Source organism: Papio anubis, chromosome 1 (genome assembly GCF_008728515.1).
Source record: "Papio anubis isolate 15944 chromosome 1, Panubis1.0, whole genome shotgun sequence".
NCBI classification, from domain to species: Eukaryota; Metazoa; Chordata; class Mammalia; order Primates; family Cercopithecidae; genus Papio; species Papio anubis.
The window spans coordinates 38,287,872-38,358,984 of record NC_044976.1 but is presented as its reverse complement, the minus strand read 5'-3'; the positions used below and the strand labels follow the sequence as shown (position 1 = coordinate 38,358,984).

The 71,113-nt window shown below is 43.2% G+C and overlaps 2 protein-coding genes across 12 annotated transcripts; one reads left to right on the top strand and one right to left on the bottom strand.

Annotated features, from left to right (window-relative positions):
* Window positions 1-12,296: 12,296 nt before the first annotated feature.
* Window positions 12,297-37,572, top strand: PPT1 (palmitoyl-protein thioesterase 1). 2 transcript variants are annotated; one of them, XM_009205702.2, is made up of 9 exons: window positions 12,297-12,882; window positions 17,810-17,919; window positions 18,145-18,272; window positions 18,919-18,989; window positions 21,067-21,169; window positions 29,675-29,765; window positions 31,811-31,909; window positions 33,540-33,611; window positions 36,113-37,572. In XM_009205702.2, exons 1-9 carry the CDS (start codon window positions 12,759-12,761, stop codon window positions 36,233-36,235), a joined length of 921 nt encoding a protein of 306 aa, XP_009203966.1. In that variant the 5' UTR covers window positions 12,297-12,758; the 3' UTR covers window positions 36,236-37,572. The 2 variants fall into 2 exon arrangements, with proteins under 2 accessions (XP_009203966.1, XP_009203974.1); XM_009205710.2 differs by lacking the exon at window positions 12,297-12,882 and adding an exon at window positions 12,949-13,179.
* Window positions 37,573-37,632: 60 nt separating this feature from the next.
* On the bottom strand, window positions 37,633-70,087 carry CAP1 (cyclase associated actin cytoskeleton regulatory protein 1). 10 transcript variants are annotated; one of them, XM_021939797.2, is made up of 13 exons: window positions 69,691-70,087; window positions 50,332-50,456; window positions 49,615-49,718; window positions 47,965-48,042; window positions 45,586-45,729; window positions 45,395-45,480; window positions 43,647-43,752; window positions 42,235-42,412; window positions 40,384-40,568; window positions 39,983-40,106; window positions 39,753-39,835; window positions 39,286-39,429; window positions 37,633-38,818 (listed from the first exon to the last, which is right to left on the bottom strand). In XM_021939797.2, the coding sequence occupies exons 2-13, from the start codon at window positions 50,441-50,443 to the stop codon at window positions 38,735-38,737; spliced, it is 1,428 nt and encodes a 475-aa protein (XP_021795489.1). In that variant the 5' UTR covers window positions 50,444-50,456; window positions 69,691-70,087; the 3' UTR covers window positions 37,633-38,734. The 10 variants fall into 10 exon arrangements, with proteins under 10 accessions (XP_021795489.1, XP_021795494.1, XP_021795507.1 ...); XM_021939802.2 differs by having other exon boundaries at window positions 50,332-50,453; XM_021939815.2 differs by having other exon boundaries at window positions 49,615-49,715; window positions 69,383-69,917.
* Window positions 70,088-71,113: the final 1,026 nt, after the last annotated feature.

The following is a 71,113-nucleotide window of genomic DNA, read 5'->3' as shown; positions in this document are numbered from 1 at the left end:
AATTGTTGGGATTACAGGCATAAGCCACTGTGTCTGGCTGGTTTTTTTTTTTTCATTATGCCTGTCAGATTTTGGTATCAGGATGATACTGATTTCAAAGAATGAGTTAGGGAGGAATCCCTCCTCCTTGAGTTTTTGGAATTGTTTCAGTAGGATTGGTACCAGCTCTTCTTTGTGCATCTGGTAGAATTTGGCTGTCAATCCATCTGGTCCAGAGCTTTTTTTTTTTTTTTTTTTTTGGAGTTTTGCTCTTGTCTCCCAGGCTAGAGTGCAGTGGCACAATCTCGGCTTACTGCAATCTCCGCCTTGCAGGTTCGGCTCACTGCAACCTCCACCTCCCAGGTTCAAGGGATTCTCCTGCCTCGGCCTCCTGAGTAGCTGGGATTATAGGCACCTGCCACCATGGCTGGCTAATTTTTGTATTTTTAGTAGAGACGGGGTTTCATCATGTTGGCCAGGATCGTCTCAAACTCCTGACGTCAGCTTCAGCCTCCCAAAGTGCTGGGATTACAGGCATGAGCCACCATGCCCGGCCCCAGGGCTTTTTTTGATTGGTAGGTTTTATGTTACTGATTTAATTTCAGAACTCCTTATTGGTCTGTTCAGGTTCTCAGTTTCTTCCTTGTTCAGTCTTGGGAGGTGTATGTTTCTAGGAATTTATCCATTTCCTCTAGAGTTTTTTAGTGGTGTGCATAGAGGTATTCATAATAGTGTCTGAAGATCTTTTGTATTTTTGTGGGATTGGTTGTATTGTCATCTTTGTTATTTTTGATTGTGCTTATTTGGGTCTTCTGTCTTTTTTCTTTGTTAATCTAGCTAGTGGTGCATTACATTGATCTAGTTTCATATGTTGAACCATCCTTGCATTCCAGGAATAAATCCTACTTGGTCATGATGTATAATGCTTTTAATATGCTGCTGAATTTGGTTTGCTAGTATTTTGTTGAGGAGTTTTGCATTAATGTTCTTAAAAAAACATTGTTCCATAGCTTTCTTTTTTTAATCTGGCTTTTAAAATTAGGGTAATTCTGGCCTCATAGAGTGAGTTAGGAAGTGTTTCCTCCTCTTCCAGGTTTTGGAAAAGTTTGAGAAGGATTGGTGTTTGTTCTTCTTTAAATATTAGGTAGAATTCACTGGTAAAGCCATCACATCCAGGGATTTTCTTTGTTAGGAGATTTTTTTTTAAGACTCCTGGAGACAATTTTTTTTTTTTTTTCAGACAGCGTCTCACTCTGTCACCCAAGCTCTGAAGTGCAGTGGCGTGATCTTGGCTCACTGCAACCTCTGCCTCCTGGGTTCAAGCAATTCTCCTACTTCAGCTGCCTAAGTAGCTGAGATGACTGGCATGTATTTTTAGTAGAGATGGGGTTTCACCATGTTGGCCAGGCTGGTCTCGAACTCCTGATCTGGTGATCCACCTACTTTGCACCTACCCAAAGTGCTAGGATTACAGGCTTGAGCCACTATGCCCAGCCGAGATTTTTTATTACTGATTCAACCTCTTTATTAGTTACAGCTCTGTTAAGATTTTTTTTTTTTTTTTTTGAGACAAGGTCCCATTCTGTCCTCCAGGCTGGAGTGCAGTGGCATGATTATAGCTCACTCACTGCAGCCTCAAACTCCTGAGCTCAAATGATCCTCCTGCCTTAGCCTCCTTAGTAGCTGGGACTACAGGCATGCCCAGCTAATTTTTATGTTTTTTGTAGAGACAGGTCCTCACTATGTTGCCCAAGCTGGTGATTTGCATTTTTTAAATGTTAACCTCTCTAGTGCCTATACCCAACTTTCTTCCTGTGCTAGAGGATACAGAGCTTCAGCCTGGGCTTCTTCAGTAGCTGTAGATGGGTAGACTGCAGGCTCCCTAGATCCTCCTTCCATGCTTTCCTCAGACTAGATTCTGGAACTGTTGTCCTTTGAGGATTTGTGTATTTGCAATGTCTGCCTTTGATGCTCATTCAATTATTATATAGGAACTTGTCGAGCACTAACCTTATGCGAGATCTTCTGAACACTAAGTGAATTAGACCTAGCCTCTGCTTTTGAGAACTTGCTAGTCTAAAGGTGAGACAATGAGGTAAGTAGATGGGTGCAGATACTCTGAATAAGTTGAGGACAGAGTGGGTAAGAGAGAACACAGGAGTAGAGGTATCTAGGAAAGAAATCACACTTGAGATGAGGATTAGGGGACATGGGCAGTTCTTTTCAGAATCAACAAATTTTAGACAATCGAAAGTGAGATTTAAGTTAATTATTGGGTAATTTATTCAAGTGTTACATTAAAAACAATTTAAGAAACCAATTGGTACAAATGGGTCTTTATTCTTCCACCCTTATAAAGGTACCTGGTACTGGTACCCTTTGCTCTAACACTAAAGTATGAGAATGTCTCTCTAAAGAAGTAATGATTTGCCTGGAGAGGACTCCTTGAGAGAACATTTAGCTTGAGAGAAAGTAGATCAGACTTGCATAAAAAGAAGGATGGGATAAAAAAAAAAAAAAAAAAAAAGTGGCAGCTTCACTCGGGAGTAATTCATGTAATGCACTTCACCCTCATGATGGAGTCAGTTTTGGGGTCATCAGACTGCCTGACTACTCCCTACCCATGCATTCTACAAAGAAGCCTCCCTGATTATGTGGTTCTGCTTGCATAGAGCCCATGATGAAGGAATAGGCCTAGAGGAAAAATACACATGTAGAAGAAATTCATGCCATCTCTCTATATAGGAATCTGAGTGGGCAGCCAAACATTCAAAGAGAAAAAAAAGCAAAAACAAAATAGGTTTCCTAAAAAGCAGTAAGACTTACCACCACTAAAAATAAATGTTTGGCCGGGCATAGCGGCTCACGACTATAATCCCAGCACTTTGGGAGGCCAAGGTGGGCGGATAACCTGAGGTCAGGAGTGTGAGACCAGCCTGACCAATATGATGAAACCCTGTCTCTACTAAAAATACAAAAATTAGCCGGCATGATGGCATGCACCTGTAATCCCAGCTACTCAGGAGGCTAAGGCAGGAAAATCGCTTGAACTCGAGAGGTGGAGGTTGCAGTGAGCCAAGATCACGCCATTGGATTCTAGCCTGGCCAACAAGAGCGAAACTCCATCTAAAAAAAAAATACAATAAATGTCTTCAAAATTGGCTGGGCGAGGTGGCTCACACCTGTAATCCCAGCACTTTGGGAGGCCGAGGTGGGTGTATCACCTGAGGTCAGGAGTTTGAGACTGGCCTGGCCAACATGGTGAAACCCTGTCTCTACTAAAAATACAAAATCCGGGCATGGTGGTGGACTCCTGTAATCCCAACTACTCAGGAGGTTGGGGCTTAAACCCGAGAGGCAGAAGTGGCAATGAGCTGAGATTGCACCACTGCACTCCATCCTGGGCAACAAGAGCAAAATCCTGCCTCGGAAAAAAAAAAAAAAAAAAAAAAAGTCTTGAAAATTGTAAGGGAAAAAGAATAGGACCCTAGAATTGTTACAGAGAAACAGAGCCAGACACTAGTTAAAGGCAGTAAAGACAAATATTCAGTGCTATTGTATAGGGAAGAGAAGTTCAGTAAAAATGAGCTCAATCTTAATACAGCAAATACAGCTAAGGATTCATAGCCAACAGGTAGACCGGATGAGTCAGTGAATAGAAATTTTCTAAGAGGAGACATCAAGGGTAGGGAGATTCTTGGTAAACTGGCCTAACGGGATTCTTGCTAGAGGCAGGCAAAGAACTTAGACATCAATGGTGGGGAATGAGGATCATGATCAAATATCATTGGTGATTAGATTTCAAGGATGAAGGGATTCTCTCTCTAAACTGATTTAGCAAGGTTGCTCTAAAACTGGGTAAAGCAGGCTGAGGACAGACATATTAGGGCCTGTCTTCAGTTGAAAAGAAGGCTCAGAGGAGCCTGTCGAACGTGTGGTCAAAGAGAGAGTCTTTGTTAGAATTTGATATGTATTCACACACACTGCCAAACAATTATAAAGGCAAAGTAAGGAATATGTCAGAACTCAGAATGTTTAGTGCTACACACTCTATGTGGAAAATCACCCAAAGATAGACTTTAGCAAAATGAAAATGGAATCTAACAAAGAGGACCCTATGGGATGTAAGTAATAGAGGTATATGACCTGACAAAGTGAACAAAAGTTGGGGGGAAAATTATAAAAGATCTATTCGTTTTTGTTTTTGTTTTTGTTTTTTTTTTTGAGATGGAGTCTCACTCTGTCGCCCAGGCTGGAGAATGCAGCGGCTCAATCTCAGCTCACTGCAACCTCTGCCTCCTGGGTTTAGGAGATTCTCCTGCCTCAGCCTCCCAAGTAGCTAGGATTACAGGTGCGCACCACCACACCTAGCTAATTTTTGTATCTTTAGTACAGACAAGGTTTCATTATGTTGGCCAGGCTGGTCTCAAACTCCTGACCTCAGGTGATCTGCCCACTTTGGTCTCCCAAAGTGCTGGGATTACAGGCATGAGCCACCATGCCTGGTAATCCATTAGATTTTGATGTGTGGAAGGCTTCCTTTTGAGTTACAAAGTCTTAGTAACACAGTAATATATTTCCATCACTAAGGGTTTAATCACACCACTTGGCTCTAGAGCAAATATATAGAGGATTATAAGATAGTAAATTCTGAGTTTGAGTTTTTAATTTTTGGCCCATGTATATACAAATCACAAAATATTTTTAGTTCCAGAAAATAATATAAACGTTACACTTTTCTCCCCCCACCGAGATGGAGTCTTGCTCTGTGGCCCAGGCTGGAATGCAAAGGCAGGATCTTGGCTCACTGCAACCTCCGCCTCCCAGGTTCAAGCAATTCTCCTGCCTCAGCCTCCTGAGTATCTGGGATTATAGGCATGTGCCACCACGCCCAGCTAATTTTTATGTTATTAGTAGAGACAGGTTTCACCATGTTGGTTAGGCTGGTCTCGGACTCCTGACCTCAAGTGATCCACTCACCTCGGCCTCCCAAAGTGCTGGGATTACAGGCATGAGCCACCGCGCCCGGCCAACATTACACATTTTTGTAATATTAACAAAAATTTAGAGATGGAAAGGAGAGGTGGAAAGAAAGGCAAGTTTTCTCATTTCTGTATCTTTCGCTATGGGGAGATACAGTATAAAGGTGGTAAATTAATACATAATTAAATTAATTGAATCAAATTAAAATAATTATATTAATGATAAACATTAGGAAAACGAAAAAGCAGAAATTGTTAACAGAATTGCCTCTAGGATGTAAGATTTAATAAGAAATGTGTAGAAAAACAAAACAAAACTAAAATAAATGTGGAGGAAAAGAGACTTTATTTTCTCTTTTATGCCCTTCATAAAATGTAAATATTGCATGTCTGTATGTGTATACCTGGTAAAAATTTTCAAAAACTTTAAAAGTTGTCTTAATGCTATGAAAAAAATTAATATTCTTTTCCATTGGGCAACAAAATAGATAAAAGTGGCCAGGCCTGGTGGCTCATGCATGTAATCCCAGCACTTTGGGAGGCCAAGGCAGGTGGGCCGCCTGAGGTCAGGAGTTCGAGACCAGCCTGGCCAACATAGTGAAACCTCATCTCTACTAAAAATACAAAAATTAGCTGGCGTGGTGGTGTGCACCTGTAGTCCCAGCTACTCGGGAGGCTGAGGCAGGAGAATCCCTTGAACTCAGGAGGCAGAGGTTGCAGTGAGCCAAGATTGAGCCACTATATTCCAGCCTGGGCGACAGAGTGAGACTCTGTCTCAAAAATAAAAAAGAAAGGAAGGGAAGGGAAGGGAAGGGAGGAAGGAAGGAAGAAAATATAAAAAGCATTTTCTCAAAAGATTTTACTATAGATGGCATGTCTAATATAATTTACTCACTTTTATGATCAGTTTTGTAGCCCTCAACAGCTAACAAACCAAGAAATCTTAATGTTGCTTTTATCCATTGCTGCCACTAGGTAACGGCATCATAGTCTTTTTTCATGGCCCAGATAATAGAATTAGGTTGTTTTTCAGTCCAAAAGTATTTAGTATTAATATATTTAGTCACTTGGTGAAATTTCTGCTCATTTTGTTGAAAAGCCAGTAAGTCTCTAGATCTTGCTTATTCATAAGTATGCTTTTTAATAGCAAGCAGCTTTATTAAAAATTTTAATCTGTAAAAAATGTTTTCATTTCTCATGTCAAAAAAGAAAACTGAAACCGATGAGCATTCAGATACTTCTCTATGTTCCCATTGTTCCTTGAATTATAGTCTATTCAGGGAAGAATATGCACCTTATTAACTTTCAGTACTAGTTAGGTTGAAATTCAGGCTTTGCAATTTCTCACTTCTTTTTTTTTTTTTTTTTTTTTTTTGAGACGGAGTCTCACTCTGTCGCCCAGGCTGGAGTGCAGTGGCGCGATCTCGGCTCACTGCAAGCTCCGCCTCCTGGGTTCACGCCATTCTCCTGCCTCAGCCTCCTGAGTAGCTGGGACTACAGGCGCCCGCCACCGTGCCCGGCTAATTTTTTGTATTTTTAGTAGAGACAGGGTTTCACTGTGGTCTCGATCTCCTGACCTTGTGATCCGCCCGCCTCGGCCTCCCAAAGTGCTGGGATTACAGGCGTGAGCCACCGCGCCCAGCCAATTTCTCACTTCTTGTTACTATATTAATAAGCTTCAGTGGCTGTTTACTAAAATAACAGTCAAGAATTGACTTACACTGGGAGAACTTATTTGTCTCTCACTGAATGGTTCCTCTTTAAACCAAATCCAGAGGAAGTAGGAACTCTGTAGGTATTTTTCTACTGGATACTTTTAACTGTTTGATTGGAAAATGTTGTGGGGCTCTGAGGAGGTCAATGGAAGAGATGGACCAAGACTTGAGCTTTGTGGGATGGGTTGCATTTGTTTAATACAGATAAAGATGGCAAGCCTGTTCCAGAAGGTAAAATGATTTGGGCATTTCCAGATGGTAAAATGATTTGGGCAAAGGAACAGCAGCAGGAATTTTCAGGGAATACTCTTTATATTAACAGATTAATTGTGTTATTATTAAATGTGGGAAGTAGGTTTGGGAAGATAGTTTGGGTTCTTATTTTGAATACAAAAGCTTGAACTACATCCTGAAGACTAGGGAGAAGTGTTGAAGGTTTGTTTTATGCTTTGTTTTAAGAAAAATCAACTTATTGTTCTTGTGAAAATAATATATTTTCATTGCAACTCATTTAAGCAATGCAAAAGAAAAAGGAAAACCTCCCTGAAATCTCGTTATTTGACAATTATACATCAGTAAAGCTGAGGGAAAATATTTTTTTAAAAAAACAACTCCCAAGTCCCACCATCTAAAAATAGTCATTATTAACATTTGATTAACATCATTCTAAATATCTTTTTATGCCTTTATATGAATAGAATGATAGATAAATAGGTATATAGACAAAGGTACTTAAAAATGGTATCATAAGGTGTGTTATTAAAAAATAAAAAGTATTATATTCAAGTTTACTTGAATTTAACAGAATTGAATTACAGTTAATTGAATTCTGTTAATCCTGAATTCTAATTTAAGTTAATTGAATGAAAGAATTCAAAAATTCAAGTTTACTTGAATTAAAGAAACTAAAAGGAATAAAAAGGAAAAAAGAAATAAGTATAAGAAGAAACTTTAAAAATTTGGACTTCAAATAAGGGTTAGGAAAAGTGATTTTGACATTATGTTGTTTTGTTTATTTGAATTTAATTTAATTTAATTTTAATTTTATTTTATGAGACAGGGTCGTGCTCTGTCACCCAGACAGCAATGCAGTGGCATTGCAGCCTTGAACTCCTCCCACCCCAACCTCCCAAGTAGCTGGGACCACAGGCATGCGCCACTACACCCAGCTAATTTTTTTATTTTTGTTTTTTAGGAATGGGGTCTTGCAATATGCCCATACTGGTCTTGAACTCCTGAGCTCAAGTAAATCCTTCTGCTACAGCTTCCCTAGTTGCTGGGATTACAGGCAACTGCCCAGCTCTAGTTAAGAATACATTTTAAATTAGAATCTACTGTGAGCCCAAAGAGAGCACACTCGTACTATACTATCTTCCATTACCCCCCCGACAGGGCCCAGTGTTTCTTAGTCATACTATTTTACACTGTTAATTCATATAATATGTACATGGTATAAAGCAATGATGCACACAGGTATTCAGTATTAATTCTGTATTTAAACAGATTCAATGATCATCACAAATCCTTGTACCAAGACTTCTTAATTCTTGAAGTCTTAATTTTGCCCTATTTCTTAATTGGCTGAATTTCACTTTCAAGCATTTCCTCAAGAAGAATTTGAGGGAGCTCTTTTTTTTTTTTTTTTTTTTGAGACATATTTTCACTCTTGTTGCCCAAGCTGGAGTGCAATAGCATGATCTTGGCTCACGGCAACCTCCGCCTCCCAGGTTCAAGTGATTTTCCTGCCTCAGCCTCCTGAGTATCTGGGATCATAGGCATGTTCCACCATGCCTAGCTAATTTTGTATTTTTAATAGAGACAGGATTTCTCCATGTTGGTCAGGCTGGTCTCAAATTCCCAACCTCAGGCGAGCTGCCCACCTTGTCCTCCCAAAGTGCTGTGATTACAGGCGTGAGCCACCGTGCCCGGCCAGAGAGAGCTCTTTTCTCTGCTCTTTTGTATTTGTGGGAATCTGCCTAGTATCTTTATTTCCAAATGACATCTTGGCTGGGTATAATATTCTTGGATCATACTTTTGTTCTTTCAGAATTCTGTAGCCTGTGCTCCATTGGCTTCTGTCTCTGGAATGTTGTTGTTGAGAAATGTAAGGATAGCCTGAGTTTTTCTCCTTGCAGGCATTCTACTTTTTCTGCCTGGATATCTGAAGTTCAATAAGTTAATTACAATATTTTTCAAGACAGAATATTATCAAATGCTTTCTGTCTTGACCTTTCAAGCTGTAGATTAGTACTTCATTTTGGCGCAAACTTTTGTTTTTATATTTTTGAATACTTCTGTTCCATTTAATGAGTTCTCAATTTCAGGGACACCAATAACTGCTGTCTTCCATATCTACTGATTTCTACCTGATTGTTTTAATATCTTTGTGTTTTCATCTACCATTATTTTGATTATTTAAAATTTTTGTTAGAATTTTACATATCAATAATTTTTTTTTACATATCAATAATTTTTTTACATATCAATAATTTTTACATATCAATGATTTTTTACATATCAATAATTTTTTACATATCAATAATTTTTACATATCAATAATTTCATTTATGGGGTGTAAATGTCTTTAAAAAAGAAAAGAAAAAACTAATTCCACTTCTAGCCATGTCTATTGGTTCCTTGTTTTGAGGTATTTATTAGTCTTTGGATTCTCAAATGTGCAATTTCCCTATTCATCTTCTTCAGTTGTTTTATTATCTTGGTTTTGAGTTCTTATTCTATTAAGCTCATTTTCTTCTCTTTTTTTTTTTAGAGACAGGGTCTTGCTCTGTTGCCCAGGCTGGAGTACATTCATTTTATGTGTACAAACCAATGATTTTTAGCAAATTTATAGAGTTGTACAGCCATCATATATATATGTACATAAATACATAGTTATTTTCTTAGGCCCTATTTAACTTACTCTCCCAGTTCTAAAATGTATTTACCTACTTACCTATGCCTACTGCATGCCAACATGACTAGAGGCAGCTTTTCAGAACTCTTGGATAGTTCTGTTCCTGTCAATTGAGCTACTTGCCTACTAAATGACTTTGGGCTTACTTATTTATTAATATATCAGTGATATTTGCTATCATAATTTAGTTAAATTTTTGAAAACATGAAATATGAGCATAAAGAGAAAAGAGATGTTGCTGTGAAAACCAAGTTGAACGCATTGGAAAGGCTTATTAAAGGCAAGTTGTTAAAAAAGATTGTTAAAGTAACTCTGGGTCAGAAATCTGAGAGTGGAAATTCTTCCACCTAGAATAATTTCACATCCAAACACTGTAGCTCACACCTGTAATCCCAGCACTTTGAGAGGCTGAGGCGGGAGGATCCCTTGAGCCCAGGAGTTCCAGGCTGCAGTAAGCTATGATTGTGTCACTGTACTCCAACTTGGCGAATAGAGCAAGACCCTGTCGGGAAAAAAAAAAAAAAATGTCATCATAGCACTATTCATAATAGCAAAGACATGGAATTAACCTAAGTGCCCATCAACAGTAGACTGGATAAAGAAAATGTGGTAGGTATACACCATGGAATACTACACAGCCAAAAAAGGAATGAGATAATGCCATCTGCAGCAACATAGATGGAACTGGAGGTCATGATCCTAAGCAAACTAATGCAGGAACAGAAAACCAAATACCACATGTTCTCACTTATAAGTGGGAGCTAAACATTAAGTACACATGGACACAAAGAAGAGAACAACAGATACTGGGGCCTACGTGAGGGTGGAAGGGGGAAGAGAGAGAGGATCGAAAAGTTACTTATTGGGTACTATGTTCATTATGGTGGTGACAAAATAAAACGTACACCCAACCTCCTTGACACACAATTTACCTATATAGCAAACTACATATGTAACCCTGAATCGAAAATAAAAGTAAAAAACAAAAAGAGTTTTGGCCTGGCATGGTGGCTCACACCTGTAATCCTAGAATTTTGGAGGCTGAGTGGGGCAGATTGCCTGAGCTCAGGAGTTCGAGACCAGCCTGGGCAACATGGCAAAACCCCATCCCTACTAAAAATACAAAAAATTAGCCGGGCATGGTGGTGGCATGCCTGTAATCCCAGCTACTCGGGAGGCAGAGGCATGAGAATCACTTGAACCCGGAAGGTGGAGGTTACAGTGAGCCGAGATCACGCCACTGTACTCCAGCCTGGGCGACAAGAGCGAAACTCTGTCTCAAAGAAAAAAAAATGCAGAATCATAAAGCATTATACAATACAGTATACAGTTTTGTCCTAAGAAAAATAAGCTTATTGTATAAGCATTTTCTTTTAACTTAAGACTTACAAATTGAAGTAGCTTCAGGATTTTTCCATGAATATAGCCGTCTGAATGAAGTTTCCTGCCTTTAATGAACTATTTATAATTTCTTTAAAGGTTTCTTTAAACTGGAGCAATAACTGAAAGACATTTGTGAAGCAATCTGAATGCAAAGTTGATTACAAATCCCGTGGGTTTGTAATCAACTTTTCTTTTACAACATACTAAAGACATTTTTCATATCATTTTATGCAAATGCACCTCATTTTTCTTTTTTGAGAGAGACAAAAAAGAAACAACAACCCCCTGTTGCCCAGAGGGTAGTGCAATGGCAAGATCATAGCTCAATGCAGCCTTGAACTCCTGGGCTCAAGTGATCCTCCCACCTCGGCCTCCCTAGTAGCTAGGATTACAGGCACATAGCACTACCCCTGGCTAATTTAAAAAAAAAATTTTTTTTTTTTGGGTGGAGATGGGGTCTTGCTATGTTGCCTGGGCTGTATTCACTTATTTATTTATTTATTTATTTATTTATTCATTTATTTATTTATTTTGAGACAGAGTTTCGCTCTTGTTGCCCAGGCTGGAGTACAATGGCATGATCTCAGCTCACCGCAACGTCTGCCTCCCAGGTTCAAGCAATTCTCCTGCCTCGGCCTCCTGAGTAGCTGGGATTACAGGCATGCACCACCACGCCTGGCTAATTTGGTATTTTTAGTAGAGACGGGATTTCTCCATATTGGTCAGGCTGGTCTTGAACTCCCGACCTCAGGTGATCTGCCCACCTCGGCCTCCCAAAGTGCTGGGATTATAGGTGTGAGCCACCGCTCCTGGCCCTATACTCACTTTTTATAAAACTGGCCTCATATTATTCCATTGTATAGTGGATACACTCTAATTTCTTTACAAATTCTTTACACTATTTTTTTGATGTTTTGTTGAAAAAACTTGAGCAGAGAACTGAGATTATGAAGATGGACTGAGGGATGAATCTGGCAATAGAGCATAAAATGGATTAAAGAGGAGAGAATGGAAAAGGAAATGATTGATGAGAGACCCTTGAAATAATCCAGCTGAGATTAGGCCAGTTAGTGGCCATGGGTTTTCCCCTCACTCTTATGCATCCAACATATGCTTTCGTCCGTCTTGAAGTCCCGACATTTCTAGAAAACACAGTTGTCTTTCTCCTCTCTACCTTAGCTCATCTCAGTCCTTCTGAATTTCATCTTTGCTTGTTGAAATCCTACCTCTCCTTCAATATCCAGAACAAACCCCACACCCTGCCATGATTGGTCCTGGCTGGAAATTGTCCCTCCTCCCTTTCTTCCTTCCTGTGTGCATGTTTCTTCCAAAGGCAGTACAGGGCAGTGGTGAAGAGCAACGACTTTGGACCCACCAATTTGCTATCTCTGTGCCCTTGGGCACCTTACTCAATGCCAGTTCTCAGTGCCTCAGTGTCCTCACCTGTCAGAGGGGGAGGAGTGCATACAGCGTTGTTATGAGGAGCAAATCAGTTAAAGTTTGTAAGTATGGTGCCTGATAGTATCTGATCAGCGCTGAATAAATGTTAGCAATTGTTTTGATTCACCGCAGAGGGTGGTCTACGAGAGCGCGGAGCCCCACTCGGCCAGCGGAGCCTGGCGGGGGACCTGTTGCGCTGAAAGCTCCAGGGTAGGGCCAACGCCCATCAGGCTGCGCATCCGTTCGGGATGCGCAGGTTGCAGTCTGCAGCCGGCGGCGCCACGCCCAGGCGGGCGGAGCGCGGCTCCGGGAGGCGCGAGCCCGCGGTCATGTGACACAGTGAAGATGGCGTCGCCCAGCTGCCTGTGGCTCTTGGCTGTCGCCCTCCTACCATGGACCTTCGCTGCCCGGGCGTTGCATCATCTGGACCCGCCGGCGCCGCTGCCGTTGGTGATCTGGCATGGGATGGGTGAGTGAGTGAGAAGCTGAAAAGGGTTTGGCGATTCTCTCTCCTCCTAGCCTCGGTTCGCATCTGCAAAATGCGGGTGTAAAGGGCGAGGACCTGGTCCCACAGCTCGCGGCTGCCTCGACATTTTAGGATTTGAAGGATTTGAAGGATCTGCATTGGAAAGAGAGAAGGGGAAGGAGCCGTCCTTTGATGAGCTCAAAGAGAGCCGCGCACGGCGTTGAGGTTTTACATGCTGTCCTTGATTAATCCTTACAGTAGTGGCGTCAGGATGCGGCATCTCGCACTTGATCAGGCTAGGTGAGCTGCGGCTGGCTACATGACTGGCGCATCTACCCTTTTATTTATTCCTTCACACATTGAACAGAGCTTTGTTAGGCACCTACAGTTCATTTACAAGTTGAGTAACCCTTATCTGAAATGCTTGGGACTGAGAAGTATTTCGGATTTTTAAAAAATGTTTGCATATATACAACAAGATATCTTGGGGGTTGGACCCAAGGAAATTCATTTATTTTTCGTATACACCTTATACACATACCTGGAAGTTAATGTTTTTTGTTTTTTGTTTTTCCTGAGACAGAGTCTCGCTCTGTCGCCCAGGCTGGAGTGCAGTGGCCGGATCTCAGCTCACTGCAAGCTCCGCCTTCCGGGTTTATGCCATTCTCCTGCCTCAGCCTCCCGAGTAGCTGGGACTACAGGCGCCCGCCACCTCGCCCGGCTAGTTTTTTGTATTTTTTTTTTAGTAGAGACGGGGTTTCACTGTGTTAGGCAGGATGGTCTCGATCTCCTGACCTTGTGATCCGCCCATCTCGGCCTCCCAAAGTGCTGGGATCACAGGCTTGAGCCACCGCGCCCGGCCTGCTGGAAGTGAATTTTATGCAATGTTTTAAATAATTTTGTGCAACCTGTCACATGAGGTCAGGCGTGGAAATTTCCAATTGTGGCATTATGTCTGCTCTGAAAAACTTTCAGATTTTGGATTTTGCATTTTCAGATTAGGATGCTCAACCTATATTAATTTAACACAGTTATTGAGCACCTACTAGGTGCTGAGGATACAGTAGGGAACTAAACAGGCTAAAGTCTTTGTTCTTTTGGAACCTACTCTCCGGTAGGAGGAGCAGATTATAAAGAAATTAATAAGTAAAACATAACATATCAAATGGTGATAAGTGCAATGGAGAAAAGTATAGTAGGGTGTAGGATAAAGATGAGGTGGGGGCTTGCACTTTTAATAAAGCAAAGTTGGGAAAGAATTCATTAAAAAAGTGACATCTGAATGCAAAACAGGTGGATGAGGACAGTTGCCATTTGGCTATCTGGTAGAAGGAACAGTAAATGGGAAAGCCCTGATGCAGAAGTATGTCTGGTATATTCAACAGACAGCATTCAGGTCAGTGTGGCTGGAAATGAGTGAGCAAGGGGAAGAAGTTAGGAGTTTAGTTTGGAAGGGAGGGGCAGTTACAGAAGTTATTGGGCCTAGTAAGACTAATGCAGGGACTTTGGCTAGAGTGTCATGGGGAACTTTGTGACCACATGAGTGACATGATCTGACACATTTTTAAAGAATCACTTTAGTTGCTGTATTGAGAATAGATTGTAGGGGTTCATGGATAGTCACAGGGAGACAGGTTAGGAAACTATTGCAATAATTTAAACAAGAGATGATGATGGCTTGAAACTGTAGAGTAACAATAGAGGTGTTGAGAAGTGGTCAAAGTTTGGATAGATTTTGAAGGCGGATTGCTAACAGATCAGACTTGGAATAAGAGAGAAAGAAAGGAGCCAAGGATGACTCCACAGGTTTTGGCCTGGACAATTGGAAGGGTGAAGTTTTCATTTTACCAAGACGGGGAAGCCTGTAGGACAAGCTGACTTAGGGTGGGGGAAAGATCAAGAGTCTGCTTTTGGGCTTACTAAACTCAAAATCCTCATGAGACATCCAGGAAGTGTTGTAGAGGCATGGAGCGTGGAGTCTAGGACAGAGATACCGGCTGGAGATTTAAGTAGGGAGTCTTCGGCATACAGCTAGTAGTTAAAGGCCTGGTGAGATCACCTAGGAAATGAGTGTACACAGAGGACTGAGCCCTGAGGTACTCCATTCCCTTTGGAGGTGGAGGAAATGAGGAGAAACTAGCAAAGGAGACTATATCCGAACAACCAGTGAAGTGGAGGGGTCAGGAAAGCTCAGTGTCCTTGACGCCAAGTGAAGAAAGTGTTTCAGGAGGAAGGGCATGATCAACTGCATCAAATGTTGATAGGTCCTGAGTAACTGTATCAAATGTTAATGGGTCAAGGAAGATAAAGGCTGACAACTGATTATTGGATTTAGCAATATAAAGATGACTAATCTTGACAAAAGCAGTTTTGGGAGAGTGGTGACAGTGAGAGCTTCATTGGGATGGGTTACAGAAAAATATTCAGAGTAATTAGAGTGAGCAAATACAAACACTTTCAAGGTTCTGCACCAGGCCCTGGGGCTACTACTGTGGGGTCAAAAGAGGACACAAGTTAGGAGCTTTGTGTTTTCCCAGAGCTCACAGTCAGTTGCAGGGGAGGCAGAGGCAGTTAAGTAACCTACAATTACAGCTCAGTGTGGAGAACGTTGTTTTCAGAGAAATAAAAGGAATAGACGATTCTCTAGGCAATAGCCTTTTCTTCTTCTAAAATTGGTGCTTAAGCTTTCTTGCAGGTTGAAAATGGAATGAGTAAGTTCGAAATGGGAAATGATCTCACTCCACTTCTCCTACTCAGTAGCCAGTTTGCTTCCTGTTCCTAGTTCTAGTTCCTTGAAATAGAAGAAACAAGTCTGGGATTAGGACAAGATGAAGAGGCTCCTGAAATGCAAATTTTAAGGAGGCACTCACTCTCAAATTCAGGGTCAGCACTTACATAAACCTGAGAATGAGTGCCTCCTTAAATTTTGTGCCCTAGAGCAGGGGTCCCCAACTCCCTGGGTCGGGTCTGTGACCTGTTAGGAACTAGGCCACACAGCAGGAGGTGAGTGAGCCTGGAGCCTTACGGCCATGAGCTCTACCTCCTCTCAGGTCAGCAGTGGCATTAGATTCTCATAGGCGCTCAAATCCTGTTGTGAACTGCGCATGTGAGGGATCTGGGTTGCGTGCTCCTTATCAGAAAATAACGAATGCCTGATGATCTGAGGTGGAACAGTTTTGAAAAATTGTCTTCCACGAAACTGGTCCCTGGTGCCAAAAGTTGAGGACCGCTGTCCTAGATGCTTCATTTGCCTCACCCTAGTCCTGGCCCTGAAGACAAAACTTTGCATCTCTTCACCCCAAATATCCTGTGTGATAGGGGAAGGGAATGTATACCTGTGCTTATTTTTCATTTGTAAATATGGTGTCTTAATTATCCTATATGGGCTTTTTGGGTTTTTTGAGACAGGGTCTCATTTTGTTGCCCAAACTGGTCTCAAACTCTTGGCCTCAAGCAACCCTCCTGCCTCGTCTTAACAAAGCGCTGGGATGATAGGTATGAGCCACCATGCTTGGCCTATATGGAATTTTTTTTTTTTTTTTTTTTGAGATGGAGCCTTGCTCTGTTGCCCAGGCTGGAGTGCAGTGGCATGATCTTGGCTCACTGAAACCTCCACCCTTCAGGTTCAAGTGATTCTTCTGCCTCAGCCCCCCAAGTTCCTGGGACTACAGACACGCGCCTCCACACCCGGCTAATTTTTGTATTTTTAGTAGAGATGGGGTCTCACCATGTTGCCCAGGCTGGTCTCGAGCTCCTGACCTCGTGATCCACCCACCTCGGCCTCCCAAAGTGCTGGGATTACAGACGTGAGCCACGACACCCAGCTCCTGTATGGACTTTTGAAGCTTGTTATTACTTGATGAACAGGAGCTAAGCAAAAAATGTTCTTTCTTCTATTTTTTAAAATTGAGGTAAAAATTCATATAAATTTAACCATTTTAAATTGTGCAATTCAGTGGCATTTAGTGTATTTGCTATGTTGTGCAACTAACACTTCTCTCTTTTTCAACGCCCCAGGAAAACACACATAGCCATTAAGCAATCACTCCCTGTTCTCCCCTCCTACTACTTCTTGATAATCTCCAACTTAGTTTTCTGTATATCAGTGGATCTGCCTATTCTTTTTGATCATATAAAAGGAATCATGCATTCTGTGACCTTTTGAGTCTGGCTTGTTTCACTTAGTGTAATGTTTTTGAGGTTCATTCAAGTTGTAGCATGTGTCAGCACTTTCTTCCTTTTTATAACTGAGTAATATTCCATTGTGTGAATATACCACATTTTGTTCAGTCATTCATTCATGGCCTTCTGGATGGTTTCTCCCTTTTGACTATTACAAATATTGCTGCTGTTAACATCTATATGCAAGCTTCTGTGTAGACGTGTGTTTTTATTTCTTTTGGGTGTATAACTAGGAGTTGAATTGCTGAGTCATTTAGTAATTGTATGTTTAACTTTTTGAGAAACCACCAAACTGTTTTTCACAGTGGCTGCTTATTACATTCCCACCAGCAATGTCCAAGGGATCCCGTTTTTCTACATCCTTGACAATACTTGTTGGTTTCTATTAAAAAGTATTATTAAAGACATCCTAGTCTGTGCGAAATGGTATCTCATTGTGGTTTTGGTTTGCATTTCACATGCTTTTCACATGCTAATTGTTAGATATTTGTATATCTTCTTTGGAAAAATATCTGTTTAATTCCTTTTCCCGTTTTTAAATTAGGTTATCCTTGAGTTGTAAGTGAGTTATAAATTCCTAGTATATTCTGGATATTAAGCCCTTATTGGATAAATGTTTTGCAAATATTTTCTTCCATTCTGTACATTGTTTTCACATTCTTGATAATGCTCTTTGAGGCCTCAAAGTTTTTAAAGAGTAAATAATATTTTGACTTATGAGTTTCCATCATTGTTTTTTGTTGGCTAGGAGACAGCTGTTGCAATCCCTTAAGCATGGGTGCTATTAAAAAAATGGTTGAGAAGAAAATACCTGGAATTTACGTCTTATCTTTAGAGATTGGGAAGACCTTGATGGAGGTAAGGCGCTTCACAGCTGTTCCTTTGAGGAGTTGCTGACTGCTTTCATAGCATATACTGTTGAAATGCTTTGCCTTGTGTTTTTAGCAGCAAATCATACAATGATACTTTCACCCTTGAGTGGCTCGTGTGAGGATACCAACCTAAACGAGTTTACCTCTTAGAGAAGATGTCAGTGGTTGTTTTCAGTCCCATCCTGTCACTTGTCTCTGGCTTCTTTTTTAGGACGTGGAAAACAGCTTCTTCTTGAATGTCAATTCCCAAGTAACAACAGTGTGTCAGACACTTGCTAAGGATCCTAAATTGCAGCAAGGCTACAATGCTATGGGATTCTCCCAGGGAGGCCAATTTCTGTAAGTTCCTTTTTGTTACATTGTACCACTTATATGGAATGGATTTTTTTTTTTCTTTTATTCAGATAAATCCACTCCTTCACAATTCAAGATTGTCACCTATCTTGGAAGGGAAATTTCCTAAAACGTTCCTGTGTATGAAGCTTTATGGAACTTAATTTCTTTTCTTTTTTTTTTTGAGACGGAGTTTTGCTCTTGTTGCCCAGGCCGGAGTGCAGTGGTGTGATCTTGGTTCACTGCAACCTCCACGTCCTAGGTTCAAGCGATTCTCCTGCCTCAGCCTCCCGAGTAGCTGGGACAACAGGTGCTCACCACCACACCTAGCTAATTTTTTGTATTTTTAGTTGAGATGGGGTTTCACCATGTTGTCTAGGCTGGTCTCAAACTCCTGACCTCATGTGATCCACCCACCTTGACCTCCCAAAGTGCTGGAATTACAGGTGTGAGCCACCGTGCCCGGCCAGAGCTTAATTTATTTTCTATGAAAGTTGAAAGAAAGATTTGCATTCACCTATATCAGAGGAAAATCCTGAAACTCTGTGGGTTTGGGGAACCACAGAGGATGACCAGCTTAATCTGTGATGCCGATTGTGGATGATACATTTCCATCTGACAGTCGGAGCTGAAACTCCCTTTTATTCCATAGGAGGGCAGTGGCTCAGAGATGCCCTTCACCTCCCATGATCAATCTGATCTCAGTTGGGGGACAACATCAAGGTAACTTTGCCTCTTTGCTTTCTTTTTTCTCTGTTCTAACCGACATGACCATGTGATTTTAAAAAAATCTAGGAACTGTATTTGCACAAGACATCAGCCATCCTTGCAAAATCCTGTTTCTCTAGCTTTTAACAAACTAGCCAGCATTGCTGGAGACATAGAAAGAGACGTAGGATTCCAGAGGCCTGCATCACTAGGTTGACATCTACTTCTCTCCAATTTTGTTGACACGATTGCATGGAAGTGAGATGGTTATAGCCACTGGCAGGTGGTGGTTGAGGAGTTAGGAAAATTGAGTGACCTTTCCTGTTCTCTGACTTGGTGATATCCTCTTGAATTTAGGCTTAGGCAAAGAATAGTGTGTAAGCTCTTTTGTCTTTAAATTTTTTTTTTTTTTTTTTGAGACGGAGTCTCGCTCTGTCACCCAGGCTGGAGTGTGGTGGCCGGATCTCAGCTCACTGCAAGCTCCGCCTCCCGGGTTCACGCCATTCTCCTGCCTCAGCCTCCAGAGTAGCTGGGACTACAGGCGCCCGCCACCTCGCCCGGCTAGTTTTTTTTTGTATTTTTTAGTAGAGACGGGGTTTCACCGTGTTAGCCAGGATGGTCTCGATCTCCTGACCTCGTGATCCACCCGTCTCGGCCTCCCAAAGTGCTGGGATTACAGGCTTGAGCCACCGCGCCCGGCCTTGTCTTTAAATTTAAACCCTTTGAGAAATAGCAGGTTTTCTGTTTAGACAGAATTCCATACTTTTGGGGAAGGGTGTGTCTTTAGAATGGAATTTCATCTCTGTTGCGATGGGTATAGCTATTAGCTGGTATAATGTGGGAGCAGAATGATTCTCCATATAATCAGGAAACCTGGACTCACCCAATTAACTATTAGTCATAGGCAAGTAATTTGGTATCTTAGGTTCCACTCACAGAGGAAACCAAAATATGGTCCTGCCTGTCTTATAGGAATTTTTCAGAGGATAAAGTGAAATAATAGGTAGGAAAACACTTTTTAAAAGTATAAGGATTATACAAACACAAGTTGGTAAAACAAGCTTTATTATTCATTCAACAAATATTTATTGAAAACCTACTATATGCCAGGAACAAGACAGACAAGGTCCTTACGTTCATGAAATATATACACACACGCATGTGCACATATATACACATACATACATAGACATATGCACATATATACACACATACATAGACGTATATATGCACATGCATGCACTTATGTACACATATATATGTACACAATAAAATAGAGGATAGCCGGGCACGAGGTGGTGTATACCTGTAGTCCCTGCTACTTGGGAGGTTGAGGCTGGAGGATCATTTGAAGCCAGGAGTTCGAGGCACTGTGGCATGCTATAATTGTGCCTGTAAATAGCCATTGCACTTTAGTCTGGGCAACATAGCAAGACCCAATCTCTTGGAAAAAAACAAGAACAACATGATACTGTGTGAAGGACACACTAATGGTTGTAGCGCTTAAAGGAGTGGGCTCTGGGGCCAAACTGCCTGTGTCTGATCCTTATCCCTTATTGTCTAACCTTGGACAAGGTATTTAACCTCTCAGTTTTACAGTTTTCTATCTGTGATATGGGGAAAATAATGATATCTACTCCACAGGCTGGTTGTGAGGATTACATTAATTATTGCCAATATTTTGCTCAGAACTATTCGTGGTACTCAAAACAGTGTTATTGATGAGGATGCTAAGGATGAAGTATAACTGGGGGAGGGGAAGGAAATGAGGATGGGTACTATTTGAGGTAAGCTGGTCAGATATGACTTGCCTAGGACCAAGACCTGAGAGCTGAAAATGAGTCCAGCCATGTGATGCAGCACATCCTCCAGGGATGAGCAGGTACAAAGATCCTTAGGCGGGAAGGAGTGTAAGCAGCACCAGGAGGAAGCTGGTGATGGTATTCGTTCTCTGCACTTTATTTTCATGAGGAACAAGTGAATGAGATCAGAGTTTGGTCCTGTTCGTTTTGTTTCTCACAGCGCCTTGTGCATAGTGGGTATTGGATACATGATTACTGAAGGAATGAATATTTGTCGTCTACCTCTGTAGGTGTTTTTGGACTCCCTCGATGCCCAGGAGAGAGCTCTCACATCTGTGACTTTATCAGAAAAACACTGAATGCTGGCGCGTACTCCAAAGTTGTTCAGGAACGGTATGTATGGTTAGCTGAAAAGATCACACACCTGTCACCGTGTGAAAATACCATGCTGACTTTCATGCTCACAGTGATTCCAGCAGTAGTTCCTTGTGACATTCAAATGAGATCTTTTTTTTTATTGAAACAGAGTTTCGCTCTTTTTGCCCAGGCTGGAGTGCAGTGGCGTGATCTTGGCTCACTGAAGCCTCCACCTCCCAGATTCAAGCAAGTCTCCTGCCTCAGCCTCCAAGTAGCTGGGGTTACAGGCATGTGCCACCACGCCCGGCTAATTTTGTATTTTCAGAAGAGACAGGGTTTCTCCATGTTGGTCAGGCTGGTCTCCAACTCCTGACCTAAGGTGATCCACCCGCCTTGGCCTCCCAAAGTGCTGGGATTACAGGCGTGAGCCACCGCGCCTGGACTTCAAATGAGATCTTTTTGTACCATCTGCTCAATTTCATTGTAAACCTAAACTCGCTCCAAAAAGTCTATTAATTAAAAAACAAAGAAAGACAAACAAGGGCATTTTTCTATGTAAGAAGAATGTAATTATAACAGAATAAATTTCCATCTTTAAAAAACAAACAGAAAGCCTTTAGAAAGTACTAAGCTCAAGGAATTATTGTTGGTATTTAGAGGACAGATTCTTTATGTTGGTAGCTACTCCCTACATCACTGTCCCTGACTCCTCAAATGTGTTTGGGTATTTAGCATGGCCAGCCTGGCACGATGGCTCACACTTGAAACCCCAACTCTTTGAGAGGCCAAAGCAGGAGGATTGCTTGAAGCCAGAAGTTCAAGACCAGTCTGAGCAACATAGTGAGACCCCTGTCTCTATTAAAATGTATTTAAAAAAAAAAAAAAAGATGCAGAATTACTTTTGTAGTGTGTGCTTGTTCATTTGTTTCCAAACTTAATTGTATATCAGAACCACAGGGAAATTCATTAAAAATGGATTCCCGGGCTCTATCCTTAGAAGTTGTAGGCCGGGCACGGTGGCTCACGCCTGTAATCCCAGCACTTTGGGAGGCAGAGGCGGGTGGATCATGAGGTCAGGAGTTTGAGACCAGCCTGACCAACATGGTGAAACCCTGTCTCTACTAAAAATACAAAAATTAGCTGAGCACGGTGGTGCCTGTAATCTCAGCTACTCAGGAGGCTGAGGCAGGAGAATCGCTTAAAAAACCCAGGAGGCGGAGCTTGCAGTGAGCCGAGATTGCGCATCGCACTCTAGCCTGGGTGACAGAGGGAGACTCTGTCTCAAAAAAAAAAAAAAAACAAAAAAACACAGAAGTTGCGATGGTAGGTCTGATGTTCTCTAGATGATAGCTGGAGTTTGGGATCAACTAATATCCTGTGGGTTTTCCAAGTGTCTCATTCTTGTCAAATAACAACTTTTTATTATAGTATATTCTTGAAGCCATTTTCCAAGATACAGCCTTGTGACTGACTCATGTTGGAACAACCTACAGCTAGCTGTCTTTTCTCTTCCCACTCATTGGCTGCACAAATAGCCACAAAGCTGTTTTGGGTCAACAGTACCACCTGATGGTTTTTATAGAAAACTAAGATACTCTGTACCTCTGTCTCCTTTTTTTACCCTCATGCTACACCAGGCTCTCCCCTTTGCCTGGTTTGATTGGCTGTGGCTAATCACAACTTAATTATTTATATTCTACATATTCTTTGCTCTCATGGATTTGCATGGTATTTAGACTTCATTCTTCCTCCTTTACTCTTGATTCTCACTCTTGCCCAGTTGCCTCCAAAAAGCCTATACTTTTCTTTCTTTGTGTGAACCAAAACAGCTCTTGGCAATCAGAATTCTGTTAGTGATGCTAAGTGAGCAGTCCATCAGGGGGTGACAAGTGACACGTAAATACTGATTAAGGTGGGTGCGGTGGCTCATGCCTGTTATCCCAGCACTTTGGGAGGCCTTGGTAGGCAGATCACTTGAGGCCTGGAGTTTGAGACCAGCCTGGCCAACATGACGAAACTCCATCTCTACTAAAAATACAAAAATTAGCCAGGTGTGGTGGCGCACACCTGTAGTCTCAGCTACTCCGGAGGCTGAGGCTAGAGAATCACTTGCACCCAGGAGGTGGAAGTTGCAGTGAGCTGAGATTGTGCCTCTGCACCCCAGCCTAGGTGACAGAGTGAGACTCTGTCTCAAAAAATAAAAATAAAAGATACTGATTAAAAGCAGTAGATTGATGTGTTTATCTTCCTCCTTAAATTTTAATGAAGTGGTAGCAGAAGAATAAAAAGTGATAAACCCACAAGAGCAGAGAGAACAGGGAGAAAGGAGGTAAGAGACCATAAAAAATGCCAACATGTTTTTGAAAGCAAGCAAGCAGATGAATGAATGTGAGAACTGTTTTAGCAGAGCAGATGGCGAAGGCTTAAAGTAACAAGGAGAAATCATTTTGTCTTTGTGATACTGTCCTAGGTTGCCCCTGGTATTAGGGAAGATTAATTCTGGTTGCAAGAAGGAAACCATATCAAGCCAAAGTAAATTTTAAAAGAAAGTAATACTCTGTTGGTGCCTAAGGCCTCACAGGGCCTGGAATCAAGAATTGGGAGCCACGAGGAGCCAGGGTATTCTCTCTCCATTGCCATTGTTGCTTCTCTCTCTGTGTCGCTGCTGCTTCTCTCCATGCAGACCAGCTTCCCCTGCCACCCACATGATGGAAGGTGGCCTCGCACAGCTTCCAAATGTTTAATCTTCTGTTAGGAGATTGTCTCAGTCTGAGGCTAGAATCTCTCTGTCCTGATTCAGATTCTTCGGGAAGGGACCATGCCCCGGCTCAGGTCAGGTGTGCACCTCTGCTCTCATTAACTGTGGCCAGAGAAGTGGAACCATGCATACTCCCCATACCCACCTCCCTGTAAACCAGTAGGCGGGGCAGGAAGAGTGCAAGAGTGGGACTTAGGCAGAGACCCCAAAAGAGGTCTTCCACATTCTTCAGATAACTTAACCTTAGCAAAGCAAACGTGATATCCCAATCCACACAGTAACTGGTGAGGAAGCCCCCGGCTTGGCATGATGAGGGCAACGAGGAATGGTGTAACAGTTCTCGCTCTCCTTCCTGGATGTAAAATCTACTGTCTAGTTCCCTTTTGCCTTCGCAGGTGCTGTCAGCCCTTCCTAGCCTTCTCCTTCCTCCAGTTTGCTCTCTGCCATGCCCCGCCCCATGCTGTACCCTCCCACCCCTACACTCCCTGCCACAATGAATACTTCAGTGTTGCCCTGGCCTCGGCCTTGGCCTCCATCTTCCCCTGTTCCAGCTCAGGGGAAGCTAGAGCTTTACATATCCTGTTTAATTTTCATAGCAACTTGCCCTCCCCAGGTCTGCTCGGGGCCCTGCTCCCAGTTTGCACCCCACCCGCAGTGGATCTCAGAGTGCTTGTCCCCAGTTGTCCCGTTTTCCCCACGTCTTTGTCCTCAGCTGATGAACTTGCAACTTTGTTTTCTGGAAATATTGAGGCATCTACTCAGGCTGTCTCAGAGACTTTTCAGCCATTCAGAAAAGTGAGAGAGTAATGTACCAAACTACAGGCATACCTCAGAGATACTGAGGATTCGGTTCTAGACCACCACGATAAAGCAAATACTGCAATACAGCAAGTCACACAAATTTATTGGTTTCCCAGTGCATATAAAAGCTATGTTTACACTATACTGAAGGCTGTTAAGTGTGCAGTAGCATTATGCCTAAAAAAAGTACATGCCTTAATTAGAAAATACTTTAATGCTAAAAAATGCTAATGATCATTTGAGTCTTCAGCAAGTGATCTTTTTGCTGGTGGAGGGTCTTGCCTGGATGTTGATGGCTGCTGACTGATCAGGGTGGTGGTTGCTGAAGGTAGGGGTGGCTGTGCTAATTTCTTAAAGTGAGACAATGATGAACTTTGTATCAATTGACTCTTCCTTTCATGAAAGATTTCTTTGTAGCCTACGATGCTATTTGGTAGCATTTTGGCCACAGTAGAACATCTTTCAGAACTGGACTCAGTCCTCAAACCCTGCCACTGCTTTTATGTAAGCTTATGTAATATTTATTCTAAATCCTTTGTTGTCATTTCATCAGTGTTCATAGCATCTTCACCAGGAGTAGATTCCATCTCAAGAAGCCACTTTTTTGCTCATCCGTAAGAAGCAATTCCTTATCTGTTGTATGAGATTGCAGCAATTCAGTCACATCGTCAGGTTCCACTTCTAATTCTAGTTCTCTTGCTATTTCCACATCTGCAGTTACTTCCTTCATTGAAGTCTTGAATCCCTCAGCCACTCATGAGGGTTGGAATCAACTTTTAAACTCCTGTTACTATTGATATTTTGACCTCTTCCTGTGAATCATGAATTTTTGTTTGTTTTTGAGACAAAGTCTCACTCTGTCACCCAAGTTGGAGTGCAGTGGTGCCATTACAGCTCACTGCAACCCAGCCTCAACCTCCCAGGCTCAAGCGATCCTCACACTTCAGCCTCCTGAGCAGCTGGGACTACAGGTGTTAGCCACTACACCCCACTAATTTTTTTTTTTTTTTTTTGAGACGGAGTCTCGCTCTGTCGCCCAGGCTGGAGTGCAGTGGCCAGATCTCAGCTCACTGCAAGCTCCGCCTCCCGGGTTCACGCCATTCTCCTGCCTCAGCCTCCGGAGTAGCTGGGATTACAGGCGCCCGCCACCTCGCCTGGCTAGTTTTTTGTATTTTTTAGTAGAGACAGGGTTTCACCGTGTTAGCTAGGATGGTCTCGATCTCCTGACCTCGTGATCCACCCGTCTCGGCCTCCCAAAGTGCTGGGATTACAGGCTTGAGCCACCACGCCCGGCCACACCCCATTAATTTTTAAATTTTTTTGTAGAGATGGGATCTCGTTTATGTTGCCCAGGCTAGTCTCAAACTCCTGGGCTCCATTGATGTTCCCTCCTCACCCTCCCAAAGTGAATGGTACCCAGCCCATTAATGTTCTTAATGGCATCTAGAATGATACATCATTTCCATGAGGTCTTCCATTTACTTTGCCCAGATGTATCAAAGGAATCACTGTCTATGCATCTACAACCTTGTAAATGTATTTCTTTTTTCTTTTTTCTTTTTTTTTTTTTTTTTCGGAGTCTCACTGTGTCTCCCAGGCTGGAGTGCAGTGGCGCGATCTCAGCTCACTGCAAGCTCCGCCCCCCGGGTTCACGCCATTCTCCCGCCTCAGCCTCCCAAGTAGCTGGGACTACAGGCGCCCGCTACCGCACCCGGCTAGTTTTTTGTATTTTTAGTAGAGACGGGGTTTCACCATGTTAGCCAGGATAGTCTCGATCTCCTGACCTTGTGATCCACCCGCCTCGGCCTCCCAAAGTGCTGGGATTACAGGCTTGAGCCACCGCGCCCGGCATAAATGTATTTCTTAAATAATAAGACTTGAAAGTTGAAATTACTGCTTGATCCATGGGCTGTAGAATGGATGTGCTATGGCAGGCATGAAGACACATTAATCTCTTTGTACATCTCCATCAGAGCTCTTGGGTGACCAGGTGCTTTTTAATGAGCTGTAATATTTGTTTGTTTTTTAAGTTTGTTTTTAAACTTTTTTAAATTAAAAAACATAGTTTTTGAGACAGGGTTGTGCTCTGTTGCCCAGATTAGAGTGCAGTGGTGTGATCACAGCTCACTGCAGCCTTCACCTTCTGGACTCAAGCCATCGTCCCACTTCAGCCTCCTGAATAGCTAGGACTGCAGGCATGCACCACCATGCTCGGCTAATTTTAGAAAGAATTTTCTTTCGTAGAGGTGGGGTCTTGCTATGTTGCCCAAGCTAGTCTTGAACTCCTGGCCTCAAACAGTCCTCCTACCTTGGCCTCCCAAAGTGCTGGCATTACAGGTGTGAGCCACCATGCCCAGCTGCGTGGTAATGTTTTGAAAGGAATCTTTTTTTCTGAGCAATAGGTCTCAACAGTGGGCTTAAAATAGTCAGCAAACCACACTGTAAACAGATCTGCTGTCATCCAGGCTTTGTGTTCCATTTATAGAGCACAGGCATAGTCATTTAGCATAGTTCTTAAGGGCCCTAGGATTTAAAAACCAAGCATTGGCTTCAACTTAAAGTCATCAGCTCCATTCGGCACTCACAAGAGAGTCAGCCGGTCCTTTGACGTTTTGAAGCCAGGCATTGACTTCTCCTCTATAGCTGTGAAAGTCCTAGATGGCATCTTCTTCCAACATAAGACTGTTTCATCTACACTGAAAATTCGTTGTTCATGGTCGCCACCTTCATTAAGTATCTCAGCTAGATCTCCTGGATAACTTACTGCAGCTTCTACATCAGCATTTGCTGCCCCATCTTGCACTCTCACGTTATGGAGATGGTTTCTTTCCTTGAACCTTATAAACCAACCTCTGCTAGCTTCACACTTTTTTTTTCTGCAGCTTCCTCACCTCTCTCAGCCTTCATTAAATTGAAGAGAGTTAGGTCGTTGCTCTGGATTAGGCTTTGGCTTAAGGGAATGTTGTGGCTGGTTTGATCTTCTATCTAGACCACTCACATTTTCTCCGTATCCGCAATAAGACTGTTTTGCTTCCTTATTATTTGTGTGTTCACTGAAGTAACACTTCTAATTTTCCTCAAGAACTTTTTTTTTTTTTGCATTCTATAAATGTTCAGAGTTCTAAACCTTTAAAAGGTTTCAAATACATGTATAAACACATTCTAGAATGTCAGTCTGACTGTTGCTTCCTTTCACTTCAGTCTCATCTGCTCCTCTGACGTAGCTGGCTCCGTTGGGCTGTACGCCGCCCTGCCCCGCTGAGTGGGGTTTTCAGGACCACTGCCTCTGGGCAGCTCTTCCACTCTGGCTGGGGAGCTTATGTTGTAGAAATTTGTGTTTCTCTCCCTGCCAACCCGGGATAGAGTTTGTTTGAATTTCCCCATGTGAGGCCTTGTGGTAACAGTGCCCGTTTTGAGGAGGCTGGAAGGGAAGGGAAAGTGGAGAGAGATTGGAAAGAAAGTATAAAGAGTCCCCTTTGCTCCAGTTCCCAACAAGTTCCTCATCTCCATCTGAAACCACCTCAGCCTGCACCTTATTGTCTATATCACTATCAGGCTTTTGGTCAAAGCCATTCGACAAGTCTCTAGAAAGTTCCAAGCTTTCCCACATTTTCCCGTCTTCTTCTGAGGCCTCCAAACTGTGCCAAGCTCTGCCTGGTACCCAGTTCCAAAGTCGCTTCCACATTTTTGGGTAACTTTTCAGTAGCACCCCACTCTGCTGGTACTTATTTACTGTATTAGTCTGTTTTCACGCTATTGATAAAGACATACCCAAGACTGGGCAAATAGAGGTTTATAGTGGACTTACAGTTCCATGTGGCTGGGGAAGCCTCACAATCATGGCGGAAGGTGAAAGGCACATCTCACATGACAGCAGACAAAAGAAGAGAGCTTGGGCAGGGAAACTCCCCTCTTCATTTTATTTTTTATTTGTTATTTTTTTGAGATGGAATCTCGCTCTGTCTCCCAGGCTGGAGTGCAATGGCGTGATCTTGGCTCACTGCAACCTATTCTTCCCAAGTTCAAGCGATTCTCCCTCCCTCACCCTCCCGAGTAGCTGGGATTACAGGCACATGTCACCATGCCTGGTTAATGTTTTGTATTTTTGGTAGAGACAGGGTTTCCTCATGTTGGCCAGGTTGGTCTCAAACTCCTGACCTCAGGTGATCTGCCCTCCTTGGCCTCTCAGAGTGCTGAGATCATAGGCATGAGCCACGGAACCCAGCCCAGCTCCCCTCTTTGAAACCATCAGATCTCATGAGACTTATTCTCTATCAAGAGAACAGCACAGGAAAGACCCACCCCTATAATTCAGTCACCTCCCATGACATATGGGAATTGTGGGAGTTACAATTCAAGGTGAGATTTGGGTGAGGACACAGCCAAACTATATCAGCATGATAAGTACGACAAACCCCAGTGTCACAGGGGAAGCAAATATTGATGAGTCCTTTGCCTGCATCTTTTATAATTTCTGTACTATGCTGAATAGTCCTTGTCTTATTGACAGACTGTTTTATAGGTACAAGTCTTGTCTTCTCTATTAAAGGGTAAGGCCTGGGACTTGAGGGCTTTGGCCTTTTGTCCTTGTTTTTTGAGACGGAGTCTCACTCCGTCGCCCAGGCTGAAGTGCAGTGACGTGATCTCGGCTCATTGCAACCTCTGCCGCCAGGGTTCAAGCAATTCTCCGGCCTCAGCCTCCTGAGTAGCTGGGATTATAGGCCCCTGCCACCGCGCCCACCTAATTTTTGTAGTTTTAGTATAGACGGGGTTTCACCATCTTGGTCAGGCTGGTCTTGAACTCCTGACCTCGTGATCCACTTGCCTCAGCCTCCCAAAGTGCTGGGATTACAGGCATGAGCCACTGCTCCCGGCCGGCCTTTTGTCCTTTTAAAGTCTCTTGGTGGCCTTTGCACTGAGCGTGCCCGAGGCATACTGACTGACCTGCAGCTTGATCACCTCATTCTTTTTTCTTCCTACAGCCTCGTGCAAGCCGAATACTGGCATGACCCCATAAAAGAGGATGTATATCGCAACCACAGCATCTTCTTGGCAGATATAAATCAGGAGCGGGTAAGCACCCAAACCCTGTTCCCATAGATGTGCATTCTTTTTCCTGTTTAGGTCCTCATAAACAAATCAGTGGTGACTACCCAAACTGTCCTGGGCAGATCCTAGGAAACAGAAGTTCTGTTTTTTTGGGAGGCAGTGCCTTTGAGATTCAGTTCCTTTTAGCGAGGTTGAAATTCAACCTCAAGCTTTGGCCGGGCGCGGTGGCTCAAGCCTGTAATCCCAGCACTTTGGGAGGCCGAGACGGGCGGATCACGAGGTCAGGAGATCGAGACCATCCTGGCTAACACGGTGAAACCCCGTCTCTACTAAAAAAATACAAAAAAAAAAAACTAGCCGGGCGAGGTGGCGGGCGTCTGTAGTCCCAGCTACTCGGGAGGCTGAGGCAGGAGAATGGCGGGAACCCGGGAGGCGGAGCTTGCAGTGAGCTGAGATCCGGCCACTGCACTCCAGCCTGGGCGACAGAGCGAGACTCCGTCTCAAAAAAAAAAAAAAAAAAGAAATTCAATTGCCTTTCTTCCCTTAAGTTCTTTCCCTCTCCCAGTGTTGAAACACACAGGATACGCTCAGTAGGTTGCTGACTGGGCTAGGTGGAAATTCACAGCTGCTGTCTTAATGAGGGAAGCTTTCCTGATGGATCAGTTTGGGGGTGGATTTTTCTCTAGAGATTTACCTAGATGAGAGATACAGTAGGCACTGAGTATGTCCCAGACACAAACATGGTTTGGTAGGTTCTGGTAAACTAGATGGCTCAGTTTATATTAGACTCATCTGGAGAGTCTTTTGGTTTTTTGTTTTTAAACAGAAAGTTTGAAGGGAAAAACAAACCAAACAAAAAACAACACAGAACCACCCAGAATTTGCAGAACCACCCAGAATTTGCAGTTTCTTATTTTGTCTTGGCTTTCTCTGACTAGAAGCCTCTCACCTATGTGATGGACACCTATGGAGTGTGGTGTAAATTCATAGTTGTACCTGTATGCCATGGCCGGTGGCATGTCAGTCAGATAGGAAGGCCAGGCGCGGTGTCTTACGCCTGTAATCCTAGCATTTTGGGAGGCCGAGGTGGGCAGATCAGTTGAGGTCAGGAGTTTGAGACCAGCCTGGCCGACACAGTGAAACCCCACCTCTACTAAAAATACAAAATTAGCTGGACGTGGTGGCGGCCACCTGTAATCCCAGCTACTCGGGAGGCTGAGGCAGGAGAATTGCTTGAACCCGGAGGCAGAGGTTGCAGTGAGCTGAGATGGTGCCACTGCACTCCGGCCTGGGCGACAGAGCGAGACTCCATCTCAAAAAAAAAAAAAAAAAAGGCTGTATAAGCAATCCCATGACTGGGTATATACCCAAAGGAAAACAAATTGTCCTACCAAAAAGACACTTGCACTCATGTTTATTGCAGCACTGTTCACCATAGCAAAGACATGAAACCAACCTAGGTGCCCATCAGCGGTGGACTGGATAAAGAAAATGTGGTGCATATACACCATGGAATATTGCACAGTCATAAAAGAGAATGAAATTCTGTTCTTTGCAGCAACATGGATGCAGCTGGAGGCCATTATCCTAAGCAAATGAACACAGAAACAGAAGACCAAATATCACATGCTCTCACTTATTATTGGGAGCTAAACATTGGGTACACGTGGATATAAAGATGGGAGCAATAGACACTGGAGACTCCAAAAGCTGGGAGGGAGGGTCTAGGGCTGAAAAGCTTCCTGTTGGGCACTGTGTTCACTATTTGGGTGAAAGGATCAACAGAACTCCAAACCTCAGCATCACACAATATACCCTTGTAACAAAACTGCACATGTACCCCCCTGAATCTAAAATAAAATAAAGGGTTTTTTTTGTTTTGTGTTTTAGAGGAGAAAAAAAAAAAAAGCTGTACAGGTATATCCTGGGCAGGAAGCTGGAAAACAGCCCATATCCATGGGGAAGAAAGTGGTGGCACAGGGTCAGGGAGACCAGAGAACTGGAAGGCTTTACTCCCCCTGCTGGTATCTGATGGTAATGACCTTAGGTGTTGCTGGCCTTTCTTTCAGGGTATCAATGAGTCCTACAAGAAAAACCTGATGGCCCTGAAGAAGTTTGTGATGGTGAAATTCCTCAATGATTCCATTGTGGACCCTGTAGATTCAGAGGTGAGACACTACTTAGGCCACATGCCAGGAGAGTAAATGGCATTAAAATAGGGCTGCCAGCCGGGCATAGTGGCTCATGCCTGTAATCCCAGCACTCTGGGAGGCCAAGGCAGGCAGATCACCTGAGGTCAGGAGTTCAAGACCAATCTGGCCAACTTGGTGAAACCCCATCGCTACTCAAAATACAAAAAGAAATTAACCAGGCGTGGTGGCAGCCACCTGTAATCCCCGCTGCTTAGGAAGCTGAGGCAGGAGAATCGCTTGAACCCAGGAGGCAGAGCTTGCAGTGAGCCAAGATCGTGCCACTGCACTCCAGCCTGGTTGACAGAGTAAGACTCTGTCTCAAAAAGAAAATAAAATGAAATTGAAGTGAAATGAAATGAAAAAATACAGCTGCCTGCTGGGGGAAAAAACCTGCAGTCCCTTCCACCAACTTTTGTATAGAACAGTTCTTCACCTGAGGTCCATAAACGGGATACTGAAGATTGTAATCTACCCCCCAACCCCAGAATTCTATGCAAAATTATGTAATTGCATTCTCTGGGGAAGGGTCTATAATTTTAATCCATTTTCCAGAGACCACAGACCCAAAAAGGGTTCAGAATCAGCAGCCCAAAATATATCAGTTCCTAAGCTTGGCCTCCAAGGTCTGCCTTGATCTGCCTTCACCCTGTTTTCCAGCCTGATCTTCCTTGTCTGCACACTTCATACACTCTTGATCAAGCCATATTGTACTACTTGTGCTTTTTCTCTCGTATGCAAACTTTGTTCATGTTTTTCTGTCTCTAGAATGTACTTCCTTGGCTTCTCCACCTGACAGTTCCTATTCGTCTGTCAAGGCCAGGATGCCATCCCCCTTCCAAGCAGAATGTGATCTCTTTTGTAGATCATCAGCCTGTGTTAGGACACTCCTCACGTTATGTCACACCACCAGGGATTGGCTGATTGTGGCCCACAGGCCCAGTCCATCCTGCTACCTGTTTTGGTGTTACCCACACGTAAAGAATGGTTTTTACATTTTTTAATGGTTGGGGGAAATAATTTGACATATAAAGATTATGTAAAATTTACTTAGACATATAAAGTATTTTGACATATAAAGATTATGTAAAATTTAAATTTAGTGTCCTCATTGGAACAGTTTTACTTTTCACATACTGTCTGTGGCTGCTTTTGTTACAGTGGCAGCAGTGAGTAGTTGCAACCATATGGCCCTTAAAGCCTAAAATATTTTGTATCTGGCCTTTACAAAAACATTTGCTGACCTCTGTGCTCCACAGTGAATTGTTTCTGTGCCTTGCAAGACTGGGAGGTTTTTGGAAACAGATGATAGATTCATCCTTGAATGTCTAGAGCTCAGCCCAGGAATTTTTCACATTTATTGCTTAATAAATGTAGGAAGCAGAAATTCTGGGGAAGTGGAAAGCAGCCCCTCAGAAAGATTAACTCATCCCTCGGGCTCCACCCTTAAGAAGAGATGACTCAGACGCACCCTATCCATTTTTCCTTCTTGCTACAGCTTTATGATGTTCACTTTGTTGGCAGTTTTGGCTTCTAACCAGTCTCAAATTAGTTTGGCAGTATGTGCTGTGTGTCACATCTGACCTTATTTCTTTTGCTTCTTCTGCAGTGGTTTGGATTTTACAGAAGTGGCCAAGCCAAGGAAACCATTCCCTTACAGGAGACCTCCCTGTACACACAGGTAACTGGCAGGGAATCTATCTTGGGAGGTTGTGCTGTCTTTTTCAGCTCCCAGTTCTTGAAGCTGCTAGATTCTTTGGTGCTGGAGCCCTGCCCTGTACACCTCAGAGCACTAGGTACTCCTGAAACACCTGACTTATGTCCAATATGGGTGAAGCTTGTTAGGCTCTTGATTATTGCTCTAGCTTATCCGGCACTGCGTTACAGAAATTCACTACATCCTGAAACCTTATGGTTTCCAAGCAAGAAAAAGAGAAACCTCATGTCTGATTCCCTTTTTTTGATAAAAAGGTTTTAAAACTAGCTGCCTTTGCTGAGGTGCGTCTGCTACAAATCTAGGAAGCCTCCAGGCATGATGAGGGGCATTTTTTTTTTTTTTTTTGAGATGGAGTCTCGCTCTCCCAGGCTGGAGTGCAGTGGAGCAATCTTTGCTCACTGCAACCTCTGCCTCCCGGGTTCAAGCAGTTCTCCTGTCTCAGCCCCCTTAGTAGCTGGGATTACAGGTGTGTGCCACCATGCCCGGCTAATTTTTGTATTTTTAGGAGAGATGGGGTTTCGCCATGTTGGCCAGGCTGGTCTCGAACTCCTGACCTCAGGTGATCCACCCATCTCGGCCTCCCAAAGTGCTGGGATTACAGGTGTGAGCCACTGTGCCTGGCCAAGGAACATTACTTTTAAACATTAACAGATGTGAAATCTTGTTTCTAAATTACACACTGCAAGGGAAGCTCCTGCAGGAGACTGATTGGGACTAGCGTTGTGAATTTTGTTTAGCAGTAGGTCCTGTATCTTAAGCAGAAGTTGCAGTAATTTACCACCTCCAGTTCTGGGGCCTTCTACACTTTAAGGATTTTTTCTTTTTTGAGACAGAGTCTTGCTTTGTCACCTAGGCTGGAGTGCAATGGTGTGGTCTCAGCTGACTGCAACCTCCACTTCCTGGGTTCAAGCGATTCTCCTGCCTCACCCTCACTAGTAGCTGGGATTACAGGCACACGCCACCATGCCTAATATTTTGTTTTTTTAGTAGAGACAGGGTTTCACCATGTTGGCCAGGCTGGTCTTGAACTCCTTACCTCAGGTGATCCACCTGCCTCAGCCTCCAAGAGTGTTGGAATTACAGGCGTGAGCCACCATGCCCAGCCCTAAGGATTTTATATTGGAGACAGACTCTCCAAAATGCATAAGTACTACACCTGAACCAGTCACCTTCTACTAGAATTCCTCTATGTTATTTCAGAGGTCATTTGTCTCCTCTTGGCTTTTCTTTTGCATTGGGTTCTTCAACTTCAGTGGTGAGGTAAAAAGGGAAGCTAGAGTCTGATTTAAAAAAAAAAAAAAGGCTTGAGAAATTACAGCTAAGAACTTCCCTATTGTGAAACTCAAAATAATGGTGGCCATGGCAGAAGCACCATTCTGGCACTGTCGTAACTGCTTATCTTCCCAACCAGGGGTTGTTCTCCAGCACCTAGGCTATGGGTAATGACATTTTCAACTCCAGAATATGGAAGTGTCCAGGGTTTGTTACCTAAGGCTTGCATATGGTTTTTTTGTTTTGTTTTTTGAGATGAAGTTTTGCTCTTATTGCCCAGGCTGTAGTGCAATGGCGTGATCTCAGCTCACTGCAACCTCCACTTCCCGGGTTCAAGCAAATTCTCTTGTCTCAGCCTCCCAAGTAGCTGGGATTACAGGTGCCCGCCACCATGCCCAGCTAATTTTTGTATTTTTATTAGAGATGAGGTTTTATCATATTGGTCAGGCTGGTCTTGAACTCCTGACCGCAGGTGATCCGCCTGCCTTGGCCACCCAAAGTGCTGGTATTACAGGCGTGAGCCACCGCGCCTGGCCTGGGTTGGATGTTTTTTAAGTTACCTAGCTAATGTTCTCCTGTCTTTGGCTCAGTCCCACTTACCTATGGCATGCTGAGGCAGTGTTGTCCATGGCTTGCCCACCTATAGGTAGTCCTCTGACTCTGAGAAGCTTTTCAAAAAGCAGAATCTAGAACTCTATATAGTGCAATCTCAATTGCATATACATTTTTAATACTTAGAAAAAACTGGCCGGGTGTGGTGGCTCACGCCTGTAATCCCAGCACTTTGGGAGGCCGAGGCAGGTTGATCACCTGAGGTCAGGAGATCGAGACCATCCTAACACGGTGAAACCCCATCTCTACTAAAAATACAAGAAATTACCTGGGCGTGGTGGCACATGCCTGTAATTCCAGCTACTCGTGAGGCGGAGGCAGGAGAATCGCTTGAACCCGGGAAGTGGAGGTTGCAGTAAGCCAAGATTGTGCCACTGCACTCCAGCCTGGGTGACAGAGCAAGACTCCATCTCAAAAAAAAAAAAGAAAAGAAAGAAAAAAAAACTAGGAGATATTCTTTTTGGCATTTTTGAAAATATACCTCAATTTTATTTTGACAATATATCTCGAGTTAACATATTTACCATTTTACTCCAAAACTTCATTAAGCTTTTTGATTAATTATGGCTTTCCCTCTGCAGGACCGCCTGGGGCTAAAAGAAATGGACAATGCAGGACAGCTAGTGTTTCTGGCTACAGAAGGGGACCATCTTCAGTTGTCTGAAGAATGGTTTTATGCCCACATTATACCATTCCTTGGATGAAACCCATACAGTTCACAATAGAGCTCAGGGAGCCCCTAACTCTTCCAAACCACATGGGAGACAGTTTCCTTCATGCCAAGCCTGAGCTCAGATCCAGCTTGCAACTAATCCTTCTATCCTTATCTAACATGCCCTACTTGGAAAGATCTAAGATCTGAAGCTTATCCTTTGCCATCTTCTGTTACCATATGGTGTTGAATGCAAGTTTAATTACCATGGCGATTGTTTTATAAACTTTTGATGTGGTCACGCTCAGTTTTAGAAAGGGAGTCTGTTCCAGATCAGTGCCAGAACTGTGCCCAGGCCCAAAGGAGACAACTAATTAAAGCAATGAGATAGATTCTGAGGGCAAACATTTTTCCAAGATCTTGCCGGATTTCAAGCAAAGAGGTACCCAGGCCTGAGGTACTCACATAAATGCTTTGTTTTGCTGGTGATTTAACCAGTGCTTGGAAAAATCTTGCTTGGCTATTTCTGCATTTCTTAAGGCTGCCTTCCTCTCTGAATACGTTACCCTCTGTGCTATCATCTTATTATTAGGCAAATCCCACTGGCCTAGTCTTGCTTCTGTGGCACCCACTTTGTCTCCTCAGGTAGTGATGAATTAGTTGCTCTGTCACAAAAGGAGGGAAGTAGCATCCAATTAAGTTGCTTAAGAGAGGAAATGTACATCTTGTATAACTTAGGGAGTGAAGAAAATGTAGGCACGAAAGTGAAAAGTGAGGCAGCTAGTTCTTCCTATTCCATTCTTGACCAACCTGCCCTTTCTTAATATGACTAGTGGTCTTGATGCTAGAGTCAACTTACTCTGTTGCTGGCTTTAGCAGAGAATAGGAGGAACCATATGAAAAGATCAGCCTTTCTGACTTCAATCCCCAAAACATATTTACCAGCATACTCCAAACTGTTTCTGATGGGTTCTGTGAGAAAAGGATTGTTTGCTCAAAAAGCTTGGAAAATACTACACACTCCCTTTCTCCTTCTGGAGATCACCCACATTAGAGGGTCTGAGGACTCCGAGAATTCGTGTTACAGTAAACAAAACTAACAATCTCCCATTTCCTATACTACTTGAGCATGGAAATCATAGTCCCCACTCTGTGAAAACTTAACGCTTTTTGGAAGACATTTCTGTAGAATGTCAGTTTGGAGAAATGATGAGCTACGCCTTGATGAAAGAACCGTGTTGGTGCTGCTAAGTTTACCCATTATGGTTTTTCCTTTCTCTCTCTCAAGCCTTATTCTTCAACTAAAAGATGAGGATTAAGAGCAAGAAGTGGGGGGGATGTGAAAATAATTTTATGAGGTTGTCTAAAATAAAGAGTAGTTTCTTATGCTTCGTGTTTTCAGTATTTTTTACATTCCTGTACAGCAAGTATCACAGGTAAACAACTAAGCAAGTTTGGTATTAACTTTATTCTATTTTCTGTATAACTTTAAGTACATAAAGGTTTATTTCCACAGGCCTCAGGAAATGGGTAGAAATCACAGGACAATCTCTCTTCCCACCAAAAAAAAGTTGCATATTTTGGTAAGTGTTTGTCCTAGAGGGGAAAAACTGAAATTTACATTAGCAGTGCTGTGCAAGATTCTTACATAAATCAAGACCTAAAACCAGCCTGCAGTGGAGGTTTTAGTCCTCTGTTCAGGTGCTTGGACAGAAGCCATAAGCTGATGAGCATGACAGGGAAAAGCAGGCAGTGAAGACAGGTGACAGGCACCTAGCAGGGAAGGAGGATTCAGGAATGCCAGACTCCTTGAAATGGTGTGTTGTTTTTCCTTTTTTTTTTTTCCTTTTAAAGTCATCTCTATAGGAAGGTGCTAGTCAGGGATCCCAGAGAAAGAAAGGGTTCAAGACTCCATTAACTGCCCTGGATAGCAGCTAGTACCGCAGACTCTCCTATCTCATGGTTGAGGCAGACCCAGGATAGAACAGAGAATAAAAGGAATGCTTATGGGAAACCATTCTGCATGGAATGCTAGATGGCCAAGCCTCAGCCTTCGGTCCAGTGCAACCCTTGCCTCACTTGTCAACAGTGAAAATTAGTTTGGTTAGAAGAACCATCTGGAAACACACCAGCTTCTGCTACCTTCATGCTCACTGTTAGAAAAAGATTAACCAGTGTGAACATTCTGATCTGTTAATTCCTGGGACTGTTTTCTTTCCAATGGACTGTTTGTTTGTTGGTAGAATAACCCCCAAAAGCTCAAAGCTAAAATGCATCATCAGTCCTAGTCGGCAGTTCCTTAAGAATGGACTGGCGGCGTGGTTGAGCTGATATGGAAAAGCTGCACCTTCCTGCAGAAGATCAACTGACCTGCTATCTCACCCCAAATTTCAGCCTGAGGTATATTTCAGTGAAGGCAGGTAGCTGTGCTTCTCAGAGCAGAGAAGCAGTTTTAAGAGCAGAAAGGTAGAGGAAATCTAGAAAAGAACCGTCTTGATACAGATTTATCCCATGGTGTGAAGGGAGGGCAAAGAACCCAGTGGCACTTCGCTTATCCAGCAATTTCTGTCACTGTGGTGACCAACTTCTGCCCATTCCAGAGGGTCTTGAACTGCTCAGGAACTGGGAATTCATTCTGCAAATAAAGAAGAGACAGCAGGTTTAAATCTGAGCTAAAGAAGAGCTGGGGCTAAATCTCACACATTTCTCCCAATGCTTGCTTCCACTTAACCCCAGGAGCACGGGAGGATGTAGCAAGAGACAAATCATAGAGCCATGCTGTGTTCTAGTGTTCAGTGATCTTGGACAGACAATAGTCTATGGGGTGTAAATAACAGTACATATGGCTTTACAGCAAAAGCTTGACAAAGTGCCATGGCTCATCCCCATTCTTTTTTGCTACCTTGAGCTCCATTTAGGCAGAAAGCACCTTCCTTTGGAGCTCCACTACACTGGACTACCTCATTTCTGTGTGTTTTTGGTGTGCATTATTGGGTTTTTAGCTGCTCAGTGCAGAATGTTCATGAAACAGCTTTCTCCAATGCAAGAAATCTTCAGTCCCTTCTGTTTTTAACATCATACTAAAGAGATCAAGAAACTTACAAAGTCACCGCCTTCTGTAGGAATGAGGACATTCATCTCGGAAGATTTGGCACTGACTATTTCACAATCCAGGGAATTCTTGCTCAGGTAAGCATGGCAGCCATCTGTTTTGTTGATGGATATGGTTGGCACTTTACCCATTACCTGCAGAGTAAACCAAGAGAACTGAGTCCCAGCAGCTGGGGAGGACAAGAGTAAGTTGCAGGAAAAGCTTTCCTGTTTCACGTGACTCAGCAACTACATGAAAAGCTCACAGGTGCGCAAGACACTGGATACTTGGGTGGGTTGGGATGGGTCCTGAAAAGAACTCGCCTGAAGAGCCAACCCCTCTTCTGCCACGTCCAAAGCATCTCAGCTTACAGACTTTGTAGAATCAGATTCCCACGAAAGCAACATCTGTGGGTCTACCATGTCTCTTTCAATTAATTCCTCAGGGACAAAAAGAAGGAGCCAAAATATCGAGTTACCTGAACTTTGACATCCCTACTGTTGATTATCTCCACAATGCCCACCACGTCATCGAATACCAGACCAAGTTTCTTACAGTTATCTAGGGGAAGAAAGGGAGTTTGTCAACAGTATAACTTTAAAGGAAAGTAATATACATTTAGGAATCTTTAAGATAGGGTAGGTAAAATGATATTCGCCTTCTCGGGCTCTGGGACGGGGCTTGCATGGGACAGCGACAAAGACTCACCTACTGTAATGGAGTTAATTTTGCCCTTGATTTGCAATGTCGTGTTGACACACTTGTATATGTAAGCCACCTGTTTCAGCTCTGTGTCATCAATCACCAGGTTGGAAACATTTTCCTGATTTTCCTATTAGAGAGAGCCCAGGATTCTCATCATAAAGCACACACCAAACGAAAAAAACCCAGGCTATCCCAAACTTTTTGTTATTGCAATTGAAGCCAGAACTCTGCCCTCATCTAGCTAAGCTCCATTTAACCCCGTCCCTACTCCTTTTCCCCGGGAGGCGGAGGTTGCAGTGAGCCAAAATCGCACCACTGCACTCCAGCCTGGGCGACAAAGTGAGACTCCATCTCAAAAAAATATAATAAAAATACCTGCCCCTGTCTAGGTATTTTTAACTTACCACTCTCCATTTCTTGCCCTCCAGTTCAAGTACAGCTGGCTCCTTCTTTGTGGCTGGTTTGGGGGACGGGCTGGTTTGGGGTTTAGGTGCAGAGAATGGCTTGGGGCCACTGCGTACTGGACCACTCTGAGCCTTCAGGGCAGGGTTCTTGTGAGTCTTCATGTCATCAGATACATGCTTCAGGGCTGTAAGAACAACAGCTACCTTGTTCCTGTCCTTCATACCAGACCTCTGAGCTGCTATCATCACGTTAAACATCCTTAACAGAAAATTCAAAGCCAAAAACCAGAGCCTTTGAGGTGTTCTCTTGCAAGCAGTTTTGAAGAAGTACTTTTATCATTTCTCTTCTCCCCAAGGTTAAATTATATGGTTCCATTAACAATAACAACATGGAATGTGTATATACTGTGGTTGGCAATAGGGAGTAAATGCACAGAAAAAGACCTAGAAAGACATATCAAATATATATTCACAAATATGTAGTTTTTAAAGCAATAAAGGAAAAAAATAAGTGGCAGTAAAGAAAATTTGGTAAAAGGAAAAAACAAAACAAAACAAAAAACCCTCACTCCCCACAGCTAACTAACCCTACTTCCCCTACCTCCTCAGTCAGTGTTGGCATTTGCGACTCTACAATAATAGTTTTCTCTCTCTCTCTCTATATATATATGGTTTTGTTGGTTATGATCATACACATTGTTAATACATTTAGTTCAACTATTGACACTTAAAAACTTTCTCATGTTAACCTGTAGTTTAGTATCTTTCTAGGCCAGGCGCTGTGGCTCATGCCTGTAATCCCAGCTCGCTGGGAGGCCAAGGCAGGTGGATCACCTGAAGTTAGGAGTTGGAGACCAGGCTGGCTAACATGGTGTATTTTTAGTCTCTACTAAAAGTACAAAAAAATTAGTTGGATATGGTGGCAGGTGCCTGTAGTCCCAGCTACTTAGGAGGCTGAGGCAGGAGAACTGCTTGAACCTGAGAGGCAGAGGTTGCAGTGAGCCGAGATCACATCACCGCACTCCAGCCTGGGCAAAAAAGTGAGACTCCGTCTCAAAAAAATAAAATAAAATAAAAATAAAAGTAAAAATATATTTCTTTTATGTTTTAAGGGAAAAATAATTCATGATCTCCCACAGCAGGCTGACACACGCCTTGCTTTGAACATGGCCTGATCTATGTTAACTGTATAACAAATACTGAATGGCCTTTATCTCCACTATTCCTCGTGGTTGTAACTTACATACTAGATTTTTTTTTCTTGGTTCACTGTAGAAAAACATGTAATGATGGCATACATTTCATCAACAGGACATGTGGTAGTTAACAAACCATTTCTCTTACTGTTGGATTTAGGTTGTTACACCATTTTTAGCTACTATGATTCCTAGAAGTGGCTGGACAACTCAGACTTCCACCAGCTGTGTTAAGGGTATCTACTTTCTCTATACCAACATTAGGTCACTCTCATGCAAATTTTCCATGTAACCAGTATGCATCTTCTAAGGAAGTTAACTCCTAACACAGTGCCTTCCCAGAGGCCATGTGGTGCTACGGAAAAAGCTCTGGGGAAAACCGCCAGCTCTGTGCCTTGGCACAAGAGGGTACTCTATATATGCTACCTAATATTAAGTCACTTTCCCATGGGGCAGAGGGCTTCCTCCAACTGTGATCATCATTTTCAATTTCCATTTAGGCCAGCTTTGCTGTCCCTTAAAGGAACAGGACACACTAAATGACTCCCACACAAGTCGGGGTTGTGGTTTACAGACTAGTTGTTGGGTTCTGGTTGGTGGGGTCTGGCCCACACAACTTGTTGTACCGACTGTTTGTGTCAAAGTGTTCACTCACCATGTGTGATGCTCTCCCCCTGATTAATTTGCGCAAACAGTGCTGAGCGGGAAGCGGACTCATCTGAGCCTGAACTGGTAGAGACTGGGGGAGGAGGGGGGCCTGGCGGAGGGGGAGGAGGACCTGATCCAGCAGAGGGTCCAGATGGCAGTCCACTCAGTTCTTTTGCCACAGGCCCCTGAAACAATAAGAGAAGGTAACATCGTCATCCTCTCTCTTCCCCACTGTACCATTCCCAGTAGCACCCTACATGTGGCCAGTGCACATGGGGTCCCCACTACAGCCTTTGAGGCAATGATTAATGCGTCCTACCCATACCCAACTTGGCTTTATGCCTTCTCACCCTTTCCCGAAGATCCAGCTCTCAGTTCTATTTCTTGACCATCACATTTTGCCTTTGACCTCACCTGATTCCAGCTTTAAAAACTCTTTCCACAAATCTATTTGACATCTTCCTTAGTGTGTTACCAGTACCTCAGATTCAACAAGTTCAAAACTGATTTCATCATTTCCTGCCTGCTCCCCTCCCTGTATAATCATCCCCTTGTCCCTGTTTCAGTGAAAGATGTTACCATCCAAGGCTGACTATTCAGTCTTCTTTGAGGATTCCAACTTCTTCAACCTTATCAAATCTCTTTCTATTATCTTGGTGCTATCTCCTGCAAATGTTTTTCTACTATCTCCCAAACACCATGACTACTTTCATAATCCGAGCATGAGTCCTTATCCCTAACCTATACACTGAGACTCTTTTAAAGACAAATTGGATCATTATCACTCCCTTGCTCAAATACCTCATCCCAAAGTCTCAGCCTACCTTCCTTTCCAGCCTTTTCTCCTAAAAATCTGACCATTTCCCCTTATTGAAGCCAGAGATGACCAATCTCTACATTTACTCTGCATTTATTTTGTTTAAGCTGTGCCTTTTTTTGTAGTATCCCACTTCTCACTGCCCTATACTTCTTTCAAGTCTCACAGAAGAGTATATACCTTCAAAGCATAATCTCTTCTAGTGAGAAGCACTCTTCTTTTCCTCATACTCTAGAGTCTGTATCTTTATTATAGCATTTGGCTTAGTGATTTGTACTATTGTACTGGGGTTTTGCGTTCCTATTTTTAAGCGCCTTAAAGGCTGGGACAGTGTAACTCATTTGTGTGTGTCTCCCACTCCAGCACCAATCACTGTCCCTGACATGTTTATTGAAATTGAATACCACCAAGTATTCCTTCTCCTATGATCCTTGCTTCCTTTACTCTTTTTTCTCTTTCTTTCTCCCCCTTTTCTTCCTCCCTTCCACTGAAAAAACTAGCATTCCCTCACAGACTTTGGTAGTGCTGAAGTCTAAGAAACCTGTGGACCCCACGCTGGAGAGAGAAAGTGGGAGGGAGGGAGGGAGGAAGGATTCACTAACCGTTTTGCTCCAGGCCAGTCCGGTGGTATGGAACTCCTTAATGTAAGCCTGCAGCTCTGTCCATATACTTAAATAAGCTTTGACCCAGTCTACATGCTTCTTATCCCTGGGAGGATTAAAGAAGAACTTGTCACAGGTGGTCCAGGTACATAACAATGGTGATTCCAGAACCCTTCTTTCCTATGGGCTCACATTCTCCTACCTGTGGTGTTTCTTAGGCTCTGCTCAATGGCTGCTTTTCTGTTATCACCAAACTTCTGTGTATACACAACCTAGTCTATTACCCTAATCAGACCAAACTCCACTAAGATAGAGACTCTGGATTCTATCTCTATCTCTCATAGCAATGTTTCTCAAACTGTTTTAAGTACCAAAACTTTTTTCTTTTGACCATTTGCTTATTGAAACTTTTTCCAAAGTAGAACCTAAACACCATCTAATATGTAAAACTGATAAAAGAAGACAAGCAGACATTCTGTACATAAAACCATGGTAGAGAGGAGAGCTCTTAAGTATCACTGTGGAACTCTAAGAAACTTAACTGCCTTACGAGACAATGCCTCATGTCAAAATATGCCCACCCCCACCAAAAGCAAACTTAAACTTTCCTTTAGGAGGAAACAATCAGCATTAAATTATAGAAATAGCATTGTACCTATGGTCCAAGTCCCCTCTCTTCTTGTATATTAGCTGGGAAGGTTATTTAGCCTGAGACTTAGTTTCCTCAACTGTAAAGTGATGGGATAATGGTGGGATATATCAAAACACTGTCATGCTTAATTCCATGTTGCTAGAAGGATAAAGAAGTGCCTGTTGTTCTGGGACACATTTCACTCACAGGAAGGTGCAGTATTCCTTAAAAAGAGTAGTTAATAAATGTTTGTTGATTGATGAAGGATGGAAGAAAGGAAGGGTTTGCATAGACATGCAACTTAGTAAATTTTGCCTGCAATCATTCCAGTTCAAAACCAGCAATGGAGAAGTCAGAACTGGTAGACGTATGTGGTTAGACATACAAGGACTGCCTTACGTAATACCTGCATTGGCTAGGCAGCCTTACTCTCACTTTAACTGACTGCATGAAGAATTTCTATTAAGTCCTATTGAACCCTTTGCCATTGGGCCAGATAACGAATTCTCAACAAAGAAACAAAATCTTATATAAAGGGCATTAGTCCATGTTACTGTCAGCAAAACTTCCTAAACCGAGAAGGCTAAAAGGGCCTCTACCAACAAAGGAGAGAAAGCAGAAGTGGAAGCAGAAACATTTCCTGTTTGCAAATGCAGCTGTGAGACAATATCTATAAAGCTCTCCAGAAAGCAGCCCTGAGATAAAACCAGCACAGTGGCTAAGGGCAGCCTTCAGTAACTCCAAAGTGCTACTCCAGCAAGTAACCAAATGGGTTTATCCTTTACCCCTTGAAAAAAGGCTGAACTTGGCTGGGCACAGTGGCTCATATCTGTAACCCCAGCATTTTGGGAGGCCAAGGCAGGAGAATCATTAGAGACCTACCTGGGAAACAGTGAGATCTCATCTCTACGAAAAAATTAAAAAATTAGCCAGGCATGGTGCAGCATGCCTGAAGTCCCAGCTACTTGGGGGACTGAGGTGGGAGGACTGTTTGAGCTGGGAGGTTGAGGCTGCAGTGAGCTGTGATTGTGCCACTGTACTTCAGCCTGGGTGACAACACGAGACACTGTCTCAGAAAAGAAAAAAAGAAAGAAAGAAAAGAAAAGGCTGAACTTACACATCTTTGTACTCTTTGAGGACTCGGTTTGTATAAAACATGGCAGCATCATTCATTTCTTTCACATAAGGGCCAGGCTTGGGAGCCTAGAGAGAAACAAGCTGTCAGTGACTCAGGACCTCTCCAACTATATTGCCTTGCCTCTTAGAATCTATACCCACACTCCCAGCCCTGGAATCTGCACTGCTCACCATAGCCACCCAGCCCAGGGCCTGGATACTTTCGCTGACAGCTGACAGGTGGTTAAACAACTTGCTGCCTCGGTTCTTCTCCCGAAAGGTTATCACTTCTTTGATCTGCTCTGAGATGGGTGCCAACAAATCGGAAAGCTTATTCTAGGAAAAGATACAAGAAAAGATTCAGGTTAACATCATTCCACAAAGGTGTCTATGCCTTCCGATCCTGAAGGTACGAATTCTCTATGGACTCTAGTGAGTACCCAAATAAACTGCATTAGTCCTGTCCTGATTCCTAAGGCTAAAATACTGCTCATCATCTCACTCTCCTCATAGAGTTCCAACTCCTCAGGCTGTACCTGATGGTTCTTCATGATCAGGATCCATACTTCAGCTATACCACAATACCTCCATTTCAGCCACTTGTCTCTTTTCTGTTCCACTTAGAGGACATACACTCAGGACATCATTCCTGTGCATTTGTTGTCAGAATAACCAATTTTGGCATTTTATCACTCACCAATACAAACTATTAATGGACCCATGTGAATATGTTTTACTTTCTCATTAATTCTTCAAAGATGAGCTCTTTTATCATCATTAAAGCCCTCAATGCATTGCTAGTCATGTAGTAGCTGCTGAGTAAAGAACTGATGAATCAAATGCAATTAGGGGGCTTAGTCTGGGCATGGTGGCTCACGCCTGTAATCTCAGCACTTTGGGAGGCTAAGGCAGGAGAGATGCTTGAGACGAGGAGTTCGAGACCAAACTGGACAACACAGCACGACTTTGTCTCTACAAATAATAGAAAGAATTAGGGCCAGGCATGGTGGCTCACGCCTGTAATCCCAGCACTTTGGGAGGCCAAGGTAGACAGATCGCTTGAGTCCAGGAGTTCAAGATCAGCCTGGGAAACATGGCGAAACCCCATCTCTATAAAAATACAAAAATCAGCTGGGCATGGTGGCACATGCCTGTAGTCCCAGCTACTCAGGAGGCTACGGTGGGAGAATCATTTGAGCCTGGGAGGTGGAGGTTTCAGTGAGCCGAGATCCTGCCACTGCACTCCAGCCTGGGCAACAGAGTGAGACTTCATCTCAAAAATAAATAAATAAATAAATAAATAAATAAATAAGCAAGCCAGGCGTGGTGGCACACACTGTAGTCAAGGCTACTCAGGAGGCTGAGGTGGGAGGATCATTTACGCCTGGGAGGTCAAGGCTTCAGTGAGCTGTGATTGCACTACTGCACTCCAGTCTGGGTGACAAAACAACACCCTGTCTCAAAAAACAGATTTAAAAAAAATAAAATAAAATAAAAAACAATTAGGGGCTTAGCATTCAAGTAGGCACCTTGGCAAAATGGATGAATTTTGTTTGTTTGCACCCTTCCTCCAAAGCTCCATTTCCTGAACATCTCAATTCTCAGATCTTAACCATTCAGGACAGATTAAGAATTAGAATCTAATTCTACATATTAAAATTAGATGGTATCTATATATACATACACACACATTGTTTTTTGAGAGAAGGTCCTGCTCTGTCGCCCAGGCTGGAGTGCAATGGTGTGTTCAGGGCTCACTGCAACCTCAAACTTTCAGTCCCAAATGTTCCTCCCATTTCAGCCTCTCAAGTAGGTGGGACTATAGGCATGTACCACCTTGCCTGGCTACTTTTTTTTTTTTTTAATTTTTAGTAGAGACAAGGTCTTGCTAAAGTGCTGGGATTACAGAAGTAAGCCAGTATGCTTAACCAGAATCTAATATATATGACATTATTTTTATATTATCTAGGCATGCTGAGAGTCAAGGGTTTTAATACAGCATTTAGGACAACTTGCTTTATTATTCCTCTGTAGGAAAGCCAAATGCAAAAGAAGGAAACCTATTTTCTTTGACTCCAAGAGAAATCTAAATTTTCTCTAATTCAGCTTTTCACATCTTGAACCATAAAATTCTGAGGTGGGAGTAAAATTAAAGGGAGATTCTCCCAACCAGTGAAGGATGAAGAGAGAAGCAATACTACAGGAGTTTTAAGATCTCCACAGGAGCACTACTAAAGCCCATCCACAGTGAAGCAAAAGAATCATCTTTAAAGGGCTTTGGAGACACTATGATGAATGTGGACTCAGCAAAGAGGGAGGCAAGCAAAGTCCCAGGAATAACCACGGGCCTATGCAAAATGACAGAGAAAAAGTCAGTAGAGACCATTAAGTACTCAATAGTACCTTCCCATTAAGGCACTTGAAGTATGGCTCTACCTCTGGGACTTGGTATGAATATATATTATCAAAAGCCTAGTAGGTCTATTTTAAAATGTTATAATAGCTTGACAGAAATCTCTCAACTCGTCCTGAGCATCAAACCAAAATGAAACCAGCTAGTAGTGAACTTACATCTGCTGGCTGTTGACACTGAGAAGCTGTAACCAACAGAGCTCGCTCCAACTTCAAACCTGTGTGGACCATCTCCGCCTGCCAGAAAGAAGAATCAGCTATTGATGACACATTATAACTGGAGAAGTCTTGATAAGAATAACCTGAAACCTCTACTTCCATGTAATCTGATAGCAACCCAGGCACTTCATGTTATCCTCCTCATGTATTCCGGATTCCAGGGACTGATAGCAGAATTACATATACTACTGTTCCTACTGGAACTCATCAGGGACACACATCCAGAGTTGGAAGTGAAGTTAAATGGATAATCACCTAGCCTTAAATGAAGTCATGTTAGCACCTTACACATGCATTGTGATACTGTGCACTGAAAAATCCTTCCTATTTCACATCAGCAAAATAAAACAAACGGCAACCAAAAAAACACCTTTCTTTTCTCAAAAATTGGAGACAGGAGTAAAGGCAAAGGCCTAAATTTATGCCAAAAATTCTCAAGGTATTTACTCCTTTAGGTTAAAGCTATCTCTCAAATGCTAGATACCATGACCCATTAATAAATAAATAAATAAATTTAGTGAGCTTAATACAGCAAAAGTATGAGTGCAACACACCAACTTCAAGTTTTTTCCAAATAAAAAGTTAAAAAAAAAAAGTATAGCAGAAGTAGTACAAATATCATTTTGTGAAACTTTTATCTCAGTTGCGAATATGTTCTTTATTTCTAAGGGTCATTCGTAGTCAAAAGAATTTAAGAAACATGAGACTATAAGCACTATTAAAATACAAAAATTCAAAGAAAGCAATCTATTTTTTTCTGGATTTGCATTTTTAAAACACAAATGATAAATGTTTTAAAGTTTTTTCAAATGTTACAGAACTGTATAAAGTAAAAATGCAAGCCTCCACACCCTTATTAAAGTCCCAGTCCCACTCTCTAGAGCCAAAACCATTGGCAACAGATGGTATTTGAGAGGCTCAAAATAGATTTTCCAAAACCCAAGCAACCAGTCTTGGAGAAAGGTTTAGGTGAAGAAGATCCCGAGCATGGTTACTGTTTATAAAGGATCATTCGGTGAGCTAGCAGGAAGGTTTTTTGGGTCCCAAAAATAGAGGTAGAATGTATATGTGTGTGTGGGGTGGGAGTAGGCAGTGGTGGTGATGACGTAGGAGGCATAAAGGAAGGTGGGAGAAAAGGCACCTGTCACTGCCTACTTCATATTCTTGCTGTGGGTTAAGTGTGAAAATAACCCACATTAGCATAACTAATAACTATCAAGCATAGTTTTATAAATGCTAAGTCATGATAATGACTCCTTTAAATAAGCCACTGTAAGTTTGATTATATAATATGTTGGGATCAAACGAGTGCATGTTCTTCGCTACAAAGATGAACAGAACCATATTTTATGTACCAAGCAAGCTTTCTGTACAAATATGTGATAAAAGCAAGGGGCCTAGAAAAATAGGAGGAATCGTTTCTGTGGCTGGACTGAACTCCTCAGTACAGGTAAAAGAGAAATAATATGTGTAATGCCTCAAACCAAGAGGCACTTCTCAAGGAGCTCTTAAACCAAGGATGAGGACCTTGGCTGACTGAAGAAAGCTGTCAGTCCTTAAAAGAAGGGGAAAAAGGCAAAACATCCTTACATGTTTCTGCACGTCTCCCCCAATCTCTTTACTGATCTTCAAGTACTCTGCCACAGGACCAGCAAGCAGTGAGTCAAATGCCTGCACATATGGAGCTGCTCCTGCTAAAGACAAACACACCACGAAGAATCAGCCATGCATCAGAAGGAGGCTTCTTTAAAATGTGCTTCTATATGGAAGTGAGGAGGCAAGGTAATACAGTCAACAGGATACTGGAACAGGAGTAAGGAAACCTGGGTTCTAGGTTCAGTATCACCACTAACTGGTGTGTGACCTTGACTAAATCCCTTTTCCTCTCTGAGCTTAATTTTCTTTATCTATAAAATGAAAATAAACAAAATGATCCTCCAAGGTTTCTTTTAGTGCTAACATTCTATGTTTCAATTGCTGCATGTGCAAAATGTCCAATTTGCCAATTGTTTGGAGACAGGAATTTTATTATCACTTGTCATTTGACTTATTTTGGAGTCATTCTGCTAAAGAAAGAACAGGAAATATCACACAAGCAGGAAGTTCTTGTGTTAAAATAACTTAACCACAGGCCTCCCTGTACAAGTCATTTCCTTTCCTCTCTTATCTGTTCACAGCAATACAAATTACAAAAGATAAACTATCTAGATTAAGTTTTGGGAAGTTAGCTCCAAAGGAGAGAATAATAGAAAATTTTCAGGCCAAGACACTCAAAGAAAGCATTCTGCTGGGCTGTGGACTGCTTACCTTTTGAAGGACTGTCTCCATACCCACGGTGCATGTCAGAGGTATGGGACACTGCCTCCAGGCGGCCCACTGCCCTCTCCAATCTTTCTACCAGATTTTGCATGTCAGCCATAATGGACCACCTGCTGAAACAGATCAAATGTCATTTGTTATTTAAATACTAAATAGCACCTACAGAGAGAAAAACAGAAAATTACTGGTCACCCCCAGGTGGATGAAGAGGATGCCAATTCTCAGGAACAGAATAGTTTAATAAAATTAAGATGTCATCTGCAAAATGGAACAATACAAAAAATCAGATAAAAAAGTAGTCTAGTATATTTACAAAATCAAAAGACCTCAGTAAGCAAGAGAACTGCTCAGGAAAAGGTGTTCACTGAAGTAAATGCTTACTCATTCAAATACTTACTCAATATTTACTATGATACTGTGTGTGGAAAGTTAGAATTTGCAAAGGATAGTCATATATATTATCTCAGTTTGAGCCTCCCGACAACTATTCAGGAACAGAAGGATGATTACTACATGCTTAGTGATAGAAAACTTAGTTTCAGTGAAGTTAAATGACTTGCCTAGTCACACAGCCAGTGAATAGAGAAGCCAGTACTCAATTCATCTTCTGGCTCTAAGTTCAGTGTGTTTCTTCCCACAACATCCTCTGCCTGAATGTGAAATATCCCAAACCAAGATGAACAGGATATTTACTCTTCCCTCAATAATTTTTTTTTTTCAGACAAAGTCTCGTTCTGTCACCCAGGCTAGAGTGCAGTGGCAGGATCTCAGCTCACTGCAAGCTCCGCCCCCCTGGGTTCAAGGGATTCTCCTGCCTCAGTCTCCCAAGTACCTGGGGTTATAGGTGCACACCACCATGCCCGGCTAATTTTTTGTAGTTTTAGTAGTGACAGGGTTTCACTATGTTGGCTAGGATGGTCTCGAACTCTTGACTTCAAGTAATCCACCTGCCCTGGCCTCCCAAAGTGCTCGAATTGCAGGCGTGAGCCACTGTGCCCAGTCTGCCCTCAATAATTTATAGTCTAATGGGGAGACTTAACATATGCACTAACAGCTAGGAAACAAATAGAAAAAAAATGTTAAGGTGACATAAGAAAGTTGCTGATAGAGAGGCATGAGATTTCAAAGACGGGAGGAATATATCAGCTGGAAGGATCAGATAAGGATATGATGGAGAGGCTGCCATTTGAGCCAGCCTTCAAATGAAGATGAGAAAGATCTGGACATGCAGTAGGGAAGGACACTAGACACATCCAAAAGAACTTGTTATAGATCTTTCACAAGTACTATCTTATCTGAACTAGCCTAATTCAATGTCTAATATCCCAAAGAAAGTAAGCTCCAAGAGAGAAAGGACCTTATATAGCTTGTTCCTTATTGTATACTCTACCATCTAGACTACTACCTGGCAGGTAGTAGATGTTCAATAAATATTTATGAAGTTATGAACCTCACAAATAGCATTCCAAAACTCCAGAGGGACAAGGGTGCTAAAAGTTGCCCATAAGTCACACATAAGAGTAAAATATGATCAATGCACTGCTACATAAAGTATTTGAGACCCTAAGTGATCTCATAAAAACCAGTCAGTGAAATTTCAATCCAAGCTTTGACTTGGAAAAGATTCCATTTCATGAAAGCATCGATTCAGGTAACTGAATTCAGTTCAAGTAACTGAAGCTGAATGAACTCAACTCCCTTGAAGCTGCCTAAAATGACCAGAGCAATTATGATTCCCCCAAAGATGACAGCATGCCAGAATTATCTCAATTTAACACATTGTCCTCCCTGTGGAAGAGAGAAGCAGCTCACAAGATAAAGTAAGGAAAACAATATAATCTCTGTCCGTTCTTCTCTGTGTACAAGCTCTGGTCTCTATGGACCCAATCACTTGTCAGAGAGTGTTGTTTAAAAGAGAAGCAAAGGAAAAAAATGAGAATGAGAACCAAACAAACCTTTCCATTCCCTGGCCTGCAGCAGCAGCAGAAGCCTCCAGGTCTATGTCTACTCTCAAATAGAGAAGACCATAAACAGTCAACATACTTTCCCTGATGTTATGACACTATCAACTGATATCTGAATTCCTGCCCTGTTCCATTATGCATACTGATCAAGGCACAGACTCACATATATATACAATCCACCACGCTATAAATCCAGGAGAAAAGGCAAGGAATGCAATAAACTCCTATGCTACCTTCCATGAACAGATACCACTCGGTTCTGTTATAAAACAGGTTCCTTCATACATGGATGTTTCAGGTTGAGACCACTGTTAACATGAAGACACAGTACATGTGTTGCTAGAGGCTGCCAGAGTTTGTGAACATTTACCAATCTTAAATGCTGAATAATAGAGCTTCATGGGACTTTGGCTCCCTTTTTCCATATTTCACTTGTATTTGTAGGCTTTCGCTGCTAAACAATCTACAGTCTGCTGTCTGACTTAAGCAGAATGAAAAAGGACAATACAGCTACCATTTATAGCTAATCTCATTTTACCACTAACCAAATACAAAAGAACAGAAACTGTTTTTTTGTTCTTGGTGGGAGTAAGATGAGATTTGAGATGTTATGGAAAACAATGTCCAGAATTGAAGCGTGACGTTGTAATGTGAAAGATACACCTTTTCTCATTCCCTACACACATGTACATTCTTCAGGTGGTCATGTACACTCCTAAACCTCTGACTACCCTCATTGTAGTAATGCCAGCCTATTTGCCAGGTGGTACCACCATAACCACCTATAGACTAAAGACTACCATAACCACCTATAGGCTAAAGACTACCACAGCAGCATATCCATCTAGCTCAGGCCATTCATCTGGATTAAATTTTAGATTCAGGTCAAGTACTGTGGCTCACAACTATAATCCCAACACTCTGGAATGCCAAGGTGGGAGGAAGTGTTTAAGCCCAGGAGTCCAAGACCAGCCTGGACAACATGGCAAAATTCCATCTCTACAAAAAATAAAAAAATTAGCCAGGCATGATGGTACACACCTGTAGTCCCAGCTACCCAGGAGGCTGAGGTGGGAGAATTACCTGAGCCCAGGAGGTCGAGGATGCAATGAGTAGTGATTGTACCACTGCATTCCACTGCATTCCAGCCTGGGTGACAGAGTGAGACCCTGTCTCCAAAAAATAAAAATAAAAATAAAAATAAAAAAATAATAAAAATCCAGCTTTCACCTAGACGTCTCTACCTGGATGTCCCAAAGGCAACCTGAAATGTCCAAAACCAGAAATCATCTTCCCTAACGTTGCTCTAGCACTGCCATCAATCACCTGATTGATCAAGTCAGTAACTGGAAACTGTTAGGCAGTATTATATAGTAGGTAAGAGTGTTCTTTAGGCTGGGTGCAGTGGCTCACACCTGTAATCCCAGCACTTTGGGAGGCCGAGGCAGGCGGATCACCAGGTCAGGAGATCGAGACCATCCTGGCTAACACAGTGAAACCCCGTCTCTACTAAAAATACAAAAAATTGGCCGGGCGTGTGTGGTGGGCGCCTGTAGTCCCAACTACTTGGGAGGCTGAGGCAGGAGAATGGCATGAATCCGGGAGGCAGAGCTTGCAGTAAGCCAAGATTGCGCCACTGCACTCCAGCCTGGGTGATGGAGTGAGACTCCATCTCAAAAAAAAAAAGAGTGTTCTTTAGAGAAATCAGAGAGATTGGAGGTTTGAATAACAATATGCACTGGCTTTGTGACTATAAGGAGTTATCAAACTTTCTGAGACTCAATTTCCTTATCTTTATAACGAAGACAATAATAGTACAAAAATCCAAATGGCTTCAGTGAGAATAAATGAAGGAATCCATGTAGAAGTGCTTGGCACAGTCCTGGAAAATAGTAAGGATTCCACAAACTCCCCCACAACATCTTATCAGTCATCAAAATCCATAGGCTTATGCATAGATGCCCCTTGCCTCCATCCTGACTGATAAGAGTTAGGATAGTGGCCAGGCACAGTGGCTCACTCCTCTAATCCCAGCACTTTGGGAGGCCAAGGCAGGAGGGTTGCTTGAGGTCAGGAGTTCAAGACTAGCCTGGGCAACATAGGGAGACCTCGTCGCTACAAAAATAATTTAAAATTTTTTCCAAGCATGGTGGTGTACAACTGTGGTCTCAGCTACCTTGGAGGCTGAGGTGGGAGGATGGCTTAGGCCCAGAAGGTAGAGGCTTCAGTAAGCCATGATTGTACCACTGCACTCCAGTCTGGGTAACAAAGCAAGATCTTGTCTCAAAAAAAAAGGATATCAAGACTTCACCAAGATTACTGCAATGACTTCTTGGCTAGTCTCCCCTAGTTACAGTAATAAACTTTCTTCATCCATTCTCCATATTATAGTCAGAGTGATATATCTCAACATTTCCCAGAGTATTAAATGGCATTAAAGAAATATTTATATTTGCATTTGAGATATAATATTACAGTTGCATTTGACACATACCCCAGAGCGTTCAGGGTAAAATCCAAACAAGAATTCCTCTAATCTGGTCCTGTTTAATCTTCTACCACTCCTCAGTTTTATCTCTTGCTACACCTTTCCTTAGCACACTACAGTAACCTGGGACTACTTGCGTTTTCCAGAAAGAGTCATGCTTTCTCTCACTTCTGAGCCTTTATAATGCTATCCACGCTGCTTAGATGTTTTCCCTTTCCCATCTGCCCCTCTAGAACTCTTATTGTCCTTTAAGTCTCAGCTAAGGTATCACCTCCTGGGGAAGTATTTCTAGTATGTGCTACCTCAACACTATGCACTTATCTCTGTCACAACACTGCCCACACTAGTTTAAAATCATTTATTTGGCCAGGCGTGGTGGCTCATGCCTGTAATCCCAGTACTTTGGGAGGGCAATGCGGGCAATCACTTGAGGCCAGGAGTTTGAGATCAGCCTGGCCAACATGGCAAAACCCCGTCTCTACTAAACATACAAAAATTACCTGGGCATGGTGCCACGTGCTATAATCTCAGCTACTACAGAGGTTGAAGCACAAGAATGGCTTGAACCTGGGAAGGGGAGGTTACAATGAGCCAAGATAGTACCCCTGCACTCCAGCCTGGGTGACAGAGCAAGATTCTGTCTCAAAACATTAGTAATAATAAAATAAAATAAAATAATTTATTTAATAGTCTTCAGCAGAGTCTAAGAGTTTATGGCCATACTCCCCTGAATGCATCTGATCTCCTCTAGTCAACAGGCAACTAGCCACCCTAAGGCAAGGACCATGTCTTGCCGCTGTAATTCCAGTACTATAAACATAGGAGGCATTAAAAACACTGTATATTTGGCTCACGCCTGTAATCCTAGCACTTTGGGAGGCCAAGATGGGTGGATTGCGTGAGCTCAGGAGTTCGAGACCAGCTGGGCAGCGTGGTGAAACCTCGTCTCTACTAAAATATACAAAATTAGCCAGGCGTGGTGGTGTGTGCCTGTAGTCCCAGCTACTTGGGAGACTAAGATACAAGAATTAGTTGAACCTGAGAGAAGGAGGCTGCAGTAAGCTGAGATTGCGCCACTGGACTCCAGCCTAGGCAACAGAGTAAGATTATGTTTCAAAAAAAGAAAAAAAAAAAAAAGTAGGCTAATAAGGGTGTTTAAGTAAGAAATCAAATAAATAAAGGCTCTTACTCACTCTCCCCTCAACACAGCGTGGCTATCTTCCTTATTGAATCTATGGAGAAGTGGTTTTTTTTCCTTTTTTTTGTTTAATTTTTTGCTTATCTGCTCTTGCAAGACCTTACAACCCCTCCTGTCTTTCAAATAAATGTTGCCTTCTCAGGCACAAATCACACTGATTAAGTACCATAAGGAAAGTACTCTTCTTAGAATATATAATATTAATTAAATATAATAATCATAGTTGTAAATGCTTAACATTATTAATCTGTTGATTCTTTTGAGACTTAAAATAATCCTGCACGGTATGTTATGTAGACATTGATCCCTGCTTTTAGAATGAAGAAACTGAACTGACATTCACAGCAGTTAAAAGCTTGCCAGAGATCAAACCACCAGTGAGTAAAGAACCCAGGCCTAGAGCACAAATATTCTGAATCCTACGCTGCGGCTCTTCTCGCTACTCCACAATGGCTTTTAAGAAATTAAGTGACTACATGGTTTATCATAGTATCCAGTCCTGACTTGTTTGCTAAGCACAGCACTATGGGCTCAAGGCCTCTTTATGGTGTCTTTAGTTACATTATTAGCATCTTCCATTTTTCTTTCTTTGAGATGGAGTCTCTCTCTGTTGCCCAGGCTGGAGTGCAGTGGTACGATCTCAGATCACTGCAACCTCCACCTCCTGGGTTCAAGCAATTCTCCTGCCTCAGCCTCCTGAGTAGCTGGGACTACAGGTGCGTGCCACCACACCAGGCTAATTTTTTGTATTTTTATTAGAGATGGGGTTTCACCGTGTTAGCCAGGATGGTCTTGATCTCCTGACCTGGTGATCCACCCGCCTTGGCCTCCCAAAGTGCTGGGATTACAGGTGTGAGCCACCACGCCTGGCCAGCATCTCCCATTTTTCTGCTTTTAATTTTCTCCATGGAGGCCAACTTTTTTTCAATCACATATAGAATAGATGAGACATATTTGGAAAGCAAATGTTTAAAATAAGGCTTCTCAGGCCAGGCATGATAGCTCACACCTATAATCCCAGCACTTTGGGAGGCCGAGGCAGGAGGATGGCTTAAGGCCAGAAGTTCAAGACCAGCCTGGGCAACATAGCAAAACCTCATCTCTTTTATTAAAATAAATAAATAAGGCTTCTCCCAAATACAGAAGTATCAGAGCAGAGAACTGTATGTCTGCCTCATCTTGCTCCTTGCCATTTCTGATTGTCAATAACCAAGAACTATATGTAAACCTCCATAAATGAATGTCTGGATTCCCAACTACTTAAGCATTCATCATAAAAGCTTCAGAAACAGAGGTGGTCAAAATTACACAAATCCAAATAAAATTAGGAGACTGAGGCCTGAGTTCCAAGCTGTACATACTAACTGTGTAACTTTACACAGTCACATAACGGATTGTAATCCTCATCTAGCATACAGAGATATATAAGGATCAAAAGAGGTGATTTCATAGATATGAGTTATCACTTCAGAAGTCTTAAAATGCAATTCAAGGCCGGGCGCGGTGGCTCAAGCCTGTAATCCCAGCACTTTGGGAGGCCGAGACGGGCGGATCATGAGGTCAGGAGATCGAGACCATCCTGGCTAACACGGTGAAACCCCGTCTCTCTACTAAAAACTACAAAACTAGCGAGGCCGAGGTGTGAGCTGTAGTCCCAGCTACTCGGGAGGCTGAGGCAGGAAAGAATGGTGAACCGGGAGCTGCAGTGAGCTGAGATCCGGCCACTGCACTCCAGCCTGGGCAACACAGCAAGACTCTGTCTCAAAAAAAAAAATGCAATTCAAATGTAAAATGTGAGCACTACATATGCATTGCTGAATATATAGGCTCAAGGATGGGAATTCGTCCATTCTACCTCCTGCACTGACTGTATCTTCCAGTACCTAGAAAAACTTAGGCATATAGAAGATGCTAATAAAATCAAAGTGCTTAACATTGTGGGCCTACTGGGAAGAAACAGGCGACACATGGTCCCTCCCTTCAGAAGCACACATATTGGTTAGGACAACAAAATAAAATGTAGATGGAATAAATACTGTAGATTATATTTGTTAGCGTTTTTGGTTTTTATTTAAAAACCAGCTGGGCCAAGGCAGGCGGATCAAGTCACGAGATGAGACCATCCCGGCTAACATGGTGAAACCCTGTCTCTACTAAAAAAATACAAAAATAGCTGGGTGTGGTTGTGGGCACCTGTAGTCCCAGCTATTTGAGGAAGAGCTGAAGGCAGGAGAATGGCGTGCATGAACCCAGCAGGCAGGGCTGCGGTGAGCGGAATCGCCACTGCACTCCAGCCTGGGCAACAAAGCAGAGACTCATACCAAAAGCAAACAAACAAACAAACAAATAAGCAGGGTCTGGCTCATGACCTGACTGGAGTGCAGTGGAGTGTGTTCACAGCTCACATGAGCCTCCCGACCTCTGAGTGGCTGGGACTACTAGGACTATAACTACATGCCACCATGCCTTGCTTTTTTGTGTGTGTGTGTATCGTGTGTGTGTATGTGTGTGGTAGAGACAGGGAGATGTCTCACTATGTTGCTCAGGCTAGTCTCAAGCACCAGGCTCAAGCAGTCCCTCTTGCCTCAAGCCTCCCAAAGTGCTAGGATTACAGATGTGAACCACCACACACCCAGCCTATATTTTTAAAGGTTTTTAAGGGAATATCCAGTTGGATTATAGGGAAAGGATTCAAATTATCAGCCTATTCTTGCAGATTTTTCTTCACAGAATGTTGTTGCTATGGTTCTGAATTACATAAATATTACTACATGCTCTGAGGTTGGAGAAATCAGCTAAGGACTGGCAGTAGTTTGGTTTCAGGAAGGAAGTGAGGCATCTTGACGAGGTAAGAGAAAAAAGGAAACCATTCAGAGCAAGTCAAAAAGCAAAAAGGGAGACCAAGCAGGCTATGCACAGAAAATGTGTAGTGGGTTAGCCTGTATAGAATATGGAGTATTATAGGAAACAGGATGCATGAGCAATCTGGGTCAGGTATGGGGGCACTGAAAGCCAGGAAAGAAATTTAGGGTGATGTTGTGATAAATGTGAAGTCACTCAAGTGTTTGTGAAGTGAAAGAATAATATGATGAAACAAAGTGCTTACAAATTGCTCTGATAAACAGAATGGGATGTGGAGACAAGTGATGATATTAGAGGGTCTAGAAAGTCAGACCCTAATAGAAAACTATTCATCTATGCTTCTGTAAAATAAGGCTACTACAAAAGATATTTGTATTTATTTATTATTATTGTTATTTTTGAGATGGAGTCTCATTCTGTTGCTAGGCTGGAGTGCAATGGCATGATCTCAGCTCACTGCAACCTCCACCTCCCAGGTTCTAGTGATTCTCCTGCCTCAGCCTCTTGGTAGCTGGAACTACAGGCATGCATGCACCACCATGCCCTGTAAGAATTTTTGTATTTTTAGTAGAGACAGGGTTTCACCATGTTAGCCTGGCTGGTCTCAAACTCCTGATCTCAGGTGATCCACCCATGTAGTGCTCCCAAAGTGCTGGGATGACAGGCATGAACTTCACCGGTGCCCAGCCTACAAAAAGAATGTTTCAAAGGAAAAATCCACAACATCTGGTGTCTAACCAAATATTGGAACAAAATGAAAAAGATCAATTAACCTGTAAATAATCATCTTTAGGCAATTAAGAGACAGCACCTGAATTAAGTGCTATGCGAGGAATATAAAGGCAAAAATAGAAAGAAAGGTAAAATAGTTTCCCTATCCTAAGGAGTCAAGAGACAGGAGGCAGAGGAGAGACAAAGCTATTGACTCACTGGTTCTCAGGATTAGAGGATTCTAGAAATCATCTTGTAAAATACCACCTTATGCCAGAACAGTCCTTTCAATTGTAGCAATTAGTCAGGCAGCTCTGCTCAAACACCTTCAGTGATGGAGAACCCAGGACTTCTGGAGGCAGCCATTCCATTCAGACAGCTCAAAGGTATTAAAAAGTTCTTCCTTATGAGCCGTCTGCCTCCCTGCAACTCCACCCACGAATCTTGGTTCTGCCCTTGGAGTCACATGAAACAAATTGCATTAAACTGAGAACAAGTACTAACTGTATGGTACTGACTGTGAGCACAGTAGCATTCAGAGAAGAGTAAAGATGACTCAGATTTGCAAATATATGGGGGCCTTAAAGAATAATAATGACATTATATGGGCAGAAATGGAGTTTGTGGCAGAGTTCTAGTTAGGGCAACAAGATGAGGTCAGTTTGGAAATGCTGGGTTTGAAAGAAGACAAAAGCTTCTAAGTGGAAATGACTAGCAAGTATTTTAGAAATGAAACCTGGGAAACAATCAAGACTGGAGGTAATGTTTGCAAATCATTAATAAAGAACTGTCATGAAGTCATGAGAATAGACCAGCTCTTGGAGGATATCATGCAGAGCAAAAAGAAACTATGAGCTTGATTCTCCAGCAATGTCTATTGTGGTTTGAAACCAAACAACCAGGCCGGGCGCCAGTGGCTCATGCCTGTAATCCCAGCACTTTGGGAGGCTGAGGCAGGTGTGGATAACCTGAGGTCAGAGTTTGAGACCAGCCTGGCTAAAATGGCCGAAACCCTCGTCTCAACTAAAATACAAAAATTAATGAGCATGGTGGTGCCGCGCCTGTAATCCTAGAAATCATCTTAAAAACACCATCCATGCCAGAACTGAGGCACAGAATCTCTTGAACCAGGAGGCTGAGGTTGCATTTGGTAAGCACTGCACTCCAGCCTGGTGACAGAGAGACACCCTGTCTCAAAAAAAAATCCAGAAATGGCTAGTGATTCCTGCCAAAGCTGCTTCACACTCTCTCATACTTCTAACAACTTAACCCAATTCCTTCTGCCTATTCAAAATTTCAGAAGTAAATGGAACCAGGTTACTCGTGCAGTTCTTGTCACATCCCACCCAGGCAATGAAGCCAGTAGCATGAATTTCCACTTGAGTAGGAAGTTGCTTTATGCTTGAAATGTTTTTCTACTTTGTCCCATAGTTGTTTTCTAAGTCATGTCCTTAAGTAAAATTGAAAGAAAGCAACCATTAAATCAGCCTGTCTACTATGGTAGCCCAATTGATTTGCTTCAAAATGCTTCCATATATGGTTTTGTAATCTGTTCCTGAGGTTTTATCCTAAGAAGAGTAAATCATAATGTGAGGAAAGTGATAAGCATGGAATGTTTGCTGCAATGTTAGATCTATCGATCTATCTGTACCTATCTTGGATTTCTAATTATGGGGAACAGCTAAATGGAGTGTGAAAAAACTTGAACACAAATTTACAATATTTGTCACATTTGGGTGATGGGGTTTTTGACAATTTCTACCTCAGTGATTCCAAACTTTCTTTTAACATATAATCTTTTATAATGACAATAAAATCTCTACTTAGGTATCTCTTCATTACCACTAAACTATATATTAGTTAGTTCTACTTCTAATAAATTCTTATCACTAGGTTTTAACATGTCACAAAAGTAAAACCTACATGCTACCAGAAGATACAGAGTTGGCTTACCACAGAAACCAAGTAACAGGAACCACTTTGCCCCAGTAAGATGCCAGTTAGGCCAGGTTACAATGGTTCATGCCTGTAATCCCAGCACTTTGGGAGGCCGAGAGAGACCAGATCACTAAGGTAAGGAGTTGAGACCAGCCTGGCCAACGTGGCAAAACCCTGTCATCTTTGTAAGGCATGGTGGTGGGCACCTGTAATCCCAGTTACTCAGAGACTGAGGCAGGAGAATTGCTTGAGCCTGGGGTAGAAGTTACAGTGGGCGAGGTCAATTCACCTCCAGCCTGGACAGAACAAGACCATCTCAAAAAAAAAAAAAGATGCCAATACAAATCTAACCCAAATCAAAGACCCGCATTCTTCTCCTGGCATTTGGTTTCACTAGTTAAAACCAATGACATTTAATTACTGAGTCACTGCCACGGGTTTTGATTTGGTGGCTATCTTCTAGGGAGAGAAGGAATCAACCCATTATCAACACCCTGCCTCCTGTTTCCCTCCTTACGCATGTCCTTTATCTGAAACTCAGGAGTGAGTAAAGTTACTGTATAAAATTAATTAGACTTGAGACTAGCTGTTTTCAATGTCTGGGGCAAACAGGCCAACTTTGTGTGGTCATGGGTTCTCTTCTCTCCTACGTTCAAAGAATATTATGAAGACTAATTGCACAGAGCATTCAGCAGTCCCTTTCTACTTCTACATGTGTTATAGCGTATAAGGGAAAACGTATTGCGTGATTTCAGCTTGAATAGTTGCTTTAAAGAACAGCATTTCCCACTCTCATATTTAAAGATGGATTCAAGGATGACGTTTGTCCTTAGCCATGATTCATCTACAAGTAGAAATATGGAATACTATGAGATATAATTAACTAAAGTATAGGAATTTCAATGCCCTCTGGAGGAAAAAATGCCCTCTGGAGGAAAACAAAAACAAAACAAAACATAAACAAGCCTGCTCCTTCCATTAAACATTTCAATATTTTTCCAGCCAAATGGGAAAGTTTGTGGCACAAAAGGTCCTGTTATTACAAGGCAAACAAAGCAGCACTGTAGCTGAGGCATATTTTTTAGAACTTTGTTTTTATCAGGTTAACATGGTACATCAAGAAGAAATTGCATGGTGAATGCTGTAGCTGCATTAATTTAAAGGTTATGAAACTACAGTCATGCATTATGTAATGACATTTAGTCAATGATGGATACATATACAACAGTGGTCCCATAGATTACAATACTATTTTACTGTACTTTAAAAATGTGGCCGAACGGTGGCTCATGCCTATAATCCTAGCCCTTTGGGAGGCTGAAGGGCTGGCAGAAGGTCAGGAGTTTGAACCAGCCTGGCCAATATGGATTCAAACCCATCTCTACTAAAAATACAAAATTAGCGTTTTGTTGCCATGTAGTCCCAGCTACTCGGGAGGCTGGAAGCAGAGGTGCTTGAACCGGGGAGGCAGAGGTTGCAGTGAGCAGTGAGCCAAGATCATGCCACGCACTCCAGCCTGAGTGAAGCGAGACTCGGGTAAAAAAAAAAAAAAAACAGTTTAGATAAACAAATACTTACACTGTGTTACAAACTGCCTACAGTATGGGGAATACAGTAACATACTATACGGGTTTTGTAGCCCAGGAGCAATAAGTTACACCATTATAGTCTAGATGTGCAGTACCATCTAGAATTTGTGCAAGTACACTTTCTATGATGTTCCCCACAATGATGAAATCACCTAATGACAAATTTACAGGATGTATCCCTGTGTTAAGCAACACATGACTGTATAATTTTATCAACTAAAATAAATGTGAATACTCGATAAACTATATGCAACTTTAGTGTTTGTTTTTGTTGTTGTTGTTGGGTTTTTTTTTTTTTGAGACAGATCTGTCGCTGAGCTGGGTCAGTGGCGAGATCTCAGCTCACTCACGCCTCCCAGGTTTGCCGCCATTCTCCTGCCTCAGCCACTCCCGGTAGCTGAGAACTACAATGCCACGCACCGCCTAAGCCGGCCTAGTTTTTTTTGTATTTTAGTAGAGCGGGGGTTTCTGCATTGACCCAGCCAGGATAGTCTCGATCTCTGACCTGAAGTGATCCCAGCCAGTCTCGGCCTCCCAAAGTGCTGGGATTACAGGCGAGCCACAGCGCCCGGCCTGTTTTGAGACAGAGTCTTGCTCTGTCACTCAGGCTGGGCAGATCATGCAGTGGTGTGATCTTGGCTCACTGCAACCTGCCTCCCAGGTTCAAAGTGATTCTCCTGCCTCAACCTCCTAAGTAGTTGGGATTACAGGTATAGCCACCACATCTGGCTAATTTCTGTATTTTAAATTGGAGACGGGGTTTCACCATGTGTTGGCCAGGCTGGTCTCGAACTCCTGACCTCAGGTGATCTGCCCACCTCGGCCTCCCAAAGTGCTGGGATTACAGGCATGAATCACCACGCCTAGCATATACGCAACTTTAAAATAAATAGTCCCGGCCTGGCGTGGTGGCTCACACCTGTAATCCCAGCACTTTGGGAGGCCGAGGTGGGTGGATCACCTGAGGTTGGGAGTTCGAGACCAGTCTGACCAACAAGGAGAAACCCCATCTCCACTAAAAAAATACAAAATTAGTTGGGCATGGTGGCGTATGCCTGTAATCCCAGCTACTCGGGAGGCCGAGACAGGAGAATTGCTTGAACCCGGGAGGCGGAGATTGAGGTGAGCCGAGATCGTGCCACTGCACTCCAGCCTAGGCAACAAGAGCGAAACTCCATCTCAAAAATAAAAAATAAAATAAATAGACCCTGTCCACTAAAACCAAGCACTCTGAATACAAGCAACGCGAACAAAACAGGAATTTACATAATTTTCAATAGAGAGGGAAATCTGCTGACTTACACTGCAAACAAGAAGCTTGCTTCTAGTACTTAAATCAATGGCATTTCTCTAAGATCACATCTGCCAGGTGTGGTGGCTCATGCCTGTAATCCCAGTGACTCAGGAGACTGAGGCCAGAGAATCACCTGAGGCCAGGGGTTTGAGATCAGCCCAGACAACATAGTGAGACCCTATCTCTGAAAAAAATCAAACTTTTAGCCAAGCGTGCAGTGGCTCATGCCTGCAATTCCAGCACTTTGGGAGGCTGAGGTGGGTGGTTCCATTGAGGAGTTTGAGACCAGCCTGCCCAACATGGCAAAACCTTGTCCCTACTGAAAATACAAAAATTAGCTGAGTGTGGTGGTGTGTGCCTGTAGTCCCAGCTACTCGGGAGGCTGAGGCAGGAGAATTGCTTGAACCCGGGAGGGGGAAGCTGCAGTGAGCCTAGATCGCGCCACTGCACTCCAGCCTGGGCATCGGAGCGAAACTCCATCTCAAAAAAAACAAAAAACAAAAGAAAGAAAAAACACTGTAGTCCCAGCGACTCAGGAGGCTGAGGTGAGAAGATTACTTGAACCCAGAAGTTGGAGGTTGCAGTGAGCCATGACTGCAACATTGTACTCCAACCTGCACACCCAGAAATTCCTTGAAGGGTAATTTCTTGAGGCTTCAACAAAAACAAATGATTCATTCATTGCAGGGTACTGAGTGCTTATCATGTACCACTGACTGTGCTAAGTATGGCTATGGGGCCTGCCCTCACAGAATTTAGTTGGGGACATTGTACAATCATAGCTACGATACTTTCTAATGCAGCAATTCTCAACCAGGGGCAATTTTGTCCTCCAGGAGACATATGGCAATGTCTGAAAACATTTTTGATTGTCACAACTGAGGAAATGTTATTGGCATCTACTGGGTAGAGACAGATGCTGCTTAATATCCTACAATACGCAGGACAACTCCATAATAAAGAATTATACGGCCCAAAATGTCAATTGGGCCAACGTTGAGAAACCCTGTTCTAATTTAACAAGGAGCATAGGGAGGTGCGAAAGGTTAAGTAAATGCTAGTTCAGGACTTTCTAAATTAGAAAGTCAACGTGTACCATCTAATAAAAATTAAGATAAGGGCCTAAACTGTGGAGAACTCTGTAAGATGGACAAAAGAGTCTAGAATTGATTCTTTGCAAATATGAAGTCAGTGAAGAGTAACAAGACGAAAAATGCTTCTTCTTAGAGAACTTTAAATTAAAGATTAGTCTGGTTGTCACAGAGAAGCTGAAGTATAGGTCATGAATGCCAGGTTAGCACAAATAAAGAAAGAAACTGATGGCAACATTTCAAAGGATTAATCACTAGGATTGGGTAAGATACCGCTCAAGAACTCTCAGATTTCAAATCTCAGCATTAAATTTCAAACCAGAGGTTCAGCTTCCAGTGACACTTTGTATTTGCTTAAGTTAAGAGAAAAATCTTTGATTCACAATACTTCACAAAAAACTGAAAGGAGGAAGTCACCTTTTTTTTTTCTTGTAGAGACAGGGGTCTCACTATGTTGACCAGGTTAGTCTCCAATTCAGCCTCAAGAAAGTAACTTTTTAAAAGCTAAAAAAAAATAACTGCAACCAGGAAAAAGGGTGAGAATAAGAGATCATCCATGAGAATAAAAGATCATCTGTAGGTTGGAAACAAAACATTTTACAGACTCAATAGCTAACCTCCAAAGCAAAAATATACTCACTGAATCTTAACAATATCACCACCTTTGGTTTGCACATCAGGCTGTATTCTACAAAGTACTTTCACTGCTACCATTTTATTTAAACTTCTCTGAGATATCAATTATGCCCACCTAATTGAGGAAGTATTTCTGGAAAAAGCGACAAACTCCTTTTTTCTTTTTTTTTGAGACAGAGTCTCATTGTCACCCAGGCTGGAGGGCAGTGGTACAATCTCAGCTCACTGCAACCTCCACCTTCCAGGTTCAAGCAATTCTCCTGCCTCAGCCTCCCGAGCAGCTGGGACTACAGGTGTGCGCCACCACGCCCAGCTAATTTTTGTATTTTTAGTAGAGACGGTGTTTCACCATGTTGGCCAGGCTGGTCTTGAACTCCTGATATCAAGTGATTTGCCCACCTCAGCCTCCCAGAGTGCCAGGATTACAGATGTGAGTCACTGTGCCAGGCCCAGAAATGTATTTATGCTGGACCTGGGCAAATCAATCAGCAAACTGCCAACCACAAAATCAAATCCAAACAAATTCAACAAGGCATTAAAAGCCCTTTACCCCGGGCGCGGTGGCTCACACCTGTAATCACAACACTTTGGGAGGCCAAGGCGGGCAGATCACGAGGTCAAGAGTTCAAGACCAGCCTGGCCAGCATGGTAAAACCCTGTCTCTACTAAAAAGACAAAAATTAGCAGGGCATGGTGGCGTGCACCTGTAATCCCAGTTACTCGGGAGGCTGAGGCAGGAGAATTGCTTGAACTTGGGAGATGGAGGTTTCAGTGAGCTGAGATAGTGCCACTGCACACCAGCCTGGGCAACAGAGCAAGACTCCGTCTCAAAACAAACAAACAAACAAACAAAAGCCCTTCACAACTTGGCTGACATCTAACCTTTTTTGCAGTCTGGTCTTCTGCAAAACTCCAGGCCCCAGTATTTCACTAAACAATTCAGGCCCTCTCCTGTCTCCGTTATCTTTACTCTTGCTGTTTCCTTTAGCTGACCCACCTTATTAGACATCTTTGCCTGGATGTGCTACAAACACCTCAAACTAAAAACATTCAAAATGCATTTTTTTCCCATGTCACTTCCCTAATTTACCTCTCATACTCTTTATCTGAATGGTACTACCCAGTTCCCTAAGACAGAAAGCCAGGCAATCGTGCTACTCTTACTTCTTCATTCCCATAATCAGCCTCCAATTCTACGGATTCTATCTTCTTAATATTGCTCACATATGATCCCTCTACATTCCCATTTCCACCGTCTTAGTTCATGTCTTAGTTCATGTCTACAGCAAGAGCTTCCAAACACTGGTTTACTTCCCCCATAGGCCTGGTCCCCTCCTACTTGACAGAATGAACTTTCTAAAATATAAATCTGATGACATCATTTTCCTGCATAAAACCCTTCAAAGCATCTCTATAGCTTTCAGGGTAAAAATCCAAATTCTTTAGCATGACTTACAATGTCCTCAACATATGACTGACCTGACCACATCTCACTTCCTCCACTTCCCCAACCATTACTAGAATTCCAGTGACACTGAACTAGTCGTGGTCTTTCAGCTGTCCAGTTCTCCAGGTCCTTGCACCTGTAGTAGTCTCTGCCTGGAAATCCCTTTTCCAGATTCCCTATATAGCTACATAAATATTTCAAGAGTTAGCCTCCCATTTCCTCCTGGAAGCCTGGACAACTGGCTCAGGTATTTCTCCTCTGTGCTCTTGTAGCCCTGTGCTATGTGCTATGAAACTGTAAGCCATCCCTCATTTACTTGTCTATTTCCTCTCCCACTGTAAACTCCAGAAGAACTGTATTCTTTGCCACAAAGGCTGTCTCATTAAAATGTGCCTCATACATGCTAAGGTCTTAACAAATATCTGGTGGGGCCGGACACGGCGGCTCACGCCCATAATCCCAGCACTTTGGGAGGCCGAGGTGGGGGATCACCTGAGGTCAGGAGTTTGAGAGCAGCCTGGCCTTCACGGGGAAACCCCATCTCTACTAAAAATACAAATAAATAAATTAATTAAAGTCTGGTAAATGATAAATGTGCTGATCTGCTCAAGGATTTTCACTTGAAGAGAGATCCCACAAAGAGCTTCAACTGACACAGTTCTGATGCTAATCTGTCTCAAATGTTCTCATTCCCCTCTTCGAACACATTCCTATTTATCCTTCAAAATTCATCTTAAAAACTCTGCTTCTTCAGAAGGGCTTTTCCTGAACCCCTTGTTACATACTTTCAGAGCACCGTGTTCTTTCCTAACTCTCATCAACATAATTATTTGTTAAACATCCCTGCAAACAGTGCTAGCTCCATGCGGGCAGGGTCTACATTGTTTAGTTTTAAAGCTGCATTCCCCGCATCTGGGAAAATGCTGGCACAGAATAAACACAGTTTGTTACGCTGAATTTAATCCTGTGGGGTCAGCAGAGATCTCCACTTAAATGATGAACAAAAGGAGGCTCAAAGAAGTTAAATAAGGCACCTATGGCCATAGACACTTGGCACTGAGGCCAGACCAAACCTGGGCCGTCTGGTTTCAGGTCCAGAAGTACACACCTTCAATAAAGTTAGCCTGGCTTTTCAAAACAAGAGCAGCAGCCGAGGAGGAAAAGGAGGATATCTGCCCGTAAATACAAGGATTTGCCCGCCTCTCTTGTAAAAACTCCCTAGGCATTTCAAACGGCTCAATTTGGGAAGAGGGGGAAAAAAAGTTCCACGCAGCGATGGCCTTTGACCTGCAGCAGCCTTAGGGGCAACACCGACCGGAAGACCATCCCAAGTTAGAGAGGTTCCGAGCAACAAGGGAAGGAACCAGGGCTGGTCATCTTAGGAACCAGGACCATGATTCTGATTATTTTCCTCACTCGCTATATATCTCGGACTAGCCTCTTCTCTAGGGATCAATTTACCCATCAGTGCAATGGGAGCATCAACAGGGAACAGGAAAGACTCTCCGATCTCGGAGGTTCCTTCCAGTCAGAGCACCTCAGGAATCAGGCCTCCGCTGAAAATGATGGGCGACACTGCGAAATCGGGCAGAGGGGCCTCCCTCGGGCAACCGGACTCAGCTGCTCACCCCGGCCCCACCTCAAGAGACCGCGCCCAGGAGTCCGGGTCGGCCTGAGGGCCTCAGCCCCGGCCCTCTCGGCAGGGTTCACGACACGCGCGCAGGCCAGAAGGGCCATTAACAACACCAGGGGCCCATGGGCCCCGGAGGAGACCCCAGTCCCTACCAAGCTGCACACCCTCACCTCAGAGTTCTGCCTCACCTCCGGACTACGATCAGCCGCTCTCCGCTTCCGGCAAGAACCGCCCAGCAATCTCCGCGCGACCCACTTCCGGGCCCTCACTGGGCGCGGCACCCCCACCGGAAATGAGCCGCCGGCTGAAGCGCTAGGCTGGCCCGCGACTGGGCAGGAAGTCTCACCGCCCCGCTCGTGACTCCGCCCCCCTTTGCCACGCCCCGGAGAAAGCGGCCCAGCTCGCACAGAGGGCACTTGGGGAAGAGCCCCGCCCTCAAGGCGGGAGCGACGCGAGGTTCACAAGCGAGGTCACGTCCTCGGGCCGCTTTACCTACCCGGAATCGTCCCCGAGACCCGGGCGCAGGAAGGGCAGAAGTCCCTGGCTAAGCTCCTCTCTGGAAGGAACAGAAGAGTGGCTAGTTCTCTGTCAGTTTGGTCTCAGTGGCAGAGGCCGGTTCCTTTCCGCTGCAGTCCGGAAAGGGTCTTGGAACGACTGGGGTCCAGGATTCTCTGAGGGCAGGAATCCGGTCGGCCGTCAGCTCTTGATGGGGATCGAGGCCAAGCTCCCCCTGTCTCTGGGCGTGCATATCTCGGTTTCCCCGTTTGTGACGTGGGAAGGCAATTAGTCTGGACATTGTTGTGGGAGGACTTGCGGAGACTGGGCGCAGGGTGTGGGGGTCAGTGAGGGCGCTGTGGGTCAGCCCCAGCCCGGCTGGCAGTCCCGGGACTGGGAAGGTAAGAAACCCTCCGCTCTCACCCCACTTCCTGTTTGGTCGGTGTGTTTTGTGACCATAGATGGTCAGGTCTGGGGCCGCGCGAGAGCCTCCGCCCTTGTGGTTTTGGAGCCCTTCCTCCCGGCGCGCAGGGTGTGGTCCCCGAGAATAAGATGAGCAAAATTAAAGCAGATCCTGCACCCACCATGCTGAAATCCGGCTTCTGAGGCAGCCTCGCCCTGGGCTGCGCGGGCCCAGGCGGCTGCTACTCGGTTCAGGGGGAGGTTCCGCACGGTGGCTGCCGCGCGCAGGGGAGGATTCACTTCCTTGCTCCTTGGGCTGGGAGATCCGATCTTTGTTCCCTCAAGACTCACGCTCTCCAACCGGTCATTATCCTCCCACAAAGATTTATTTCTAGAAAAAACTGGCGAGTGCCACAGTTCCCGCCCCTTCGGCTGAAAGACTGTGACAGCTCCGTGTTTCAAGTTGAATGCAGGAGTTATATGCCAGAGTCAATCATTCAACAACTAAAGTTCTTATAATAACAGCTACCATTTACTGCACGCTGACTACTTGCCAGACCTATGCTGAGTTCTTCAAGCGTATTTTCATTTACTCCTAATAGCAACTCTCGGTGGTTGGTACCATTATGTCCTCTGGTTTTCAAATGAGGAAGCTGAATAACTTGCCAAGGTCAGAAAATAACTGTTGAAACTGAAGGAAACACGTCTGTCTGACTCTAAATCCCATAAGCTTAATTAGCCCCTGTGATAGACCATACTGCAGTCATTTGAGGCAGTTTTGAGGCAGTGAATGCCTCTGGATCTGGAGACACACTGGGTTCCAGTGCTGGCATAGGCCCTCTACTAGGGGTCAGACTTTGGTCAGGTTACTTTGGACGGGTTACTGGGCCTCTTCCTAACTATATGGCTCCCAGCATGTTTAAAAGAACATGACAACATGAAAAAATATGGTATAAAAGTCATAGTATATTTTAAATATTGACATTTAACTAAAAACACTGTCTCTCACACACACACAAACT

Bases quoted from the DNA above. Each gene is read 5' to 3' on its own strand.
- PPT1 (XM_009205702.2), top strand. From the start codon at position 12,759: ATGGCGTCGCCCAGCTGCCTGTGGCTCTTGGCTGTCGCCCTCCTACCA. The intron at 12,883-17,809 runs GTGAGTGAGTGA...TTTGTTGGCTAG, and splicing joins GGTGATCTGGCATGGGATGG to GAGACAGCTGTTGCAATCCC. The intron at 17,920-18,144 runs GTAAGGCGCTTC...CTTCTTTTTTAG, and splicing joins TTGGGAAGACCTTGATGGAG to GACGTGGAAAACAGCTTCTT.
- CAP1 (XM_021939797.2), bottom strand. From the start codon at position 50,443: ATGGCTGACATGCAAAATCTGGTAGAAAGATTGGAGAGGGCAGTGGGC. The intron at 40,107-40,383 runs GTAAGTTAAAAA...TCTCTCTAATAG, and splicing joins AGGGCAAGAAATGGAGAGTG to GAAAATCAGGAAAATGTTTC. The intron at 38,819-39,285 runs GTAAGTTTCTTG...CTTTATTTGCAG, and splicing joins CTACAGAAGGCGGTGACTTT to AATGAATTCCCAGTTCCTGA.